The sequence below is a fragment of the Salvelinus namaycush genome, chromosome 41, assembly GCF_016432855.1.
Source record: "Salvelinus namaycush isolate Seneca chromosome 41, SaNama_1.0, whole genome shotgun sequence".
Taxonomy (NCBI): domain Eukaryota; kingdom Metazoa; phylum Chordata; class Actinopteri; order Salmoniformes; family Salmonidae; genus Salvelinus; species Salvelinus namaycush.
The window spans coordinates 19155123-19227211 of NC_052347.1; positions in this window are offsets into that span (position 1 = coordinate 19155123).

Sequence of the window (72089 nt, forward strand, 5' to 3'; positions counted from 1 at the left end):
TCATATTACACAATACATATAGAGTTTGTTCGAAAATGTGCATATTTAGCGGCACAAATCGTGGTTATACAATGAGAAAAGTAGCCAAGCTGCCAACAATATGTCGGGAGAAATCTTGGGAGAGGCACCTAATCTAATCAGTAACTAATCCTAAACTTGACTAAAAAATACAGGTTGGACAGCAAATGAAAGATACATTAGTTCTTAATGCAATCGCTGTGTTAGATTTTTAAAATTAATGTGACTACGACATACAGCGTGCGTTAAAGCGAGACCGCACCGAAATTAATGGCGGAATATGAGTTTAACATTTTTCAACAGAACAACGAATTAACATCATAAATACTTCTTACTTTATGATGAGCTTCCATCAGAATCTTGGGCAAGTTGTCCTTTGTCCAAAAGAATCGTTGCTCGGTTGTAGATTGTCGCCTTAAACGTTGGAATTAGCAGTAAACATTAGCCATGTGGCGAAGACGTGTCCAACTCACTATAACGCAGCACTAAGAAATATCCGAAAATCGCAATATACTGATATAAACTGATATAACTCGGTTTAAAATAACAACATTATGATGTCTTTAACAGCTGTCACGATCGTCTTGAGGATAATGAGTGGACCAAGGCGCAGCGTGTGAAAAATACATCTTCTTTTATTAGGAAGACTAAAACGAACGAAAACAACAAACAGATGAACGTGAAGCTATGAAAGACTAAGTGCTAACATGCAACATAGACATAGACAATTACCCACGAAAGCCTACTGTCTATGGCTGCCTTAAATATGGCTCCCAATCAGAGACAATGAATGACAGCTGTCTCTGATTGAGAACCATTCAGGCAACCATAGACTTGTCTAGACAACTATACTAAACCCAACCCCATACACTCAACAAAACCCCCTATACAATACAACCACCCAAGACGAGACAAATACATACAAAACATCCCCCCTGTCACACCCTGACCTAACCAAAATATTACAGAAACAAAGAATACTAAGGCCAGGGTGTGACAGTACCCCCCCCCCAAAGGTGCGGACTCCGGCCGCAAAACCTGACACAGAAGGGGAGGGTCCGGGTGGGCCTTCCTATGGTGGCTGCTCGGGTGCGGGACGTGGACCCCCCTCCACCATAGTCACTAACCGCTTTGGTGGCGCCTCTGGAACGGCGAGTCCCGGACTGAATACCATCCCAGAGGGCGCCACTGGACGGAGGGGCAGCTCCGGACTGAGGGGCAGCTCCGGACTGGCAGATGGCTCTGGCGGATCCTGGCTGACTGACGGCTCTGGCGGATCCTGGCTGACTGACGGCTCTGGCGGATCCTGGCTGACTGACGGCTCTGGCGGATCCTGGCTGACTGACGGCTCTGGCGGATCCTGGCTGACTGACGGCTCTGGCGGATCCTGGCTGGCTGGCTCTGGTGGATCCTGGCTGGCTGGCTCTGGCGGATCCTGGCTGGCTGGCTCTGGCGGATCCTGGCTGGCTGGCTCTGGCGGATCCTGGCTGACTGACGGCTCTGGCGGATCCTGGCTGACTGACGGCTCTGGCGGATCCTGGCTGGCTGGCTCTGGTGGATCCTGGCTGGCTGGCTCTGGCGGATCCTGGCTGGCTGGCTCTGGCGGATCCTGGCTGGCTGGCTCTGGCGGATCCTGGCTGGCTGGCTCTGGCGGATCCTGGCTGGCTGGCTCTGGCAGATCCTGGCTGGCTGGCGGATCCTGGCTGGCTGGCTCTGGCGGATCCTGGCTGGCTGGCGGCTCTGGCTGGTCATGGCTGGCTGACGGCTCAGGCTGGTAATGGCTGGCTGACGGCTCTGGCTGGTCATGGCTGGCTGACGGCTCTGGCTGGTCATGGCTGGCTGACGGCTCTGGCTGGTCATGGCTGGCTGACGGCTCTGGCTGGTCATGGCTGGCGGACGGCTCTGGCTGATCATATCTGGCGGACGGCTCTGGCTGATCATATCTGGCGGACGGCTCTGGCTGATCCTGTCTGGCGGACGGCTCTGGCTGATCCTGTCTGGCGGACGGCTCTGGCTGATCCTGTCTGGCAGACGGCTCTAGTGGCTCGGGACAGACGGGCAGCTCTGACGGCTCGGGACAGACGGGCAGCTCTGATGGCTCGGGACAGACGGGCAGCTCTGATGGCTCGGGACAGACGGGCAGCTCTGACGGCTCGGGACAGACGGGCAGCTCTGACGGCTAGGGACAGACGGGCAGCTCTGACGGCTCTGGGCAGACGGACAGTGCAGGCGGCACTGGGCAGACGGCAGACTCTGGCCGGCTGAGGCGCACAGTAGGCCTGGTGCGTGGTACCGGAACTGGAAGTACCGGGCTAAGGACACGCACCTCAAGGCTAGTGCGGGGAGCAGCAACAGGACACACAGGACTCTGGAGACGCACAGGAGGCTTGGTGCGTGGTGTAGGCACTGGTGGTAATGGGCTGGAGACACGCACCACAGGGCTAGTGCGTGGAGGAGGAACAGGGCTCTGGAGACGCACAGGAAGCCTGGTGCATGGTGTAGGCACTGGTGGTACTGGGCTGGGGCGGGGAGGTGGCGCCGGAAATACCGGACCGTGCAGGCGTACTGGCTTTCTTGAGCACTGAGCCTGCCCAACCTTACCTGGTTGTATGCTCCCCGTCGCCCGACCAATGCGGGGAGGTGGAATAACCCGCACTGGGCTGTGTAGGCGAACCGGGGACACCATGCGTAAGGCTGGTGCCATGTATGCCGGCCCGAGGAGACGCACTGGAGACCAGACGCGTTGAGCCGGCTTCATGGCACCTGGCTCAATACTCAATCTAGCCCGGCCGATACGAGGAGCTGGTATGTACCGCACCGGGCTATGCACACGTACAGGAGACACCATGCACTCTACCGCATAACACGGTGTCTGCCCGTACTTTCGCGCTCCACGGTAAGCTCGGGGAGTTGGCGCAGGTCTCCTACCTGACTTCGCCACACTCCCTTGTAGCCTCCCCCCCAATAATTTTTTTGGGCTGACTCACAGGCTTCCTACCGCGTCGTCGTGCTGCCTCCATTCGCCGGTATCCCTCCTCGCACTGTTCCAGAGAATCCCAGGCGGGCTCCGGCATTCGCCCTGGGTCGATCGCCCACCTGTCGATCTCCTCCCACGTAGTATAGTCCAGAACCTGCTCCCATTGCCATAAATCCTGTGTAGGTTGCTCCAGCTGCTGCTTCACACGCTGCTTGGTCCGAGTTTGGTGGGTAATTCTGTCACGATCGTCTTGAGGATAATGAGTGGACCAAGGCGCAGCGTGTGAAAAATACATCTTCTTTTATTAGGAAGACAAAAACGAACGAAAACAAAACAACAAACAGACCGTGAAGCTACAAACGTAAGTGCAATACAAAAGCTACAAACGTTATACATAGACATAGACAATTACCCACGAAAGCCTACTGTCTATGGCTGCCTTAACTTCTTATGGCTGCAGCCCGGTGTCGGTACACTTATGACAACAGCCAGCTCAAGTGCAGGGCGCGAAATTCAAAAGATATTTTTTTAACCTGTTTGTGATACCCCCCCCCTTTTCTCAATTTCCGGCTGAAAACATACCCTAATCTAACTGCTTGTAGCTCAGGCCTAGAAGGAAGGATATGCATATTCTTGGTATCATTTGAAAGGAAACATTCTGAAGTTTGTGGAAATGTGAATTGAATGTAGGAGAATATAACACAATAGATCTGGTAGAAGAAAATACAAGGAAATCAACAGACGTTTTTTGTTCTTTTACTGTTGTTGCATCTTTAAAAATCAACAAGAAAGGCCAAACATTCAGTTATGATACTGGGGATCATTTCAAATCAGAACATAAGTAGGCAACAGTATTTGACCAAAGTTTCAGATGGATACCTTCAGGAATGAGTGAGGTACATGCCATTGAGCATGAAGTCAACCAGGTGTCCCTCACAAGTTTCCCAAATGTACCCAAGCGTCCGAATTGGTACAATGATACAATGATACAAATAACTATATACAAAATACAAAACAATTATTCTAACATACCCCCAAAAATATATATTTGAAAAATTCAAGAAAAAAAAATGAATATTTAAAAAAAATAAAAAAATAACAAGGGTAACTATTTACACTTCAATGTTCAATCATGTGAAGACTCTCAGTCCTCTACACAATGTTGCGCTCCTGATGCCATATCCCATAGCAGTCTCTCTCTGGTGTGAAACAGAGGGTCACAGCACAGGTGGTGCAGGTGACAGGGGACTTCTTATGGCACAGGGCACAACGAAGCCGCCCTAGTGAGCCACTTTTTCCCTGAGGCACATCCCTGCCTGCAATGATGAACTTCAGCATGTGCGTACCGCTGGTTGGAGCAGAAGGGACAGAGGTAGAGGGGACAGAAGGTGCTACAGTGTTCTTGCTGTAGGTAGCAAGCTCCTGGATGAGCTGCTCCCTAAAGGCTAGCTGTGAGATGGGGGGCTGTCCACAGTTCTTGGCCATTTCCTTCTGGAGGATGAAGGAATTCACCACAGCAATGTCAATAAAATGATAAAACAAAGTTTTGTACCATTTCATGGTTTTGTGAAGAACATTATAGTAGCCTATCAGCGCATCCGATAGGTCTACACCTCCCATGCTCTTATTGTAATCCTTCACAGCAGCTGGAATGGGGACATTTCTGGCGGTCCAAGCGCCTGTAGGACCTTTCAAACGTCGAACAACGTGATCCCCACCGAAGGACTTGTGAATAGTGGAGCACATGACTACTTCTCTCGTGTCCATCCACTTCACAAAGAGCAAACCATCTTCACGGATCCATCTCATGGTACCCCGCTCAGCCCGCTTAGGCATGTCGTTCACCCTGGTTTTTGGAAAGCCCACTCTGTTGGTCCGAATGGTGCCACAGGCCCACATCTCCAGCTTCCTCAGGTCTGTGAACAGGGTAGGGATTGTGTAAAAGTTGTCTACAAATAGTTTGTAGCCCTTCCCCAGCAGCTGGAAATCTAATAACTGCATCACAGAGTCATAACTGAGTCCCTTACCGCTCGCACAAGTGTTCTTCCCCTCATAGACAAAAAAATTGCACGTGTATGCACACGCAGCATCGGCCAAAACAAACAGCTTGTAACCCCATTTTGTCGGTTTGTTGCGCATGTACTGTTTTAGGCCAATTCTGGCCTTTGAGGCTACCATTCTCTCATCTATGGAAAGGTTCTGGGCGGGCTGAAAATATGTCTTGCATGCCTCAATGATATCGTGGTAGAGAGGTTTAATCTTGCAGAGCTTATCAAACCCTGCCGTGCCTCGTTTCGTCTCGTTGTCCTTATCAACTTCTGGGTCACTAATGTGAAGCGCCCATGAAATTGTCAGAAACCTCTTGCAAGACATGACCGTTGAGGGGAAAGGCAGTTGATAGAGGGGTGAAGTTTTCCAGTAGTCTTTCAGGGTTTTCAACTTCACCACCCCCATGTAGATGACCATAGACAGGTAGCAAAACAGATCTGAAATGGAAATGTCCTTCCATGCCTCTGTCTTGCCTTCCTGCTTCTTAGCGCCATACTTATTTATGTTCATCACCAGGGTATCAACAACTGCCGAGGTGAAGAACAACTGGAAAAGTTGCATGGGGCTGTATTTTGAAGTTAGGTCCAATTGAGGGCCGACTGGGCGTTTTGGTCGGAAAACTGGAGACGGTGGGGCCACATCCTCCTCAAGAACAGAGTGCCAACGGTCCTCCTCCGCTCTGGCAGGTTCCACGCTGGACGCTCTGGACGAACCCTTCCTCCGCTTCTTTGCCGCCGTCTTACCACCCCTTGATGGCCGGGCGGGGGTAGGTGTGGTGCCGGAAACAGCAGGGGTCCAGCTGGATGGACCAGCTTCAGTGGGGGATTTGCACCTAGGCTCCCAATCAGAATCGCTGGGACTGTGAAATAAAGACACAGACACAAAGACACATATTATATACACAATTTGTGACCATGGTGAGGTTTTGTCCATTCCATTTTAGATATAAAATACATGTAAACAATTAGGTAATAATTATACAGACACATATTATATATACACAATCTGTGACCATGGTGAGGTTTTGTCCATTCCATTTTAGATATAAAATACATATAAAATACATGTAAACAATTAGGTAATAATTATACAGATTATACAGACACATATTATATATACACAATTTGTGACCATGGTGAGGTTTTGTCCATTCCATTTTAGATATAAAATACATGTAAACAATTAGGTAATAATTATACAGACACATATTATATATACACAATCTGTGACCATGGGGAGGTTTTGTCCTGACACACAGACATACACCCACAAGGTAGAGCAATATGTACTTTCTACATTTCAATATACTTGTGTACTTTATATTTCATGCCCTAGTCATATTTTTATATAAGGCAAATAAAATACAAATATCTCAAACAACTCAAATGAATAATATTTGATATTACTAATTTCAAACAATGTTACTCACCGATCCAAAACTGAGTCTTCACCATATAGGAACATCTCCTCAAATTCTGAATCAACGGATTCAATCTCACTGGATTCATCTAGATGTTCACTATCACTAGCTCTGTCTATTTCTTCAATTATATCGTGCAAGTCTGTGTACTTGGTCTTTGTCTTAGATTTGGCTGATTTATTTGCCATTATTATGCCTTGAAAATGCTAAAAAAAAAACTTTTGCGGCGCGTAAAACGGCGAGGCTATTTCTTGTAGAATTTTCAATGGCGAATGGCTGTGTGTACGCATGGGTTTACAACAAAGCCTATTCTTCCCGGGTCGAACCATTGCATGTTCCCATGTACCTCAGTTCATTGGCTATCTATCCAGCTAGATTTCAAGAAGATCAGTGGTCATTGGTCCGAAATACAGTCAATCAACGAAGAACAGGTCATTCGATTGACGCGTAATGAGGTCGTTGTTTGGTGTGTTCAAATCAGTTCCTGTCGGTCAATATGTCCCGGGAAAAGAACCATGAAGTTTGTTTTTTTTACTAACAAACAGAGGACTGTAATGAAACCGAACATGACTGGATAAACGTCCGTTTAGAGTGAGTAATTACAATGAATGTTACGTCCAAAGTTGAAGGACGCTGAATTTTCAACGAATTTTCCACGCAAGCCGTTTACAAAATGTTTCGTGTTAGGCTATAAAAATGGATTATATCGAACAAAACGCCACTTCATTGTTTCGTCGTGACCTTTAGGATTGCCAAAAGAAGAAAATTACCTCAGGTAATTGATGAATTTTATTGCTATTTCTGACTATCGTGACTAATGTACTTTGCTGTAACTGCACCTAATGTGTTGTTTACTGATCGATAATCGCTTTTGCAGTGAAGCTTTTCGAAATCGGACATATTGGCTAGATTAACAAGAGGTATAGCTTTGATTTGGTGCATAACACTTCTGATTTAATTGAAGCTAAATATTTATAAATATGTCATTTCGCCAATTTTTTTTTTTGTGAAACGTTCCGCTAGCGGAACCCCGGGGCTAGACAGGTTAAAATATTTAACTTTCACACATTAACAAGTCCAATACAGCATATGAAAGGTACACATCTTGTGAATCCAGCCAACATGTCCGATTTTTAAAATGTTTTACAGCGAAAACACCACGTATATTTATGTTAGCTCACCACCAAATACAAAAAAGGACAGACATTTTTCACAGCACAGGTAGCATGCACAAAGCCAACCTAAATAACCAAGAACCAACCAAACTAACCAACAAACAACTTCATCAGATGACAGTCTTATAACATGTTATTCAATAAATCTATGTTTTGTTCGAAAAATGTGCATATATCAGGTATAAATCATAGTTTACATTGCAGCTACAATCAGAAATTGCACCGAAAGCAGCCAGAATAATTACAGACACCAACGTCAAATACCTAATTACTCATCATAAAACATTTCTGAAAAATACATAGTGTACAGCAAATGAAAGACAGGCATCTTGTGATTCCAGCCAATATTTCCGATTTATTAAGTGTTTTACAGCGAAAACACAATATAGCGTTATATTAGCTTACCACAATAGCCAGAAACACAAGCCCTTCCCCAGCAGTAAAAGTTAGCGATCGTGACAAACCAGTAAAAGATATATAATTTTTGACTAACCTTGATATTCTTCATCAGATGACAGTCCTATAACATCAGGTTATACATACACTTATGTTTTGTTCGAAAATGTGCATATTTAGAGCTGAAATCAGTGGTTACACATTGTGCTAACGTAGCTACTTTTTCCCACAACGTCTAAACAGCAACGATACTTTTCTGACACGTTTTCTGACACACATATTCTGACCAAATAGCTATTCATAAACATAACTAAAAAATACATGTTGTATAGGAAATGATAGATCCATTAGTTCTTAATGAAATCGCAGTGTTAGAATTCTAAAAAATAACTTCATTACGACATCCAGCTTCGGTATAGCTAGAGTACCCAAAAGTTGGGCGCCGACGACTAATTCACATGTACGACAGATATATGAAATAGCATCATAAAATGTTTCTTACTTTTGCTGATCTTTCATCAGAATGTTGGACAAGGGGTCCTTTGTCGGGAACAATCGTTGTTTGGATTTAGAACGGCCACTTTCCCTCTCGATTTAGCAAGCACACTAGCCAAGTGGCACGAATCTCTCCATCGTCAACAAAGTCAGAGAACGGAACACGGCAAAACTCCCGAAAAAATTTCAATAATCTGATTAAACTATATTGAAAAAACATACTTTACGATGATATGGTCACATGTATCAAATAAAATCAAAGCCGGAGATAGTAGTCGCCTATAACGGCAGCTAAACAGAAGGCAAATCCAGGTACCTCCTCGCGCTCTCCAGAAAACAGGAAATGGGGGACACGTCATACAAAGAGCTTGTATTCCACTTCAGACCAAGATAAACACTCAATTTCTTCTCTCACCGCCTCTTGACATCCAGGGGAAGGTCTATGAAGTGCATGTATACTAATACGTATCATGCCCATTTATAGGCAGGAAGTAGAACAGAGCCTCGATTTCAGACTTTCCACTTCCTGGTCAGGAAGTTTGTGCCAAATGAGTTCTGTTTGACTCACAGATATAATTCAAACGGTTTTAGAAACTAGAGAGTGTTTTCTATCCAATAGTAATAATAATATGCATATTGTACGAGCAAGAATTGAGTACGAGGCCGTTTGAAATGGGCACCTTTTATCTGGCTACTCAATACTGCCCCTGCAGCCCAAACAGGTTAAATATGGCTCCCAATTAGAGACAATGAATGACAGCTGTCTCTGATTGAGAACCATTCAGGCAACCATAGACTTGCCTAGACAACTATACTAAACCCAACCCCATACACTCAACAAAACCCCCTATACATTACAACCACCCAAGACGAGACAAATACATACAAAACATCCCCCCTGTCACACCCTGACCTAACCAAAATATTACAGAAACAAAGAATACTAAGGCAAGGGTGTGACAACAGCACTCTGTAGGGTAGCACCATGGTGTAGCCGGAGGACAGCTAGCTTCCGTCCTCCTCTGGGTACAGTGACTTCAATACAAAACCTAGGAGGCACTTGGTTCTCACCCCCTTTCATAGACTTACACAGTAATTATGACAACTTCTGGAGGACGTCCTCCAACCTATCAGAGCTCTTGCAGCATGAACTGACATGTTGTCCACCCAATCAAAGGTTCATAGAATGTATCTCGTACTGAAAGCATAAGCTACAGCTAGCTGTTATTGCAGTGCATGTGGTGAGTAGTTGACTCGAAGAGATGGAAAGACAATAGTTGAACAGTTTTCAACAAATTAATTTCTTCAAAAATGAAGGAGAAGTGAGAGAGAGTCACTTTCAGTTTCACTCACTAAGCTAGCAAATGCAGCTGGCCAGTTTAGTTACTCAAACACTTGGCTCAAACAGAGGGATGCTATGTTAGCTAGCTGGCTATGACTATCCAACACAATACTGGAACTCTTCAAGTCAAGGTAAGCTTTGGGTTTTATTCAATTATTGCCACTGGGGCCTGCCGGTCTAACTGCTTACTGACTATACACTGTAACGTTACTGATTGTAGCGGGTTTACTAACGCATTATTTATGTTACCTATGTTGACTACGACGTTACTTTAGCTAATATGGGGACAACGATGTAGGCTGTGCTTAGCGTTTATGACATGGTTTGGCTTGGAAAGCTTTTTTCGCCTGGTCACATACAGCTGATGTGTTGTTCATTGAAGTCCACAAACAAGGTGAGAGGAGGAGAGGACATAGAGGCAAGAATGAATACAACGTGGCTGCTATGATCACCGATTCTGTCGAAAAAATAATCTTAAACGGAAGCAAACGAAACTACATGAATTTGTCCATTAGAAACTCTCGTTTGCAACTGTTGGACTAATGATTACACCCTAGATCAGCTAGATGCAGGCAAGAGTGTGGAAGGCTGTATTGAATGTGTCACTGTCTGTCTATGTGTCAATGTGTGTCATCTCAAATTTTGCTCTCGACCTGTGTTCACCTAAGTTGTAAACTTTCATTCATAGGCTAGGTTGTAGGGAATATTTGAGTATCATGTAGTAGCCTAAACCTATCGATGTTACATTGAAGTGGATGAATGGAATATGAATGACAGTCATCCAACATGCTCTAATAGAAATAAGGCCATGCTCATGATTTAAAAAAATAAGTTTTCTCCCTCATCATAAACGGCACTGACCGCCACTGATCTGTAGGTACAGCTTACTGGTGGAGTCATCTCTGGAGATGGTAAATCTACCCTGGACTGACTGGGAGTAATATGTAGTAGTAATATAACTATAATCAATCCGCTCCAGTGCTTTCCCAGGAGCCTGTCTGATCCAGTTCATCTCATAGCTACTAAATGTGAACCCAGCTCCTGTACAGGTCAGTTGGTGGGACTCTCCAGGTTTTTTAACCACTGGTCCAGACTCAGTCAGTGTCTGACCATGAACATCTGTTGAAAGAATTTCACAGATTTTGTTGAAACTGATCGGCTATGAAAAGCCAACTGACATTTACTCCTGAGGTGCTGACTTGTTGCACCCTCAACCACTGTGATTATTATTATTTGACCCTGCTGGTCATCTATGAAAGTTTGAACATCTTGGCCATGTACTGTTATAATCTCCACCTGGCACAGACAGAAGAGGACTGGCCACCCCTCAGAGCCAGGTTCCTCTCTAGGTTTCTTCCTAGGTTCCTGCCTTTATAGGAAGTTTTTCCTAGCCACAGTGCTTCTACATCTGCATTGCTTGCTGTTTGGGGTTTTAGGCTGGGTTTCTGTATAGCACTTTGTGACATCTACTGATGTAAAAAGGGCTTTATAAATAAGTATGATTGATTGATTGATTGATTGAAATAGAATCTAAAACCTTAATGGGTCAATTTATTCACCAGAACGTATAGTCCATAAACTTGTAAAAATCCCAAAAGAGTCACAAGAGGCAGCTGCCAGCAGCAGCAGAGATGCAGGGAACATGGTTTATGTTGAAGCTGAACTGGCGGGAGCTGCTCTACTCTACCCTCCAGGACTCGGAGCGCCTCTAAGGACAGACAGACAGACACTGTTTAAGTAGGGAAAGAACCAGATGGTGGGTTTGCGTTGACGTAGAGAGATGGAGGAAGAGAGGGGTATATAGGGAGACCTGACAGGGAGACAGTGAAACAGTAGTATGAGACATGTTTTCAGAAAATAATGATTTATTTCGTAGACTTTGGTGACAGGAGTTGTGTAAGTTAAAACTTCTTGTCATTAGGGGGTGCTGTTGGCACTTTGTAATAATGACGTTCCCAAATTAAACTGCCTCGTACTCAATTCTTGCTCGTACAATATGCATATTATTATTACTATTGGATAGAAAACACTCTCTAGTTTCTAAAACCGTTTGAATTATATCTGTGAGTGAAACAGAACTGGACTTAGAGCAATTTTCCTATGTGTATGTGAGAATGCCAAATTTTCCAAGCTGCTCTGAGACCTGTGTATAAATCTGCCTGTCTTCTATTGGTTGAGATGCACTGCATACGCCTTCCCCTGGATGTTAGCGAATAGGGAGACTTGAAATGGAGTCTCTACGTAGATCTCAAAGGTTATAAATCACTTGGCAAAGACGTGTCTGTTCTTTTCCCTCTTCGCTCTGACGCACTGAGGACCTTGGCATATTGTACTAGAACCATCGGTTATAGATCTTAGACATTTCCGGCTGTGTTTTTATTCGATATAGGCTTTAACCCTTTCATGCGTGAGTTCCAAATATCTCTAACGGTCGCCCCAGCGTGAGTTGTTTTATGCACGTGATGTTAGAACGTTCTCTCCAATTCCAGAATGTGATTGTTATGTAACAGTACATTTAATCTGCGCTGCCCTCAAACCAAAGCACGCCGCCTGTTTTATTTGTCAATTTTAAATTATTTTCTGAACAGTTTTTTATTTTATAATAACAGTTTGAAATGAGGTGTGTTCCGCCTCATTCATTCACATAAAAGTAGTCATTTTTACTTTTGCGGACCAATTAATTTTTTGGACATTTCTGACCCGGACAAAATTCCCCAAACACTTCTCAATTGTTTGTGCAGTTCAAGTCCGCAGACATTTACTCATCTGCCGTCCTGCATACACGTGTTCATATTTTCCACCTGTCGCCTGCATCGCAATCAAAGTTGTTTTCGTTACCAATAATAACTTTGGAAATGAGTGCGTTTCTATCAAAGTGCCTTGTTACGTTATAATAGTTTCTGCATGTCGTGTTATGTCGTTTCTACTGTAGCATCATGTTTTTGTGTATATTCCTTATAACCGCGGACACGCGATGTAACGTTACTCATTTCATAACATGTATGGTGTTATACTCAATGCTTAGGTATCTAGCTACAGTCTTATTAGCTCTGGAAAACAATGCTAATTGCGTCACGGATGTATTAGCATGTGTTGTATGTTGAAGCTACCCTGGCCTTTTGACTCCCAAGTGGCACAGCGTCTCAGTGCTAGAGGCGTCACTACAGACACCCATCTTCAAATCCAGACTGCGTTTCTATCAAAGTAAGTGCCTAATTACGTTATAATAGTTTCTGTGTCGTGTTTTACCGTTTCTACTGTAGCTCACTGTGTGTATGGAGCATAATATATTTGTGTATATTCCTTATAACCGCGGACACGCTAGGTAACGTTACTCATGTTACTCACCTTTTATGGTGTTATATTCAATCGTGCTTATGTAGCTAGTTACATTATTCTATTAGCTCTGTAAAACAATGCTAAATGCGTCAGAAGTATTGGCATGTTGTATTTTGACGCTACCCTGGAAAAATATACCACTTGGTCGTTTTCTGAGTTCATTCCACAAAGCTGTTTATCATGTCGGCCTTATCCACTGCCCCCATTTTGAGGTAATAGTCAAGCACGCAGTCTGGTTTGATGTTTCTCTGTCTGGTTTGTTTCTCTCTCCCGTCAGGTGGTTCACCTTCCCTGTGGCCGACATGGTTGCTGTATGGACAGTGGAGAGGACATGGACGTCTCGTTTGTCATGGCACTTTACTGCCAGCTGTTGACATCTCTTGTTTTGTATAACGGGTCATTTAGGATGGCAGTAGCGTTGATGATGAAATGCAGTCATAGCAGCAGAACTAGAAAGCAGTCTTGGGAAAAGAGGGTGGCAAAGAAGGGAGTTGCAAACATAGGATCTCTGCTCCAGTATTCTCTTAGGGAGTTCTTCTTTACTGTCACCAGGAATGTATACATTTCACTAATTGTGGTTGTCCCCCCACTCCTGGTGTAACAGTATAACTTTACGTCCGTCCCCTCGCCCATACCCGGGCGCGAACCAGGGACCCTCTGCACACATCAACAACAGTCACTCACGAAGCATCGTTACCCATCGCTCCACAAAAGCCGCGGCCCTTGCTGAGCAAGGGGAACCACTACTTCAAGGTTTCAGAGCAAGTGACGTAACTGATTGAAACGCTATTAGCGCGTACCCGCTAACTAGCTAGCCATTTCACATCCGTTACACTGGCTCTCTCTTATCCTGTAGCTCCAAGGCATAGCGATTGGTCTCTACTATGTCTCCCACCAGCTCCTCTGTCAGAAACAACTTGAAGCACTCTGCCTCAGATGGAAATGGCAAGGGGCGTTGCACTCCAGACTGGGACTCATCAACACAATCAGCAGGGCCAGGAGGGGTGAAATGGCTGGCAGCCTTCCAGCTACCACAGAACTCCTGTACTTCATCCACTGTCAGTCTGCCACCATCACCACCAGCATCTTCTAATGGAACTGGGACTTTGTCAGTGGACAAGGGGTCCTCAGATTCAGGGTTCTCAATGGCTACAAGGTTGGGGGGCAGCTCCTCACTGTCAGAATCTGATTCCTGACTTTCATACTCAGACTCAAAATCTCCAGAATTTCCACATTTGTGAGTTGTCTCCTTTTGAAAGTTATTGCTAATGCTACAGCTTAGCTCACTATCTACATACATAAACAACAACACTGAATGGTTTAGAGTGAGAGGGTACGTGGTTGACTGCCGGCACGCGCCACTTGTCTCAATAAATCACTATCAGAAAATGTTTTGTTTGGCAATTATTTGTGTATTTACTGTTTTATTCACATGTTTTCAATTCTATGTGACAAATCATGCATTCCGATTCTTGCACAGATTGTAATGGGCACATATGTGTGTAAAATACTTTTTTGAAGGTTGTTCTGATTATGATGAGCTAAGCTAATTCCAGCTGTGTAGCCATGTTTGTTGACATACAATGCATTCTGGGTTTCACGTAATCGTCTGTTTGACCAAAGATGTTATAACAAAATGAGGTGAGTAAGAGTTCACTCATTTTTTGAGGACTTCCGGAAATGAAGGGTGGGATGTGAACGACAGTGATTGACACACCCCTTCAACATGCATACTATAAACAGACCAAACTCATCTTGTCTTCTCTTGTTATCTTCGGTTTCTGTGAGGAACAAATGCATGGCTGCGCGCTGAAACTAATCGTCGGATTACTTTCGATTTCAAAAGTGTTTTACCTAATTATTTCGATCAATGGTGAGCTCACCCGTGATGTGATTAATTATACATAATAATTGCTATTAGCTAATTCATATTGTAGTTTATGTCAGCCGAGAGTTAGAAAATATTACTGCTTGTGTTGGGTCAATCTTTCCTCAGTTAGCGCTTGGACAAATGTAGCCTACATTTTTCCGGTTAGGATGATTGTGTTATGCTATATATACTTCTGTGAATATCTGAACATTGCATCCCAAAATAAACTGCTCACATTCTGGACATAACTTTGTAAGGACTGTGTTTGTGTAAATAGTTTCTGAAAAAAGTGTGGCCAGCTCAAATGCTGATTGTTGCGTCATTCGAAACTGGCCGTTCTAAACGAGCGTTCTAAATGAGTGTTCTAATCACACGGGTGTGATCGTACGCTTCAGGGACCACTGTAGAACGATCACACCCGTGTGATGGTACGTGTGAAAGGGTTAAAGACATCATAATCTTGTTATTTTAAACCGAATTATATCAGTTTATGTCAGTATATTGCGATTTTCGGGTATTTCATTTCCTGGCGTTCTAGGGGGTTGGGTATCTCTCTCTCGCATGCTATTGTTTACTGCTAATTGCAGCGTTGAAGAGGACGTTATACAACCTAGCAACGATTCTTTTGGACAAAGGACACCTTTCCCAAGATTCTGATGAGAGTTCATCAAAAAGTAAGAACTATTTATGCTGATAATTCGTTGTTCTGTTGAAAAATGTCAAATGCATAAGCCGCCATTAATTGCAGTGCAGCCTCGCTTTATCGCACACTGTATTTTGAAGTAACGTTAATTTTAAAAATGTAACCCAGCTATTGCATTAAGAACTAATTTGTCTTTCAATTGCTGTCCAACCTGTATTTTTTAGTCAAGTTTTGGAATAGTTACTGATTAGAATAGGTGCCTCTTCAAAGATTTCTCCTGACATTTTCTGGGCAGCTTTTCTACTTTTCTCATTGTATAACCACGATTTGTGGCGCTAAATATGCACATTTTCGAACAAACTCTATATGCATTGTGTAATATGATGTTATAGGACTGTCATCTGAAGAATTCTGAGAAGGTTAGTGAAAAAATTAATATATTTTGGTGGTTTATACGTTATCGCTATTTTTGCCTTGAATCAATGCTGTTGTGATGTTTGCTATTGTGGTAAGCTAATATAACGCTATATTGTGTTTTCGCTGTAAAACACTTAGAAAATCTGAAATATTGGCTGGATTCACAAGATCTGTGTCTTTCATCTGCTGTACGCTGTGTATTTTTAAGAAATGTTTTATGATGAGTAATTAGGTAATACACGATGGTCTCTGTAGTTATTCTAGTCGCTTTGGTGAGAGTTGTGATGGTGGCTGCAATGGTAAACTATGATTTATTCCTGAAATATGCACATTTTTCTAACAAAACATATGCTATACAATAAATATGTTATCAGACTGTCATCTGAGGAAGTTGTTTCTTGGTTAGTGGCTATTTATATCTTTATTTGGTCGAAATTGTGATAGCTACCTATGCAGGAAAAAAATGGTGGACAAAAAAAGTTGTGTCTTTTGCTATCGTGGTTAGCTAATAGATTTACATATTGTGTCTTCCCTGTAAAACATTTTAAAAATCAGAAATGATGGCTGGATTCACAAGATGTGTATCTTTCATTTGGTGTCTTGGACTTGTGATTTCATGAACATTTTATTATATGATATCCCTGTGGCTTTAGGCTAGTCAGCTTTTTTGATGGGGGGATCCCGGATCCGGGAGAGAGAAGTAGTAGAGGTTAACAGTAACATTTATTAAACTGTTTTTCACAGTGACAGTTTCTGAGGTTGGTGTTTCATGTTTTATTGTTTTCTATAAACTGTGTGGTTCGAGGCCTGAATGCTGATTGGCTGAAAGCCGTGGTATATCAGACCGTATACCACGGGTAAAACATGTATTTTTGTTGTTCTAATTACGTTAGCAACTAGTTTATAATAGCAATAAGGCACCTCAGGGTTTGTGGTATATGACCAATATACCACTCCGAGTTGATTCGCGCATAACAACAGCCCTTAGCCGTGGTATATTGGCCATATACCACATTGCCTTATTGCTTAAATATTGCTTCCTTATCATATGTTATCTCATGAAATAAAATGTATGTAGTATTGTTAAGTCATCTGAGCATGGGATGAATGAGTGAGTTGTAGATAGATTCAGATCGCCCCCTCCTTGTGGATATATATAACTTCAACTGTACAATGAGGAGAGAGTTTTTGTACAGGTCTGGTGCTGGTTTGTATCACTGTGGGTAGCGAGCACAATGATACACAGTTGTGTCTTCAGCCAGCAGACTCTGCCCTGTTAAAGTTACAGTATTGCTGGAGGAGTCTACTCTGAGGCTGAACTTGTTCTTCAGGGAGTCTTTGGGGTGTGTGCCTCAAGTATATTTCATTCCAATGCTTTCCCTACAGGTTGTCGAATCCAAGCTGTCCAAGTGCCAGTAACTAAGTATGTGGGCTTACAAGAGATGATCAATGGTTGACCTGGCTGGACAATCATAGAGGATGGCTGAGTGAGTTCAATGCTGTTCACACCTGTGAAAAGCAATAATGTTCAATATTAATAACAACATCTCCCTATAACAGAAAAGTTTGTAGTGTTTTTTGCCCAAAACCAGACTCACAGGAAACAGCTGCTAGCAGCAACAGAGATGCGGGTAACATGGTTTGTGTTGAAGCTGAACTGGTGGGAGCTGCTCTTCTCTACTCTCCAGGAGAGAGACATACTACACTCTTAGAAAAAAAGTTGCTATCTAGAACCTAAAAGGGTTCTTCAGCTGTACACATAGGAAATCCCTTTGAAGAACCCTTTTTGGTTCCAGGTAGAAGACTTTTGTTTTTAATGTAGGATTATTTTCACAGAAGGTTCTAAATGGAACCCAAAATGGGTTCTCCCTGGAACCAAAAAGGGTTCTCCTACGGGGACAGCTGAAGAATCCTTTCGGAACCTTTTTTCTAAGAGTGTGGGACTGACAGACAGACATAGAGCCTATTTATATAACGGAGATGAAGCGAGGGGTAAGATTATATTTGCATAATGAAGATAATCAAGTATAAAAGTACTGGGAATCTCACTGCAAATGGTGGTAAAATATGTTATAATATGTCAGTTTCTAACACTACACTTATGGCAGATGAAACTCTAGAATAGTTAAACATTGATTTCTTATTGTTTTGAAGCATATACTACATGTATCAAGTTATTCTTGTGAAAACAAATGTATGGCAGTGGTTGTGAATATTTTGCTATTAAAACATTCATAAAAAACAAATAAGATTGTCTGTGTTGAATGGGGAAGTGGTTTTTGTACGGCTGCTCCCATTAGTTTTACCACTGTGACTCTCTAGCACAGTAATACACTGCTGTGTCCTCACTCTTCAGGCTGTTCATCTGTAGGTACAGCTTACTGCTGGAGTCATCTCTGGAGATGGTGAATCTACCCTGGACTGACTGGGAGTAGTAAGCAGTAGTACCATGTATAATAACAATCCACTCCAGTCCTTTCCCAGGGGCCTGTCTTATCCAAGCCATCCAGTAGCTACTGAAAGTGAACCCAGCTCCTGTACAGGTCATTTTGTGGGATTCTCCTGTTTTTTTTACAACTGGTCCAGATTCAGTCAGTGTCTGACCCTGAATACCTGTGGAAATAGAAATTATGTTGAAGAGAGTGTTGAAGTTGGAGCTAAAAAGGAAATGTCATTGATAAACATATCATTAGGCTGCATATTCTCACCTGTTACATAGACTGTCAGTAAGAGTATTCCTGTGGTAGGAAACATGGTGAGCTGTGTAATTCTCTAAAGTTAGTTGAGACAGTCCTCAGCAGAAACAGCCTTCAACACAGATGTAAATAAAGATGGAGGACTGGAGAGTTTTGCATGAACTCCTCCTCACTGAGACGACCAATCACAAGAGGCTTTGATAAATACCCACAGATCACCTGGTAGGCCATCTTGAGATGTGTTGCTGTGATAAAATTGCTGTTTGTGATTGATGGAAAATACATTTCCCATTACAACACAAACCTGAGTTGTCAGGACAGTTTGAGAATTACTGTACTAATTATTACTCATGACAGTAAAGTAATATTGGTACAAGTCTGTCATCATGTTGTAAGACCAAAGACCAACCTTAACCTCAATCAATCCCACAATATTTATTTGTTGAATAACATTTTAATAAATGTTTAATAGTGAGTGTATTCCGTTATACCTATATCTGTTCATATCCTACAGTAGTCCTATGTTATGACTAGTGACTGATACTACATCTAGTTCATACAGTCATCACATCATAGTAGGATGTATTTCATGTAAAGGCTAAGATCACCCACTCTAATGGGTACATATAACGCCAACCGTTTATGGGGTAGGGGAGTTTTTGTACATCTCTGGTGCTGGTTTGTATCACGGTGGGTAGCGAGCACAATAATACACAGCTGTGTCCTCAGCCTGCAGACTGGTGATGTCTAAGTACAGTACATTACTAGTGTCTCTGGAGATGGTGAATCTGCTCTTAAAAGAGGCTCCAGTGTTGATGGATCCACTACCCCAAATGATCCCAATCCACTCCAGTGTTTTCCCTGGCTGATGTCATATCCATTCTGTACCATAGTCTGTCAGGGCATAGCCAGAGACTTGGCAAGATAGTTTCACTGACTCTCCAGGAGGTTTGAGTTGAGCAGGGGAGGAGGTCAAACTAATGCTGTGTATATCTGAAAGAGAGCAGGGAGAAGAGAGAGACAGACAGGAACTTGACAAAAGAGAATAAATTACTTTTTCCAACCATCTACGTCTTTATACAAAAATTAACACATGGGCAAAAACAACCTTATTTACTGGATTTACTGTCCCATCTTGTTTTGTACCCTGTATTTAAAGAGATAAAAATCACCCCACTTCCATGGTAGGAAGGCCAGGAGGAGGAGAGATGTACAAAACATGTTTCTCTGTTGAATGGCAGACAGTGTCTGTCTGGGTACTGACAGACAGGGTGGTTGCAGTGATGAAGGTTGTGTCTCTGTGTGTGTGTGTGTGTCTGCCCCTCAGAGATGGTCATTGATATACAGTTTATTGTCCGTCTTTTGCATATTGTCCGTCTTTTAGTGACAGAGTAAACAGGAGTCAATATTGAGACATCAACCTAGGATCCGGACAATATGCATATGCTGTACACATTTCCATACATACATACATTACTAACTCAACAATGCTGTTCAACAGTGATCATGGAGGATATACAGTCGTGGCCAAAAGTTTTGAGAATGACACAAATATTAATTTTCACAAAGTCTGTGCCTCAGTTTGTATGATGGCAATTTGCATATACTCCAGAATGTTATGAAGAGTGATCAGATGAATTGCAATTAATTGCAAAGTCCCTCTTTGCCATGCAAATTAACTGAATCCCCCAAAAACATTTCCACTGAATTTCTGCAGAAGGTTTCAGAGCGCCCAGGAAAGTCCAGAAAACGCCAGGACCGTCTCCTAAAGTTGATTCAGCTGCGGGATCGGGGCACCACCAGTACAGAGCTTGCTCAGGAATGGCAGCAGGCAGGTGTGAGTGTATCTGCACGCACAGTGAGGCGAAGACTTTTGGAGGATGGTGTCAAGAAGGGCAGCAAAGAAGCCACTTCTCTCCAGGAAAAACATCAGGGACAGACTGATATTCTGCAAAAGGTACAGGGATTGGACTGCTGAGGACTGGGGTAAAGTCATTTTCTCTGATGAATTTCCTTTTCGATTGTTTGGGGCATCCGGAAAAATCTTGTCCGGAGAAGACAAGGTGAGTGCTACCATCAGTCCTGTGTCATGCCAACAGTAAAGCATCCTGAGACCATTCATGTGTGGGGTTGCTTCTCAGCCAAGGGAGTGGGCTCACTCACAATTTTGCCTAAGAACACAGCCATGAATAAAGAATGGTACCAACACATCCTCCGAGAGCAACTTCTCCCAACCATCCAGGAACAGTTTGGTGACGAACAATGCCTTTTCCAGCATGATGGAGCACATTGCTCTTATCAGGTAAGATGTCTGACATTGATTGGATCATGTCATAACAAAGTACTCAGCAATAAGATGGTTTTCATGATGAGCTGTGTGTGTACAGTGATGACTCCAATATCCCTAGGCACTTTCTTATAGGTTGAAGAGTTTTAGTCAAATCAGGGATGAGACTTTTTAGGTCACCCAACCACCATTGTGTAATTCGAGAGTTATACAATGCACTTTCTGCAGTAATTGTTGGTCTAGCGTGAGTAAAATGTGACCAGTTAAGCTGACATTTTAGTGACATTGAAATCAGAAAAGTACAAAAGCCTTTATTCCCCTGTCTATGTCCTTGTTTTCACCTCTCAGGTGAGGAAGAGGATGGCGAAGAGGGACCTGAAGGGGGGCGGTGCAGTGGTCATGTTTACAGGACCAACACGGATGCTGTGGTGGTGACCCTCTGTGGCCTGGCCATTTTCTCCTCTGTCTACATTTTGGTCATTCTCTTTCTGACACAAACGTGCCATATGAAGGATTGTCATCACATTCTAATAGTTATGATGCCCCCAAAAGCTACCGCCCCCCCAAGTTCTGGCCGCGGCCCCAGTTCCGGCCACCGGGCGAGTCCAGGAAGATGCCCCAGGGGGAAAGGATAGGGTCAGAAAGGAGAGTCAGTACACATTAATAATACTAGACTTAATTGCCAGGGACATTAATGCTACAGGCCTGTAGTCATTTAGCACAGATGGGTTTGTTGAATTGGAGATGGGTACTGGTGTCACATGGGACATTCAAATTAATGTATTACCATTTAGTAAGCTTTACTGATTGCCACGTAAACGTAATAATGTATAATCATATAGTCTATGAAGAGATCATGGATTGTATGCATCAATGCAGAGTGTGCAGAATAATACTGATTTACTTTCCTTATGCCCATCACTGCTCTTTCTAAGAGAGGTCTTGGTGGAACCCTGCTTGGTGGTCTTTGACCTTGGCATTCAACACAGTTTTTACTCTTTACCCTGTCAAAAACCTTCCTGCTGAATCCATGCTCAGCTAATATTAATGTGTGATTTTACAGAATCGTAGCACTATTATTTCAATTTGAGTAACATAACTAAAAACTAAAGTCGTACATTAGCTACACATAGTATTACTATATGGAATGTTGTCAAATATCACTTTGATATTAAATAAAATGTTTTTTCACAATTCAATGTTCCATACTGTTAAGTCACTGTTAAGTGTTAAGTCAAAGTTGGCGAACCCTCTTCTTTTGGACAGTCAAGGTCCTTATGTCCTTGGGCAGCTGTTCTGATTCAGTTGTGTTAGATTAGGTATAGAGCAAATCCTTGTCATTGTAAAAGATGACTCCAATACACAATGACTTGTGCGTGTTTAATGTATTTTCTGCTCTTTCTGAAAAGAAGACAGGTCACAACATAAGGAAAAACTCAGAGAGCCTATTCATGAAGCACAGACAGACAGTGTTTCTGAGGTTCGGGACATTTAATTAAAGTATAAGGTTGTCTATCCCCGCTGTTTGCAGAGAAGGGTTAGTCAAATGTCTACATGTTCCACAGCCTGTCTCTATCTATATACTGAACAAAAATATGTAAAGTGTTGGTCCCATGCTTAATGAGCTGAAATAAAAGATCCCAGAAAGGTTCCATACACACAAAAAGCTTATTTCTCTCAAATTTTGTGCACAAATTTGATTACATCCCTATTAGTGGGCATTTCTCCTTTGCCAATATAATCCATCCACCTAACAGTTGTGGAATATCAAAAAGCTGATTAAACAGCATGATCATTACACAGATCCACCTTGTGCTGGGGACAATAAAAGGCCACTCTAAAATGTGCAGTTTTGTCACACAACACAATTTCACAGATGTCTCAAATTTTGAGGGAGCGTGCAATTGGCATGCTGACTGCAGGAAGGTCCACCAGAGCTGTTGCCAGAAAATGTTACGTTAATTTCTCTACCAAAAGCCTTAGAGGCCAAGGTCGTTTTAGAGAATTCAGCAGTACATCCAACCAGCCTCACAACCACAGAGCACATGTAACCACGCCAGCCCAGGACATCCACATCCAACTTCTTCACCTTTGGGAGCGTCTGAGACCAGCCATCTGGACAGCTGATGAAACTGAGGAGTATTTCTGTCTGTAATAAAGCCATTTTGTGGGGAAAGACTCATTCTGATTGACTGGGCCTGGCTCCCCACTGGCTGCATCCCTGCCCAGTCATGTGAAATTAGGGCCTAATTTATTTATTTCAATTGAATTTCTTTATAGCACAGTAAAATCTTTGAAATTGTCGCATGTTGCGTTTATATTTTTGTTCAGTATATGTCTGAGGGGTTTTTGTACAGCTCCACCACTCACGTCACTGTACCCAGCATGCCCAGTAATACACAGCAGAGTCAGACCAGACAGTTTCTGATGTCATGCTCACTGAGCTGTCTTTGGTCAGTTCAATCCGTTCCTCCAGGATTTCGGCATTGCCTGCTGCTCCAGTATTGGTGTTGATCCAGCCCATCCATTCCAGTGGTTTTCCTGTAGGTTGGCGAATCGAGTTCATACCATAGCTTGTAAAGGTATACCCAGCTCATCTACAGGAGAGGTTGAGAGTTTCTCCAGGCTTGTTCTGGAGTGGACTGGAGGAAATAGACTGCATACTCTGACCATGTAGACCTGATTTGGAGAAAGAGAGAGAGGAAACAAGGGGAGAGGAGAGAGGAGATAGGGTGGAATATTGAAGGAAAACATGAAGGAATTGTAAATCTTCTTTGCTCAGCTTAGGAAGAGTTGATGAGGAGTAAAACCAAGCAGAACTCACAGGACAAACAGGTAAAGGTTTCCCTTCATACTGAGGGTGGAGATATGAACTCAGCTGCTTCATACAAGACAACAATACAACAAGTCAGCAGCAGAACATAAGTATATATGAACTCTGAGGGATCTGCATTTACATCATGATGTCATGGGTGAGGGTCTGATGACTTCGACAGGTTTGACGTCCTGTTGAGCTAACGTAGGCTAATGTGATTAGCATGAGGTTGTAAGAAGAAAAGAAATCCAAGGACATAGACATATCTGATATGGGCAGCTTAAATTCTTGTTAATCTAACTGCACTGACCAATTTACAAATCAAATCAAATGTTATTAGTCACACGCGCCGAATACAACAGGTGTAGACCTTACAGTGAAATGCTTACTTACGAGCCCCTAACCGACAGTGCAGTTTCAAAAAATACTTATAAGAATAATAGACCAAAGCAACAAGTAATTAAAGAGCAGCAGTAAAAAAAATAACAATATATACAGGAGGGTGCCGGTACATAGTCAATGTGCGGGAGCACCGGTTAGTTGAGGTATTATGTACATGTAGGTAGAGTTATTAAAGTCACTATGCATAGATGACAACAGAGAGTGGCAGTGGTGTGGAGAGGGGAGGGGAGGGGGCAATGTCAATAGTCTCAGAAAAAAATTCCACAGGTCTGGTTCATCCTTGGGAGCAATTTCCAAATGCCTGAAGGTACCACGTTCATCTGTACAAACAATAGTCGGCAAGTATAAACACCATGGGACCACGCAGCCGTCATACCGCTCAGGAAGGAGACGCGTTCTGTCTCCTAGAGATTAACGTACTTTGGTGCGAAAAGTGCAAATCAATCCCAGAACAACAGAAAAGGACCTTGTGAAGACGCTGGATGAAACAGGTACAACAGTATCTATATCCACAGTAAAACGAGTCCTATATCGACATAACCTGAAAGTACACTCAGCAAGGAAAAAGCCTCGACTCCAAAACCGCCATAAAAAAAGCCAGACTACGGTTTGCAACTGCACATGGGGACAAATATTGTACTTTTTGGAGAAATGTCCTCTGCTCTGATGAAACAAAAATAGAACTGTTTGGCCATAATGACCATCATTATATTTGGAGGAAAAAGGGGAGGCTTGCAAGCCGAAGAACACCATCCCAACCGTGAAGCACGGGGGTGGCAGCATCATGTTGTGGGGGTGCTTTGCTGCAGGAGGGACTGTGGCACTTCACAAAATAGATGGCACCATGAGGAAGGAAAATTATGTGGATGTATTGAAGCAACATCTCAAGACATCAGTCAGGAAGTTTAGGCTTGGTCGCAAATGGGTCTTCGAAATGGACAATGACCCCAAGCATACGTCCAGAGTTGTGGAAAATTGGCTTAAGGACAAAAAAGTCAAATTATTGGAGTGGCCATCACAAAGCCCTGACCTCAATCCCATAGAAGATGTGTGGGCTGAACTGAAAAAGCGTGTGCGAGCAAGGAAGCCTACAAACCTGACTCAGTTACACCAGCTCTGTCAGGAGGAATGGGCCAAAATTCACCCAAATTATTGTGGAAGACTACCCAAAACGTTTGACCCAAGTTAAACAATTTAAAGGCAATGCTACCAAATACTAATTGAGTGTATGTAAACTTCTGACCCACTGGGAATGTGATGAAAGAAATAAAAGCTGAAATAAATCATTCTTTCTACTATTATTCTGACATTTCACATTCTTAAAATAAAATGGTGATCCTAACTGACCTAAAACAGGGAATTTTTACTAGGATTAAATGTCAGGAATTGTGCAAAACTGAGTTTAAATGTATTTGGCGAAGGTGTATGTAAACTTCCGACTTCAACTGTACATGAAGGGGCTGAGCACGCACCCCTGAGGGGCCCCTGTGTTGGGGATCAGCGTGGCAGATGTGTTGTTAGCTACCCTTACCACCTGGGGGCGGCCCGTCAGGAAGTACAGGATCCAGTTGCTGAGGGAGGTGTTTAGTCCCAGGGTCCTTAGCTTTTTGATGAGCTTTGAGAGCACTATGGTGTTGAACGCTGAGCTGTAGTCAATGAATAGCATTCTCACATAGGTGTTCCTTTTGTCCAGTTGGGAAAGGGCATTGTGGAGTGCAATGGAGATTGCATCATCTGTGGATCTGTTAGAGCGGTATGCAAATTGGAGTGGGTCTAGGGTTTCTGGGATGATGGTGTTGATGTGAGCCATGACCAGCCTTTCAAAGCACTTCATGGCTACAGACGTGAGTGCTACGGGTCAGTGGTCATTTAGGCTGGTTACGTTAGTGTTCTTGGGCACAGGCACTATGGTGGTCTGCTTAAAACATGTTGGTATTACAGACCCGGACAGGGAGAGGTTGAAAATGTCAGTGAAGACACTTGCTAGTTGGTCAGCGCATGCTCGCAGTACACGTCCTGGTAATCCCTCTGGCCCTGTAGCCTTGTGAATGTTGACCTGTCTAAAGGTCTTACTCACATCGGCTGCCGAGAGCGTGATCACACAGTCGTCCGGTACAGCTGATGCTCTCATGCATGTTTCAGTGTTATTTGCCTCGAAGCGAGCATAGAAATAGTTTAGCTCTTCTGGTAGGCTCGTGTCACTGGGCAGCTCTTGGCTGTTTTTCCCTTTGTAGTCTGTAATGGTTTGCAGGCCCTGCCACAGCCGATGAGCGTCAGAGCCGGTGTAGTACGACTCGATCTTAGTCCTGTTTTGATGCTTTGCCTGTTTGATGATTCGTCAGAGGGCATAGCAGGATTTCTTATAAGCTTCCGGGTTAGAGTCCCGCTCCTTGAAAGCGGCAGCATTTAGCTCAGTGCGGATGCTGCCTGTAATCCATGGTTTCTAGTTGGGGTATGTACAGTACGTACGGTCTCTGTGGGGAAGACGTCATCGACGACAGCACTTATTGATGATGCCAATGACAGATGTGGTGTACTCCTCAATGCCATTGGAGGAATCCCGGAACATATTCCAGTCTGTGCTAGCAAAACAGTCCTGTAGCTTAGCATCTGCTTCATCTGACCACTTTTTTATTGATCTAGTCACTGGTGCTTCCTGCTTTAATTTTTGCTTGTAGGCAGGAATCAGGAGGATAGAATTATGGTCAGATTTGCCAAATGGAGGACGAGGGAGAGCTTTTTATGCATCTCTGTGTGTGGAGTACAGGTGGTCCAGAGTTATTTTCCCTCTGGTTGCATATTTAACATGTTGATAGAAATTAGGTAAAACTGATTTAAGTTTCCCTCAATTAAAGTCCCCAGCTACTAGGAGCGCCGCCTCTGGGTGAGCGTTTTCTTGTTTGCTTATGGCGGAATACATCGCATTCAATGCTATCTTTGTGCCAGCCTCTGACTGTGGTGGTATGTAAACAACTACAAAGAATATCGATGAAAACTCTCTTTGTAGGTGATGTGGTCTGCAGCTTATCATGAGAAACTCTACCTCAGGCGAGCAGTAGCTCGAGACTTCCTTAGATATCGTGCACCAGCTGTTGTTTACAAAAATACATAGACCACCGCCCCTTGTCTTACCAGACGCCGCTGTTCAATCCTGCCAGTACACCGTTTAACCAGCCAGCTGTATGTTGATATTGTCGTCGTTCAGCCACGACTCTGTGAAGCATAAGATGTTACAGTTTTAATGTCCCGTTGGTAGTTTAATCTTCCCAATAACTCGTCCATTTTATTGTCCAAAGATTGCATGTTTGCGAGCAGAATTGAGGGGACTCAGGGTTTATTCGATTGCCTCCTACTCCTCAGATGGCAGCCCGCCCTCCGGCCTCTCTTTCTCCGCCTCCTCTTCACGCAAATCACTGGGGTCGGGGCCTGTTCCCGAGGGAGCCGTATATCCTCGGGCTCGTCAGAGTCGTGAAAGAAGAAAAAGGATTCTGCTAGTCCGGGGTGAGTAATCGAAGTCCTGATGTCTAGAAGTGATTTTCGGTCATAAGAGACGGTAGCGGCATTATGTAGAGAAATAGTTTAAAAAATAAGTTACAAACAACACAGATAAACGAACAAAAAAACACAATCGGTTGGGGGCACGTAAAACGTCTGCCTTCTGCTCCGGCGCCATTTTACTGGCGCTATTACAGTGAAAGAATTCCATGCTATTGTTTGAGGAGAGTGCACAATTATGCACTTGAAAATGTATGAATAAACCAATTAGGCACATTTGGGCAGTCTTGATACAACATTTTGAATAGATATGCAATAGTTCACTGGATAACTCCAAAACTTTGCATGTACAGTGCTGCCATCTACTGGCCAAAGTCTAATTTGCGCCTGGGTTAGAATAATTCATTTTTCATAATTCACTTTCTCTTGCATTTGAAAGATGGTACAAAAAAATACAAAAAAACAGTTGGTTATTTCTTTGTATTATCTTTTACCAGATCTAATGTGTTATATTCTCCTACATTCCTTTCACATTTTCACAAACTTCAAAGTTTAGCCTTTCAAATGATATCAAGAATATGCATATCCTTGCTTCAGGGCCTGAGCTACAGGCAGTTAGATTTGGGTATGTCATTTTAGGCGAAAATAGGGCCAGGAGTTTTCGTTGATCACATGACATGTCACAGACAAACTCTGTCCCATGCCCGAACCAGGGCCTAGAGTTTTTCCTGCTCAGGTCACGGAGTTTGGTAAAACTGCAGGGAATTTGTGAGAATGATTTTCTAAATATTTATAGAAATCCTTCACCATTTTGGTTAATTTACTGTAAATGTCAGATTAGGGATCAAGCTATCAAGGACAGTCAAAGCATATTTCATTTTTTAAAACTTTTTATTTCACCTTTATTTAACCAGGTAAGCTAGTTGAGAACAAGTTCTCATTTACACCTGCGACCTGGTCAAGATAAAGCAAAGCAGTGCGAAACAAACAACAACACAGAGTTACACATGGAATAAACAAGCGTACAGTCAATAACACAATAGAAAAAAAGAAAGTCTATATACAGTGTGTGTAAATGACGTGAGGAGGTAAGGCAATAAACAGGCCATAGTAGCGAAGTAGTTACAATTTAGCAAATAAACACTGGAATGATAGATGAGCAGATGATGATGTGCAAGTAGAAATACTGGTGTGCAAAAGAGCAGAAAAGTAAATTAAAACTATATGGGGATGAGGTAGGTAGTTTGGGTGGGTTATTTACAGATGGGCTATGTACAGCTGCAGCGATCGGTTAGCTGCTCAGATAGCTGATGTATAAAGTTACTGAGGGAAATATAAGTCTCCAGCTTCAGCGATTTTTGCAATTCGTTCCAGTTATTGGCAGCAGAGAACTGGAAGGAAAGGCGGCCAAAGGATTTTATTTTTTATTTTTTATTTATCCATTATTTTACCAGGTAAGTTGACTGAGAACACATTCTTATTTGCAGCAACAACCTGGGGAATAGTTACAGGGGAGAGGAGGGGGATGAATGAGCCAATTGTAAACTGGGGATTATTAGGTGACCATGATGGTTTGAGGGCCAGATTGTGAATTTAGCCAGGACACCGGGGTTAACACCCCTACTCTTACGATAAGTGCCATGGGATCTTTAATGACCTCAGAGAGTCAGGACACCCGTTTAACGTCCCATCCGAAAGACGGCACCCTACACAGGGCAATGTCCCCAATCACTGCCCTGGGGCATTGGGATATATATTGTTTTTTTAGACCAGAGGAAAGAGTGCCTCCTACTGGCCCTCCAACACCACTTCCAGCAGCATCTGGTCTCCCATCCAGGAACTGACCAGGACCAACCCTGCTTAGCTTCAGAAGCAAGCCAGTAGTGGTATGCAGGGTGGTATGCTGTTGGCTTTGGGGATGGCCAGTGAAATATACCTGCTAGAGCGCGTGCTACAGGTTGGCGTTGTTATTGCGACCAGTGAGCTGAGATAAGGTGGAGCTTTACCTAGCATAGACTTATAGATGACCTGGAGCCAGTGGGTATGGCGACGAATATGTAGTAAGGGCCAGCCGACTAGAGAATACAGGTCGCAGTGGTGGGTGTTATAAGGGCTTTGGTAACAAAACGGATGGCACTGTGATAGACTGCATCCCGTTTGATGAGTAGAGTATTGGAAGCTATTTTGTAAGTGACATCGCCGAAGTCAAGGATCGGTAGGATAGTCCGTTTTACGAGGGTATGTTTGGCGGCGTGAGTGAAGGAGGCTTTGTTGCGAAATAGGAAGCCGATTCTAGATTTAATTTTGGATTGGAGATGTTTAATATGAGTCTGGAAGGAGAGTTTACAGTCTAGCCAGACACCTAGGGATTTATAGTTGTCCGCATATTCTAAGTTAGAATCGTCCAGTGTAGTGATGCTAGTCGGGTGGACGGGTGTGGGCAGCGAACGGTTGAAAAGCATGCATTTGGTTTTACTAGCGTTTAAGTGCAGTTGGAAACCACAGAAGGAGTGTTGTATGGCGTTGAAGCTTGTTTGGAGGTTAGTTAACACATTGTCCAAACAAGGGCCAGATGTATACAGAATGGTGTCGTCTGTGTAGAGGTGAATCAGGGAATCACCCGCAGCAAGAGCGACATCATTGATATATACAGAGAAAATAGTCGGCCCGAGAATTGAACCCTGTGGTACCCCCATAGGGACTGCCAGAGGTCCGGACAACAGGCCCTCCGATTTGACACACTGAACTCTGTCTGAGAAGTAGTTGGTGAACCAGGCGAGGCAGTCATTTGAGAAACCAAGGCTATTGAGTCTGCCGATAAGAATACGGTGATTGACAGAGTTGAAAGCCTTGGCCAGGTCGATGAAGACGGCTACACAGTTCTGTCTTTTATCGATGGCGGTTATGATATTGTTTAGTACTTTGAGCGTGGCCGAGGTGCACCCGTGACCAGCTCGGAAACCGGATTGCACAGCGGAGAAGGTACGGTGGGATTCGAAATGGTCAGTGATCTGTTTGTTGACTTGGCTTTCGAAGACTTTAGAAAGGCAGGGCAGGATGGATATTGGTCTATAACAGTTTGGGTCTAGAGTGTCACCCCCTTTGAAGAGGGGGATGACCGCGGCAGCTTTCCAATCTTTAGGGATCTCGGACGACAAGAAAGAGAGGTTCAACAGACTGGTAATAGTGGTTGCAACAATGGTGGCGGATAATTTTAGAAAGAGAGGGTCCAGATTGTCTAGCCCAGCCGATTTGTACGGGTCCAGGTTTTGCAGCTCTTTCAGAACATCTGCTATCTGGATTTGGGTGAAGGAGAAGCTGGGGAGGCTTGGGCAAGTAGCTGCGGGGTGTGCGGAACTGTTGGCCGGGGTTGGGGTAGCCAGGAGGAAAGCATGGCCAGCCGTAGAGAAATGCTTATTGAAATTCTCGATTATTGTGGATTTATCGGTGGTGAGAGTGTTACCTAGCCTCAGTGCAGTGGGCAGCAGGCAGGAGGTGCTCTTATTCTCCATGGACTTTACAGTGTCCCAGAACTTTTTGGAGTTAGAGCTACAGGATGCAAATTTCTGTTTGAAAAAGCTAGTCTTTGCTTTCCTGACTGACTGCGTATTGGTTCCTGACTTCCCTGAAAAGTTGCATATCGCGGGAACTATTCGATGCTAGTGCAGTCCGCCACAGGATGTTTTTGTGCTGGTCGAGGGCAGTCAGGTCTGGAGTGAACCAAGGGCTATATCTGTTCTTAGTTCTACATTTTTTGAAAGGGGCATACTTAAGATGGTGAGGAAATTACTTTTAAAAAATGACCAGGCATCCTCTACTGATGGGATGAGGTCAATATCCTTCCAGGATACCCGGGCCAGGTCGATTAGAAAGGCCTGCTCGCAGAAGTGTTTTAGGGAGCGTTTGACAGTGGTGAGGGGTGTTGTTTGACCGTGGGCCCATAGCGGATGCAGGCAATGAGGCAGTGATCGCTGAGATCCTGATTGAAAACAGCAGAGGTGTATTTGGAGGGCAGGTTGGTCAGGATAATATCTATGAGGGTGCCCATGTTTACGGATTTAGGGTTGTACCTGGTGGGTTCCTTGATAATTTGTGTGAGATTGAGGGCATTTAGCTTAGATTGTAGGACTGCCAGCTGGTTAAGCATATCCCAGTTTAGGTCACCTAACAGAACGAACTCTGAGGATAGATGGGGGGCAATCAATTCACATATGGTGTCCAGGGCACAGCTGGGAGCTGAGGGGGGTCTATAACAGGCAGCAACAGTGAGAGACTTATTTCTGGAGAGATTAATTTTTTTAAATTAGAAGCTCGAACTGTTTGGGCATAAACCTGGAAAGTATGACAGAACTTTGCAGGCTATCTCTGGAGTAGATTGCAACTCCTCCCCCTTTGGCAGTTCTATCTTGATGAAAAATGTTGTAGTTGGGTATGTAAATCTCCACATTTTTGGTAGCCTTCCTAAGCCAAGATTCAGACATGGCAAGGACATCAGGGTTGGCGGAGTGTGCTAAAGCAGTGAGTAAAACAAACTTAGGGAGGAGGCTTCTGATGTTAACATGCATGAAACCAAGGCTTTTTCGGTTACAGAAGTCAACAAATGAGAGTGCCTGGTGACATGCAGGGCCTGGGTTAACCTCCACATCACCCGAGGAACAGAGGAGGAGTAGGATGAGGGTACGGCTATAGGCTATCAAGACTGGTCGTCTAGTGCGTTGGGGACAGAGAATAAAAGAAGCAGATTTCTGGGCGTGGTAGAATAGGTTTAGGGCATAATGTACAGACAGGGGTATGGTGGGGTGCGGGTACAGTGGAGGTAAGCCCAGGCACTGAGTGATGATAAGAGAGGTTGAATCTCTGGACGCGCTAGTAATGCTAGGTGAAGTCACCGCATGTGTGGGAGGTGGGACAAAGGAGGTGCCTGAGGCATGTTGAGTGGGACTAGGGGCTCCACAGTAAACTAAAACAATGATAACTATCCTTAACAACAGTATACAAGGCATATTGACATTTGAGAGAGACATAAAGCCAGGCATAAAGCAATCTCAGGTGTTGATTGGGAGAGCTAGCTACGACAACAACAGCTATTCAGCTAAGACAACAACAACAGGTAAAATGGCGATGAATGGGCAGAGAGGGTCGGTTAGCTACACAAAGGGCCTGAGTTCGATAAACAAAAATAAACAAAATGGAGTACCGTCATTAATGAACAGTCCAGCAGGCATCAGCTATGTAGCCAAGTGATCATAGGGTCCAGTTAACAGCAATAGATGGAGCAGGGAAGCCGCCGGGTAGTTGTTACTACGCTAGCATGCAGGAGACATGGCGATTAAAGTTAGCAGGCCGGGGTTAGTAGTAGCTTCTGCTCCGACGTCCGGCAAAGGCCGGTTGAGGGCACAGCGGATAGCTGACCAGTCGTGGTGGTGTGGCGGGGATCTGTGTCAACAAAGGGTCCGGGACAGATGGCGAAAGAGATATTGTAGTTGTAGTAATTTTGTTTGTAAGCCGGGAGATGCGCCTGGCTCGCGGCTAACTGGTGCTAGCTTCGGGGCAGGGGCGTTAGCCACTCGGTAGCAGCGAGGATCCGATGTAAAGGACCGGAATGAACACAGCTATGTAGGCCTTTATGTGATTCCTCTTTACTTTCTATCTTTCCTCTGGGAAATGTGTACATTGTCTTGATGTACAAGTAGTTCTGTTATTTTGGCTCTCAGGGGAATATCATACTTCAGTAGACATTACTATGTTGTACTGATGCTCTACTGCCCTCTGTTGACTCTGCTGCCAGTTAGATTCTCTGATGGGTTTTTGTTCAGATCCTCCACTCACTCACACCACTGTGTCTCTCTTGCACAGTAATACACAGCAGAGTCCTCTGTTCTCAGACCAGACAGCTTCAGATACACCATGCAGATGATATTATCTCGGGTAATCTCGATCCGCCCTTCAACACTCTTTGTGTATGTACCAGTATACCCAATCCATTCCAGTGATTTTCCTGCAGGTTGTCTTATCCAGCTCATACCATAGTTTCCACATTGTGTATACCCAGATCCCTTACAGGAGAGGCTAAGAGTTTCTCCAGGCTTTTTCTGGAGAGGACTTGAGGGAATGGACTCCATACTCTGACCATTTAAACCTGATGGAGAGAAAGAGAATGAAGAAGTGAACGTGAGAGGGAGAAGTACAAATTGATCAAAACAAAGGATAAAACAACCAATTTAGAATATTCAAGGGTTAGCTCACATTTAGTGTAAGCACAGCAATTAAAGGAGTAGATGGCTGCAGAACTTACAGGTCAGACAGAGAGAGAGCAGCAGAAGGTAGAGTTTTCCCATCATACTGAGGGTGGAGATATGAACTCAGCTGCTCCACACAAGACAACAAGTCAGCAGCAGAACATAAGTATATATGAACTCTGAGGGATCTGGATTTACATCATGATGTCATGGGGGAGGGGCTGATGACTCTGAGGTCAGAGGTCAATCTATGGCTCATCAGTAGTGCCAGGAGTTGTCACATGACCTGACCAGGAACAGTGTTTTTCCTGATCAGGTCACTTAGTCATAAAAACCTACAGGCCCTACTCACCACACGCATAACTGACTTAATTTCATTTAATTGTGGATTATTTTAAATATTAGATAGACATCCATTTGTCAAGGAAAGACTCCTTGTTCATCATGATGAACACAGTTTAATGAGGTTCAACACCTCACATAGCCAGTACTCTTTTTAGTTAATGCATACAACACCAGTTTGTGTCAAAAACTGAAATGCTGCTGAGTTTTGTGTATCAAGAATGGTCTACAACCAAAAGGATATCCAGTCAACTTAACACAACTGTGGGAAGCATTAGCGACAACATGAGCCAGCATCTTTACATTAGCGACAACATTAGCAACAACATGGGCCAGCATGTTGTACTGTAAGGTTCACTCCATCTACCATGGACTGTTACTTTTTAAACAGTTATTATGCTATCGTGCAAAAATACAGAAAGGATGAAAATGTAGATGTTTTCAGCTCCAGCTGTGGTCTGTAGCACCACCAAGGACCATTCTCTGATGACGTAGACCCTCTGATCAAACTGAACCAGGAGCACTTTACCTCATTAGAATCTGACTTTCTGGGCCTGAGATATAGAAACTGTAACGTAATTTTTAAAAGGTAAAATTTACAAGTAGAAAAATAGATTCTGACCAAATTGACTGAACATATCAATATAAACTGACTATTTAATCGTACATACTTAGAGTATGGAAAAACATATGTATAGTTACTTTTGTCATAATGATTAGGCTTTAAGTCACACAAACATCTTTTTTTTCCCATCCCGTTGGTCAAAATGCATCCATTCCACAGTCTAAGGGTTCATGTTTGATAATCTATTCAGTTCCACACCGGCCCTGCTCTTCTTTTCTCAGTGGTGTCTGTTTCTCTCACACACCCCACCCCTCTCTCTTCCCCTCTGTGACCCTCACAGCTGTGTGGCACCACACTTGGTGAACTCCAGTCTGTCACCTGGGTGTTTCAGGGTCCCAGTTTAGCATCTCTGATGATTCAGATAGACAGTTAAAGTAGTTAAGTAGCCCAGGGACTGCAGGGACTGTCCCTATACACTTTCATGATCTAATTCTCACTACCTTGTTTCAGCTGAGGAGAAACTGTATTTTCCCATAAGCCAGCTGGTGGCTGGTAACCATACAATGTTTCAATGTTTCAACCACATGAACACGACTGACATTTGGTTTGAATAAATGGTGAGAATGATCAAATAATCTGACAATTTATTCACGGTTTCATTTATATGATAGACTTTGTTAACAGTTGTATTAATTATATGATTTAATATTTTCAGTCATTCACTGCTACTCATCACACACAATTCTATTGACACGCCATATTCATGTTTTGTAGTAAATATAACACCCTTATCAAGAATTACATTGAACAATGAGTCCTTATTTATCTAAAATAACAAATTGCTCTGTGGTTTCTCATAGCTGTCCTGGGCACCTCCCCCTAAATACTTTATATATTGATTATAATTATTTATATGGGGTAGAGTTTAAGAATGTATTTTTATCAGGAGTGTCCATCAAAATGAGTGTTGGGCGCAGTAGTTAAAAGCTACGCAAGCATGACTTCTACCTAGGATGCACCTGCAGTCTGAAAGGCATTTCCCTGGTATAGTATATTGATTAACCCAAAAAATTACCAATATATCATTGTAAAAGTGCAGTAACACATTTAAAAACGAAATTACACTGTTGCAATCAAAGTCATTCCAAAGGGTAGGTTTGACAGTTAACAGAGCAAATGAAATGTGAACATACTTTCATATGATTGTTAAGCTATACAAAACGTTGCAGAGAGCCTATCCAACTGACAATCTCTTAGAAATAAATATAAATGATTGGAACCAAGATTTTAAAATAACTGATATTGGCACAAAATAGAGGGAATGTTGGAACATAAGTTATGAGATTACAGTTATTGCAAATGTACGCTTAATCCAATATAAACTAATGTATAGAATGTATTATACAAGAGACAACATTCACAAATTCTACAGCACAAAGGCAGAGTCATATCTGAAGTGTGAAACGAACAATTACTCAATAATTCATGACTTCTGTGTTACGGTCTGTGTGTAGCGTGTGTTGAGGAGTCAGGCGCAGGACAGCAGATATGAGTAAGTAAACGTAATTTACTCAAAAATAGGCAAATACAATACAAATAAGCAAGCCCACATAACGGACAGAATAACATACAAACATACATGGGGGGAACAGAGGGTTAAATACTGAACAAGTAATTGGGGAATTGAAATCAGGTGTGTAAGACAAAGACAAAACAAATGGAAAATGAAAAGTGGATCGGCGATGGCTAGAAGGCCGGTGACGTCGACCGCCGCCCGAACAAGGAGAGGGACCGACTTCGGCGGAAGTCGTGACATTCTGGGAATGTTATGAAGTCCAAAAGTTATGGTCAGAGTTGGAAAGGTGGCTGTCAGAAGTATTACAATGTAAATTTACTTTTAATTTGTATGTCTGCATATTTCAAGACATGGCATATGAGTCTGCAGTGGGACACCTGGTGGGTTGGAAAATACTTTTCTCATCAATCATCTTTAAAAAAATATACATAATACCTTTAAAAATCAACCAATCATCCGTTGTTCACGCAATGCAAATGTCAAATGCTTTTCTATCTAAATATTGAAAGTGCATGGGCAACGGAGAGAAACAAAATCATGCAGTTTGAGGCCATGTGGCAGAAAGTGATACGGGCACCGTTGGAGATATGGGTGAGGGGTAGTGGGTTTGGGCAGGTGTGATGTTGTTGATGTTCGTATGATGTCGTTGTTTGTATGTGTTCTATTGTTGATAAAAGGTAGAATTAAATCTGCCCACATTTTTAGGTTACTGTAACTATACATTTATTCTTATGTAAACATTTAAAGCATGCATGTTCAAGAGGTCATAGGTCATCGCAGGTCTGTGGAGATCTTCACAATTGTTGTAACAATCTGTGCAAAATCTTCAACGGCATTGATCACTTACACCATGCACATTTAATGTAATCTCAACTGCAATCCAGGTCATTTGGTTCTGCTATTAGATGAAGCATAGAGAAATCATATTCATCTGTTCTATAAATAAACAGAATATCTTAGATTCTATTCCCATTTTAATTTTGCTGTGATTTTGAATGGTTGAAAGAGCAGTGATACCCCTTTGGGTGACAACCAAATCAAAAATCTGACACATTGGAAATCCAACAAACTTTTGGCTGCCTTTTTGAGGGGGTGAATATAGGTTGTAATCTCATTGATGAACGTCTCATCCAAATATTACCCAATTATCCACTATGAAATCACGTAGTGTGCCCAGTGGGTAGCCATCTAAGGCAAGTTGTTTGGCGACAGTTGCTGACCATGTAATGTTGAAACAATGGGAACACATTTTAGGGTACAGTACTTCAGGATCTGAATAGTATTTCTTTTTTGGCATCTTCTTTTAAGTGTTCAATAAAATAAAAAAATAAAAAAAGGTATTTTCTGACTATTGAACAGATAGAGAGAGAAGATGACAGTGATAAAAGATAGGTTGTGTCAAAGTGCAGTAGGCCAGATTCAAACTATGCTGACAAGATACCTCAATTTATTTCAGGAGCCACTTGTATGAATGTCTCTGTGATATTGTTGTGATAAATATCAAAATGCAATATGATTTAAATATAAATAATTGAATGACTGTTCTTTATGTTCCTTGTTGAAAAATACACAAAAGAATGACTTCACTCTGTAAACAATACAGAAAATGTTTTCTGATTGACAGTGATCACTGATGTCTGGCTTTGTCTTTAATTACATTTTTTATATGCATGTGACATGCTACCACCCAACAATGGTTGTTATGCTAATTCGGTCTCCCAAGTCTGTGTACTTACAGTGCATTTGGAAAGTATTCACACCCCTTGACTTTTTCCACATTTTGTTACATTACAGCCTTATTGTAAATTGGATTAAATAAATACAATTCCTTATCAATGTACACGCAATACCCCATAATGACAAAGCAAAAAAAAGTTTTTTTAGAACTGTTAGGAAATTTATAAAAAACAGAAAACAGAAATATCTTGACGTAAGTATTCAGCCCCTTTGCTATGAGACTCGAAATTGAGCTCTGATGCATCCTGTTTCCATTGATCATCCTTGAGATGTTTCTACAACTTGATTGGAGTCCACCTGTGGTTGATTGATTGGACATGCTTTGGAATAGCACACACCTGTCTATATAAGGTCCCACAGTTGACAGTGCATGTCAGAGTAAAACCAACCCATGAGGTCAAAGGAATTGTCTGTAGAGCTCTGGGACCTATCCAGACATTGTAAGATTTGGCAGGCGTCACCAACGCATGGGCTATTGCATCGGGCTGAACAACGCCATTTTCCTATGGCTGTATTCAGCACATAGCACAGCCTCTTGTGCCTTATTGCTCAATTACATCATCTATACTTAGGGTACAAAACATGAAGAACACCTTCCTAATGTTGTTCTGGGGGCCATTTTGCCCTCAGAACAGCCTCCATTTGACATGCCGTGGACTCTGCAAGGTGGCTACAGCATTCGATAAAGATGCTGGCCCATGTTGTCGCTAAGGATTGGAAGATGGCGGGGGTGATAGGGCATGACAAGGTATTCGTAGCGCCCTCGTGCGGTGATAAAGGCCGTCTTCCATTCGTTGCCTTCACGTATACGGACAAGGTTATATGCACTTCGCAGGTCGAGTTTTGAATAGATGTTGGCGCGGCCCACTTGTTCAAGGGTCGCTGGGATCAGAGGAAGAGAGAAACGGTTCTTGACCGTGACATCATTCAGGGAACGGTAATCAATACATGGACGGAGATCGCCATCCTTTTTTCAACAAAGAAGCTGGATGCAGCCGGGGAAGAAGGACGAATTAAACCATTTGAGTGTTTCATCAATGTATTTCACCATTGCCTCATTTTCCGGGATAGATAGGGGGTAAACTCGGCCCTTCGGTGGGGAAACTCCAGGGAGTAAGTCAATAGCACAGTCCCCTGGGCGATGTGGTGGCAGAGTGGAGGCCTTGATTTTGGTGAAGACATTGCTGTACTGGGCATATTCAGATGCTATGGTGGGTGGCACTGCAGAGGCAGAGTCCTCAATGGTGGTGGCTCTGCAGGGTAGGCTGAGACAACTGGTGAGTGAGGTAGAAGACCAGGACATTAGTTCACCTTGTCGCCACGAGATGGCAGGGTCGTGACAACAAAGCCAGGGGTGTCCGAGGATGAGTGGCTGTTTGGGGGATGAAAGTTCATGAGTTGAATGGTTTCGGTGTGGAAGACTCCAATCTGGAGGGTGACTCTCTGTGTCAGGTGCGTAATGAAGCCTGTGCCCAATGGCTGCCTGTCCAGGGTGTTAATCCTTAAGGGAGGGGTGACAGGTGTTAGATCAATGTCAAACTCTTGTACTAGCTGGTGATCGATAAAATTACCTGCTGCTCCCAAATCTATCAAGTCCTCTACATACTTAGTAACCCCCTTCACGGTTATCAATACTGGGATGGAGAATTGCTTCTGGGAGATATTTAGAAATAAGGACACGCCTACCTGCATGGCAGCGGAGGGATCCTTCTCATCTCTCCGTGGGGGAGCGAACAGGGCAATGGCTGAGTAGATGATCTTTCCCGCCACAGTATAGGCAGAGCCCTTCTTGGATTCACCTTTGATGTTCGATACACGGGAGAGGAGCATGACCCAACTGCATGGGCTCTGGAAGACTCGGACGGGATGACGGAATCATGGAAAGAGAAGGTTTCGGGTTCCTGGGTGGCAGAGTTCTTCGGCGGTCGGCGATGAGGTGGTCGATAGAGATGGACATACGAATGTATTGATTTAAATCCTGAAGTTCACCTCTACAGGCCAGCTCTGCCTGAAGTTCCCTGGTGAGCCTTCTTTGGTAGACGGTAAGTAAAGCAGCCTCACTCCATCCACTCCCTGCAGCCATGGTGCGGAACTCGAGGGCATTCTCAGCAGCTGAATTGCGTCCTTGTTTTAGTTCTATGAGGAGGTCTCCTATTGGACGACCGGAAGGAGAGTGATCAAATACCTCTTTGAAGAGGGTGTGGAAATGGGTCTCGGATCCGAGTTCTGTGCTGTTGGCAGTCCATATGGTGGTGCCCCAATCTAGGGCTTTGCCTGTAAGTAGAGACACAACCATATCCACCCTGCTGTTGTCGGTGGCGAAGTTAGTGGAGTTGTGCTCAATGTATTTGCTGCATTGCATCAGAAATCCCTGACATTTCTCTGGTGAACCAGTGTTAATTTCGCCTTCGCAGAAGGCAGGAATCGTGGTCACAAGCAGGCAAAAATGCAGGTGAATGAAAACAAGGACTGAAGGCTCTAACTGGTTCTCACAAACGGGATAGGAAAAGGCTTAGTAAAGTCAAAACGAACAATACCTCACAAAGGCACAAACAGAAGGAACTGAACTAAATAAGGAACTGATGAGACCAGGTGAGTAACTAACACAGGTTAGTTACTCACAGGACAGGGCTACGTTCAAGAACACAAAGAAACAGAACACAAGGTTGACTAAGAAAAAAAATACAGAACTTTACAATATTTATATTGAAAAACAAACATGATTGTCAGAAAAATAATTTGGCTAAAAACGCCACAGTAGGAATCAGTATGAAATCAGAAACATAGGACACAATAGCATAATAGCAACCAATACTGGAATGGAGAAAAGGAAGATCAGAATATGACCATTCAAATTCATAGCAGTGAAAGGATCTCCCGTATGGGTCCAGAGTGTTTACACAGTACAATCCTGTCAACCCTCATGTCCATGGAGAGGTTTTTGTATTGATGTTTATCACTGTGGCCACTCCTGTACACAGTGACTCACACCATTACAAAAACCCATGTATTTGTATTTGTATTTATTAGGGATCCCCATTACTCTTCCTGGGGTCCAAACACATTAAGGCACTTATATTACATATAAAACTAAAGATAAAGCAGTACATCATATAACATTATTACATGACTACATATCTACAATACAAAATGTATAATGCCACCATACAACAATATTACAATGTACGTGTGTGCTAGCGCTTGTGTGTGTATGCGTGTCACATACAGCCACAGAATCCTCAGTTAAACTCACTGAAACCTCCAATGTAGATCTAGTCTTTTCCAATCCTGTCATTTACAACCACTATCGAAATTAAATTCAAGCTCATTTTTAGATCACATGATTTAAAGTGTACAGAAAATAGTTGTTCCTCAGTGTATGTCAGTATTAAAGTTTTTAATGATGAGATTTCTTTCTCTGAAGAAGGCCTGAAGAGTATGGACATTTGTTTGAGTTGATAATGTGTATAAATGTACCAGCACGTTTAGGTTAGCTGCCTATAGACAATCAGAATGTCTGTGTTCCTTAGGTGTCAGCACTCTCACACTCTGTGCTTAGTAGAGGTGGTAGCTTTTTGTCATGGACTGTATCATTGTGACCCGCTATATGGCACAGTGGTTTAACCCTGTACAAACCCCCCCACCACTCTGTACAGGGCCATGGCTGTTCTATTGTGACCTGCTATATGGCACAGTGGTTTAACCCTGTACAAACCCCCCACCACTCTGTACAGGGCCATGGCTGTTCTATTGTGACCTGCTATATGGCACAGTGATTTAACCCTGTACAAACCCCCCACCACTCTGTACAGGGCCATGGCTGTTCTATTGTGACCCGCTATATGGCACAGTGATTTAACCCTGTACAAACCCCCCACCACTCTGTGCAGGGCCATGGCTGTATCATTGTGACCTGCTATATGGCACAGTGGTTTAACCCTGTACAAACTCCCCACCACTCTGTACAGGGCCATGGCTGTATTATTGTGACCCGCTATATGGCACAGTGGTTTAACCCTGTACAAACCTCCCCACCACTCTGTACAGGGCCATGGCTGTATTATTGTGACCCGCTATATGGCACAGTGGTTTAACCCTGTACAAACCCCCCACCACTCTGTACAGGGCCATGGCTGTATTATTGTGACCCGCTATATGGCACAGTGGTTTAACCCTGTACAAACCCCCCACCACTCTGTACAGGGCCATGGCTGTATTATTGTGACCCGCTATATGGCACAGTGGTTTAACCCTGTACAAACCCCCCACCACTCTGTACAGGGCCATGGCTGTATTATTGTGACCCGCTATATGGCACAGTGGTTTAACCCTGTACAAACTCCCCACCACTCTGTACAGGGCCATGGCTGTTCTATTGTGACCTGCTATATGGCACAGTGATTTAACCCTGTACAAACCCCCCACCACTCTGTGCAGGGCCATGGCTGTTCTATTGTGACCTGCTATATGGCACAGTGATTTAACCCTGTACAAACCTCCCCACCACCCTGTGCAGGGCCATGGCTGTTCTATTGTGACCTGCTATATGGCACAGTGATTTAACCCTGTACAAACCCCCCACCACTCTGTGCAGGGCCATGGACTGTATCATTGTGACCTGCTATATGGCACAGTGGTTTAACCCTGTACAAACCCCCCACCACTCTGTACAGGGCCATGGCTGTTCTATTGTGACCTGCTATATGGCACAGTGATTTAACCCTGTACAAACCTCCCCACCACTCTGTGCAGGGCCATGGCTGTTCTATTGTGACCTGCTATATGGCACAGTGGTTTAACCCTGTACAAACCCCCCACCACTCTGTGCAGGGCCAAAGATGGAATAAACATGTGCAGCTTTTTACAAAAACCATAACATGATCTGTTGATTTTAATCTGATGAACAGAATGTCAAATTATGTTTTACTACTTATTAATAACACTTAGTTTGGGCTTTCAGCTTTTGCTCTGTCAGGCATTTTGACCATGACCATGAGAAATACATTCTGTTGTCAGAATCCAATCATTTTATTAGCTGTTTAAATGTTTTCTCTTGTATTTGCACATGAGATGAAGTATGTAGCCATTTTCCACCACAGTGGTTTTTGTTATGGCGTGCAACACTGTGCCCTTGTAGTTATCACGATGACACACACCCATACAAAAACCTCTCCCCACACCAGAGACCAATACATCTATCAGGTACCTGTCATATTTCCCTGTAGTCATCACAAATCTCTCTGATTCAATTAATTATCATATTTTTACTTTAGGAATTTGTCCTTAGCCAATAGAGTTGATCTTGTCAGATTTTATAATCTAAACGTATATAAAAAATGCCAATCGATGCCGTTCTCACCTGCCATTATGGATGAAGGATAGTGTGCACAGATGAGCATGGATAATAATAAAACTTTAAGAGTGCGTTATGCAGCATCTCTTTAGGTTTTAAAGTAAATGCTCTTTGCACAACAGAAATATTAAAGAGAATGAGAATTTTTAAGAATGTGGAGTGTGTTACATATTATGGTACAGTATTGGGACGTCATACTGTAGAACAGTGGTATTCTAAGAAGGGGCAGTGACCCCTACGTGGGCAACAGAAGTATTGCGTGTGCATATGTGGCGTAGTTTTGACTGGGTGGTTTTGGTGCAACTGCCCCAGCAATTTCAGTCACAGTGCCTATCGAGCAAAATATTAAACAGTAGAGTGTTCTGATCTCAGACTCGTGGCCTCTAAGAACTGGGTACTTGTAGGGACGTCCTCAGTCAGGATCAACTGGCCTTTCAGGGATTCTGAGTAGACTGGTGCATCTGTTGAACCAGAGTTAATACTCCCAATCCACTCCAGAGCTTTGCCTGGTTTCTGCCTTATCCAGTGCATGTAGTAGTCTGTCATATCAAACCCAGAGATTTTACTGGACAATTTAACAGGTCTACAGGTCTTTTCACCTGAGAAGGTGACTGATCCATCTCATCACAGCAAACTCCTGCAAACATTATGAAGGTCATTCAATAAATTATTAATTCAGCAGATGTAACTTATCTGGTGAAAATGTCCTGGCGCCATACTTCATACAATTATGCATGCTAGTGTGAAAATAACAAACCCACAGCTGTTCAAAATCATTCTGGTTTCTGAAATGTCACATAACTCTAGTACCTATTGTATGAGTTGAATGATGAGTTGGCAACATGCTGCTTTATTTACAGAGGGGGAAGGGAAGTAAGTTTGCCAAGCTCGCCCTCTGGAGGTTGGCCACAGCTGGCACTGACCAGCTGGCACTGGTCTCTCTCCTGTAGGTTCAACACATATAACTTAAATTGTCTTACCATTTATTACACAATGCTGCATAGGATAGACTTTTTCCATCTTTTCCATCATTTCATTCCATATTCAAAAATAATGATGTTGAATAGCACTAGAGATGAAATCAAAATTGCCATAACACCTGCAAATCATATACACGACCAATAAACTTTGAATTGGTTTGATCTCCAGCACTATTCAACATCATTCTCTCTGAGTAATACTTACCGGTACTGTATTATATGTGGCAGAGATGAGGGCCAGTCTCTTATTACAGTAAAAAAATACTTCCTTCATGGTGTGACTTCAGATTTCCACTAGATGATAATGTTTAGCTGGTTTACAAGAGCTGCTCTCCTCAAGCTCCCTGTAGTTGTTAGCAGAAGTAGCCTCATGCGCTGAATACAAGTGTTGCTGTGGACAGCAGCTCTGATGCCTGGCAGCCTGTTAGTCTCCAGTAGCATTTACACACATAGTAAGTGACCTGTATCTAAGTCAGTGGTCCCCAACCGGAAGTATTGTTATGGCAACAAAAATAAAGGATTAAATGTAATACACCTTCTTATGCACCTTATGTATGAAAGTATGTGGATACCCTTCAAATTAGTGGATTTGGCTATTACAGCCAGACCTGTTGCTGACAGATGTATAAAATTGAGCACACAGCCATGCAATCTCCATATACAAACATTGGCAGCAATATGGCCTTAGTGAAGATCTCAGGGACTTTCACTGTTGCACCGTCATAGGATGCCACCTTTCCAACAAGTCAGTTCGTCAAATTTCTGGCCTGCTAGAGCTGCCCCGGTTATTGTGAAGTGGATATGTCTACGTATTAAATACATTTGATTAATAAGAGCAACAACGTCTCAGCCCTGAAGTGGTACGCCACACAAGCTCACAGAACGGGGCCATCGAGTGCTGAAGAGCATAGCTCATTAAACAATCATCTTTCCTCCGTTGCAACACTCACTACAGAGTTCCAAACTGCCTCTGGAAGCAACGCTAGAACAATAACTATTTTTCGGGAGCTTCATGAAATGGGTTTCCATGGCAGAGCAGCCACACACAAGCCTAAGATCATAATGAACAATGCCAACTGTTGGCTGGAGTGGTGTAAAGCTCGCCGCCATTGGACTCTGGAGCATTGAAAACGCGTCCTCTGGACTGATGAATCATGCTTACCATCTGGCAGTCCGATGGACGAATCTGGGTTTGGCGGTTGCCAGGAGACACTACCTGACTGTAAAGTTTGGTGTAAGAGGAATAATGGTCTGGGGCTATTTTTCATGGTTCGGGCTAGGCCCCTTAGTTCCAGTGAAGGGAAATCTTAATGCTAAAGCATACTGTGCAATGACATTATCGACGATTCTGTGTTCCAACTTTGTAGCAACAGTTTGGGGAAGAGCCTTTCCTGTTTCAGCATGACAATGTCCCCGTGCACAAAAATGTCCATACAGAAATGGTTTGTCAAGATCGGTGTGGAAGAACTGACCTGCACAGAGCCTTTACCTATTGACCTATTGCTCTTGTGGCTGAATGGAAGCAAGTCACCGGATTAATGTTCCAACATCTAGTGGAAAGCCTTCCCAGAAGAGTGGAGGCTGTTATTGCAGCAAAGGGGAGACCAACTCCATATTAATGTTCATGATTTTGGAATGAGATGTTTGACGAACAGGTGTCCACATACATTTGGTAATTTAGTGCATCTCCTAGATATAGGACAGACACTTATGATGGACACCTGCAAAACAAAAACATTGTAATATTCAGTTGAAGATGTGGCATTTACACTAATATTCAGTTTATCCATGATACTCAGACATTCTTCAGTCACCATGTAGAATTGTACTTACTGTGTATGGACATCACCATGACAACTAAACTCCAGCCAGTCCTTATTGTTCAGTGATAGTCAGGTTAGTGCACGACTTCCTATAATGTCAATCCAAGCTGGCTATAATGAAAATTCCAGAGCTGAGTTTCTGATTGTAAAAGGATAAAGGGGAGGGAGACTTTGCATAGAATGCCCTCTAGAGGTTTAAATGGACTGAGGTAGAGATATTTTCTGCTCTATTCCTTGGTTTCCTCCCTCCACTCCGTCTTTCATTCTTCTATCTGTTTTTCAGATTTTCCGTAAGAGATGCTCACACTAGATGTGTGTTTTGTCTTTTTATACAATGCTAAGAAACAATAATATATCCCAATGTGGGACAATACAATTAGTATTGAATTGTATGTATCTCTTACTGCTCATCCCCTCTTGGGAATCTATTGTGGAGTTCCCCCAGGATCTATGATGATAACATTAATATAATCCTGCCCAATAAAGATGCTCGAAACATAATAGCTAATATGAAGTCTGAAATGCATTAAAATGTACTTCTGTGTTATAGTAAGTAGTGTGCTTTTCACTGTTTATAATGTGTGTGGATGTTTTATGTGGATAACATTGATATCAGTGGACAGTGTGTTTTCCACTGCTGTTGAGTAGTGTGTGTGGGGGTGTGGGTGTGTGCGTGCAAGTTTGTGATTGTGTGTGTGTGTTTTTTTTTAAGAACAGAAGCGCATCATTGCCTCACACTAATATCAGTGTTGATCAGTTTGTGTACAGCGCTGCAGCCTCCTGTGTCACTGTGTCTCTGGCACAATAATAAACAGCAGAGTCTTCAGCCTTCAGACTATTCATCAGGAGATACACCTGATGCTTGCTATTGTCTCTGGAGATGGTGAACCGAGCCTGAACTGACTGGGAGTAGTAAGTGCTGCCACCACCATTCTGACCCTGAACAAGGCTGTTAACCCACTGTTCCTAGGCCGTCATTGTAAATAAGAATTTGTTCTTAACTGACTTGCCTAGTTAAATAAATAAAAAATTAAGTATAGATGTTAATTCCTACGTCATCTCCGCAATCTGTTCAGCACTTATAAATGTTGTCACCTGTCAGGCATGTTATCAATAGCAGTAGTCCAGTCATAGAATCCATGCTGAACTATGGTGTGTCCCTTTTCCTCAGTCTAGTCAATGCTTCAGTCCCTCTCCTCCACTCTGCAGTGAGATAAGTAGTGATGGAAGAGGTCAGAGGTTTGCATTGACTCCTCCTCACAGGGTGGGAAGATCCCACAGAGATTAAATAGAGAACTCAGAGATGGGGAACAGGTGTATATGTTCTGAATACTTTGTTAACTTCTTATGGCCAACATTCGGTGAAATTGCAGAGCGCGAAATTCAAATTACAGAAATATAAATATTTAACAATCATGAAAACACAAGTATTATACATTAAAAAAAAGCTTGACTTCTTGTTAATCCAGCCGCTGTGTCATATTTCAAAAGGCTTTATGGCGAAAGCACAACATGCGATTATCTGAGGACAGCGCCCCGCATGCAAAAGCAGGTGCAACATGAAAGTCAGAAATAGCGATATAATAAATGCCTTACCTTTGAAGATCTTCTTCTGTTGGCACTCCAAAAGGTCCCAGTTACATCACAAATGGTCCTTTTGTTCGATAAAGTCCTTCTTTATATCCATAAAAACTCAGTTTAGCTGGCGCGCTTCATTCAATAATCCACCGGTTTCCCTCATTCAAAATGCATACAAAATGAATCCCAAACGTTACCAATAAACGTATCCAAACAAGTCAAACAACATTTATAATTAAACCTCAGGTACCCTAATACGTAAATAAACAATCAAATTTAAGACGGAGAATAGTATGTTCATCACCGGAGATAAATAACAAAGAACACGCTTTCATCCACGCGCATGGAAAAACTACAGCCAAAATGGGAGCCACATAGGAAAACTACAACTTCTAGCTCATTTTTCCAAAAACCAGCCTGAAACTCTTTCCAAAGACTGTTGACATCTAGTGGAAGCCCTAGGAACTGCAATCTGGGAGACCTCATAATAAACATGAAAGCTATTGGAAACAGTGGTAGGCTGAACATTTTTTTGGGGGGGATGGTTTGTCCTCGGGGTTTCGCCTGCCATATCAGTTCTGTTATACTCACAGACATTATTTTAACAGTTTCGAAACTTTAGAGTGTTTTCTATCCACATCTACCAATTATATGCATATCCTAGCTTCCGGGCCTGAGTAACATGCAGTTTACTTTGGGCACGCTTTTCATCCGGACGTGAAAATACTGCCCCTACCCAAGAGAGGTTAATTACTTGTTCATGTGACATCAAGAAAGCTTGACCAGACTAGGCAAGAGGTAGTTTGAATGTTAGAGGCTGGACTCTTCTATTGTGTAGTGCTTTGTGATATTGTTGTTGTATTATTTACAGTAATGATACTCAGTATTATTCTAGTGTGACACAAAGAGAGGAAGTAGTATCCTACCTATCCATGTTGTACAGCTGTTTCACCAGCTTCAGTCAGTGTTTCTGTCGAGCAGTGGAGGTTCTAGCTTGTATGGCTCCCTGAGTGAACCCCCCCCCCCCTTCAGTGGGGTGTTCAACCCCTTAACTGTAATTTTTATTCAGACATTTGGAACACCACAAATAAATAATCATAACATTTAAAACTATATAAATATCAAAATATATCAAAAATAAGACTCATAAATATCAAAAAGAAGTAACAAAGACAAATAGGAACAAATTGTAGTATATAAATACAAAAATAATCTAATTATTACAGTATTACCCTATTGCTAACAAAAAACACACAAATAAAACTAAATTGCACAAATCCTACATCACACAAATACACAAATAGATTAACACACTTATAAAGAAGACATCCTGATTATTACACTAGTGCACTTCAAACAAGAAACACATAAACTAAATTGCACAACTAATTGCATTACTAATTGCATTATTCCTGTACAAAGTTAGCGGTGCGCTATTTGATAGATTCCCCTGCTCCCTCTACCTCGGGCTTCCAGTGGGGAGACCTGAGGTCAACCTACCCCCGCCCCCCTCCCCATCTCCTACTTCTGAGTGGGAGCCCTTCCCAGGCAGTAACCTGCCTAGCTCACAAACTAGAATCAGGGTGCCCACCCCGACAAGGTTAATTGACCCACAGTCCCACACGGTGACATGATATCATTGACGTGACGTGCAAATGAGCGATAGAAAACCGATCACGCAAATGTCACCATACCAATTTTTTTTTTTTTTCTTATTTTTTGGTGCGGGCGCCCCGTGCCGCCCCCGGCAAGATGCCGTCGTGGGCGGGTGCCCATGTCGCCTGTACCTAAATCCGCCACTGGCGAGCACAATAATAAACAGCAGAGTCCTCTTGGCCTATAAGAACTGTGTGATTGTGAAGACATTCTCAGTCAGAGTGAACTGGCCTTTCATTCATTCTCCCAATCCACTCCAGGGGTTTTCATAAGCTATATTGATCAGTGATAGTTAGTGCAGGGCTGTCACGTAGAGTAGGCCAGAAGGCAAAACTGGAAAACCTAACCTCTATCAAAATAAAAAGATGGCGGAGCAGCAAAAGTTCTTCTGTGCAAAGGTGTTTATTTACAAAGTGATTCCGGAACAAAAACAACAGTACTGCCATCAAACGTCTACCTTATGGGACAGCTTAAAAACAATGCTGCCCCATCCACAGCTCAATCCAAAATGCCCCTCGTGAACTGAAAGAGAGGCTCCTTTTATAGGGCTAGCCCCTCCCCTCAGAACAATTAACCCTAATTAATTAAGCAATTAACTATACAAACCTACATTTTCCATTAACTAAACATACTAAAGGATATACATTGCAACACGGTTTTAAACAATATCACAACATAACATTTACAACATTACATCACTACTGACAATATCTTTCAATATGCCCATATGCATTAATGAGCCATTTGGGACAGGCACTATAAAGCCAGCCCAATTCCCTTAGCTCGGGTCCTTTTCCAGCATATCCAGAAGCTACTGAGATGGAGAGAGAGGAACAGAACAAACAAACAAAGCGCTCATCCACAACATTGATAAGTATAATAAATGTTTCATATCTTAAATATGAACACTGACAAGTGTGAAATGTATGTACTAAGACAGAAGTTAATTTGTGTGTCGACCCACATTGTTAACTTATCTTATAACGGAGCAGGGAGGAGTGATGAATGTGTGCGTGCGTTAAAGAACCAAATGCTGCCCGCAGCCAGTGACGGACTTCTACGTCACAAGGGCTCACTGTAATGTCAGTCCTAGTGACCTATAATGAGAAGGCCAGAGCTGAGTGCCTGATTATAAAGGGATGAAGGAGAGGTAGACTTTGCATAGCCCGCCCTCTAGAGGATTAAATAGAGACTGAGAGGGAGAGATCTTCTTTCAGGGTTGATATTGGCAGCATTGTTTCTCAGGACAGCACAGGATGACAGAATCTATTGGGATAAATGCAATAAACTTGTTCCATCTAAACTTGTTCCATCTAAACTTGTTCCGGACCATATATTCTTGTTCCATCTAAACTTGTTCCGGACCATATATTCTTGTTCCATCTAAACTTGTTCCGGACCATATATTATTGTTCCATCTAAACTTGTTCCGGACCATATATTCTTGTTCCATCTAAACTTGTTCCATCTAAACTTGTTCCATCTAAACTTGTTCCGGACCATATATTCTTGTTCCATCTAAACTTGTTCCATCTAAACTTGTTCCGGACCATATATTCTTGTTCCATCTAAACTTGTTCCATCTAAACTTGTTCCGGACCATATATTCTTGTTCCATCTAAACTTGTTCCATCTAAACTTGTTCCGGACCATATATTCTTGTTCCATCTAAACTTGTTCCATCTAAACTTGTTCCGGACCATATATTCTTGTTCCATCTAAACTTGTTCCATCTAAACTTGTTCCGGACCATATATTCTTGTTCCATCTAAACTTGTTCCATCTAAACTTGTTCCGGACCATATATTCTTGTTCCATCTAAACTTGTTCCATCTAAACTTGTTCCGGACCATATATTCTTGTTCCATCTAAACTTGTTCCATCTAAACTTGTTCCGGACCATATATTCTTGTTCCATCTAAACTTGTTCCGGACCATATATTCTTGTTCCATCTAAACTTGTTCCATCTAAACTTGTTCCGGACCATATATTATTGTTCCATCTAAACTTGTTCCATCTAAACTTGTTCCGGACCATATATTCTTGTTCCATCTAAACTTGTTCCGGACCATATATTCTTGTTCCATCTAAACTTGTTCCGGACCATATATTCTTGTTCCATCTAAACTTGTTCCATCTAAACTTGTTCCGGACCATATATTCTTGTTCCATCTAAACTTGTTCCGGACCATATATTCTTGTTCCATCTGAACTTGTTCCGGACCATATATTCTTGTTCCATCTATACTTCTATAACATTTTTGACATTCATTGTTCTGTATTCAATATTGTACTAATTCTGACATTTGGTTTCATGCAACCAAGTTCAACAAATTGAAAGACATTACCAGATAGGCCTAAATGGTTTTATCTGCATTAGATAATTCATTTGACTGAATGACTGCATATATTATTGATCCTGTTTCGTTTTTATTCCATTGTCAGCTGACTTTGAATGGCTCTAAAATGTTCTGTGACAGTTTCATGAGGATATTCATACAGTTATCTTGACAGGTTGTCAGGTATATTTTATGCTTTTCAAGTAGTCATGTAAATTATGGTTATAATTAAGAGTATGATATGTCTACTCTCTCCTATAGTGTTGGTGGGGCCATGAGATTTATGCTAACAGTGACTAGAGATCAGAATCACAGACTCTCACAGTGAGAGATGTGCTTGATCAGTTTATGTGCAGCACTTCAGACTCCTGTGTCACTGTGTCTCTGGCACAATAATAAACAGCAGAGTCTTCAGTCTTCAGACTGTTCATCTGGAGATACACCTGCTGCTTGCTATTGTCTCTGGAGATGGTGAACCGACCCAGAACCGACTGGGAGTAGTAGATAGTACTACCACTGCTAATATAGGAAACCCACTGCAGATCTTTTCCAGGAGCCTGTCTGATCCAAGCTGCATTAGTATTTCCGCCAAACCCAGAATATGCACACATCAGTTTGTGGGATTCTCCAGGCTTTTTACCACTGGTCTAGACTCAGTCAATGTCTGACCCTGAACACCTGTGGAGAAAAAAAAGTACTATTAATGATAAAAACCTGGACTCAACACCTCAGCAAACATTATGTTACAAATACACATGGTCTAAAAGTGTTCACCTGTCAAGCCCATTGTCATCAGTAGAAACACACAGAGGTGTGGACTCGAGTCACATGACTTGGACTCGAGTCACATGACTTGGACTCGAGTCAGACTCGAGTCACAAATATAATGACTTGCAACTCGACTTAGACTTTAACACCAATGACTCGTGACTTGACTTGGACTTGAGGCTTATGACTCGACCTGCCTTGATACCCTCCCCAAGCCCAAATATTCAAAATGATGCTATTAAAAAAGGTGTGCAGCGCATGAACTCTTAATTTAACGGATTACAGTTTGAATCAGACAGCAACCAATCAAATTGTGCCAGCTGAGAAAATGTTGCGCGTGGCAGTGCAGAGGAACTTCGGCGAGTGAATTCAGATGGAGCCCTTGGAAAGATGATACCCAAAATTATAATTTTCGGATATAAAGACTAAGCAACTAATTGCAACTTGCAAAACATGTGGGAAGAAAATGACAGACGGAGGCGCAACAACTTCCAACTTTGTTCGACATTTGAAGCTGCACAAAGAACAGTAAGTCGTGGTGTAATGGGTGCGTGCTGGTGGCAGGGAAGTCAGGCGCAGGAGAACGAACTTGGTATAAACGGAGTCGTTTAATAAGTGCTCACAAATCTTCGAAAACCAAAATATACAAAATAATAAAAGTGGGTACAAAACCCGTCGCACACCAGAACATAACTTGCACATCACATACAATCAAACAATCACCGACAAGGACATGAGGGGAAACAGAGGGTTAAATACACAACATGTAATGAATGGGATTGGAACCAGATGTGAAGGAAGTCAAGACAAAACCAATGGAAAATAAAAAATGGATCAGCGATGGCTAGAAGGTCGGTGACGTTGACCGCCGAACACCGCCCGAACACGGAGAGGGACCGACTTCGGCGGAAGTCGTGACACGTGGCTAATATAGCCGACAGCTATATCATTCATAACTTTGCCAGTGTAGCATATTGGCTAACGTAACGTTAAATCAATGAGCCTCCACACAGTCAGTCAGTGCGGGAACGTGATCATTGCCCCCAAGATTGAGCTACAACTGGCAAGGCAGTTGGTAGCCTAAATCCTGCCTGATGTTACTGTTGTTCCTAAAACTATTGACATATGTTAGCCTACTGTAACCACACACAGAGTGTGTGTGTGTGTTAAGGTTGGGCGATTGTGTACAAGCCTACATCGATCGTTATTGGGGGTGGGGTCTTTCTTATGGCTACACATGTATTTCCATGGAAATATAAAGTTTATTTGGAAAGTAATAAATATATTTTTAAATGCATTTGTGATTTGCGTAAATGTAATATACTAACTATTACTCTTGTTAAAAATATGAAATGGTACTACATTTGGTGAAGAGCACATTATGACTTTAGGACTCGAAACTCAAAGTCTAGGACTTGAGACTTGACTTGATGCTTGACGGTCTTGACTTGGGACTTGACTTGGGACTTGAGTGCTAAGACTTGAGTCTTACTTGTGACTTGTAAAACAATGACTTGGTCCCACCTCTGGAAACACAATAGTAAACGTCTTGATGAACTCTAAGTACAATATCTCTGTTCCTCTCCTCCGTTCTGCAGTGAGATAAGTAGTGATGGATGAGGTCAGAGTTTTGCATTGACTCCTCCTCACAGGGCAGTAGGGAATATGAACATATGATGTATATGCCATAATATAATATTTACTATTTAACAGAGGCTTTTATCCAAAGTGACAATCATGTGTGCATACATTTTACTTATGCGTGGTCCCGAGGATCGAACTGACAATTTTGGGTTATATGCCTTAAAAACATTACTATTCAAGTGAATGGATAACATTTGAATGTACATTGTAACAAGGTGAATTAATCCCCACATTTGTGTTCGTTGTTTTGTTCGTTTTCATGTCCGAACAGCACCAGGATGCTTATAAAATGTGCTTTAGACATAATGTTTCATGATGGAGGGGATTACTACTGCTTTATCAGACATTCACATGTTTACATGTCTTTCTTTGTAACCTAGCTCACCCTCTAAAGGCTTGGAGAGAGATAGAAATAAGTTAACTAAATATCGTTTTCCTTTTATATAATAATTACATAATTATTTTATATGTTTGATGCAGTATGTTTGAGTATATTTAATGAATTGCAGTACAAATGAACATAGATCATACAGCAGCATATCATATCAGTTATTGCATATGCAAAATGTACACAAGCCATTCTGAGCATGTTTTTTACTCTTGGGACTAGAGGTTTTTGTACAGGTCCTGTGTTGGTTTGCATCACTGTGGTCGTCGAGCACAATAATACACAGCTGTGTCTTCAGTCTGCAGGTTCTGTCCTGTTAGAGTTGAAGTACTGCTGGACATGTCTCTTCTAAAGCTGAACTTGTTTTTTAGTGCGTTGTTAAGGTAAAAACTACCACCACCCCAAATATAAAAAATACATTCCATTGGTTTCCCTGCAGGCTGCCGGTTCCAGGCTACCGCATAGCTGTTGTCTGTAAGAGAATACCCAGAGATTGCACAACTGATAGTCAAAGTTTCTCCAGGCTTTACACTCAATGAGTTTGGCTGGTTGTGTTCAACACTACAATGCACACCTGTAAAAAACAACAAAGCAATTGATTAGATTCTAAATAGTATGCATCGGTAATACTTGTTGAGGCTGCTGATTAGAATTGCTTCTATTATAAATATGATTTCATTTTCTTTGCCATCATTTCATTCCATCCCCACATCCAGAAGAACTTACAGGATACAGCTGCCAGCAGAAGCAGTAGAGAGGCAGGGAACATGGTTTGTTTTGAAGTTGAACTAGTGGAAACTGCTTTTACAGCAACTGAATGAAAGACAGACAGACTTCTCCTTAAATACAGAGAGGAGAGTTGCTTTGCATAGAGTGAGAGTTGAGAGAAAAATAAACTAGTATTACTGTGCATGCTTATGTATTATAACATGTTGTTTTTTAGAACAGAATGAGAACAGCTGAATGTAACTATTGGCTTCCCCCATGATACCTATACTGTACTTGGTTCATTACAATATTTACTTTACAATAATAACCCTTATATGCTACCCAACAGTGGAATCTTAATTATGTTTGCTGATGTAATACCTCTGAATTACAGTACATACATTTGAAATCGGATTTCATTCAAATAAGCGTACCTAATTGGAAGGCATTACAAAATAAATGGTTTGAGCTGCTTGACATTGATGGTAATTTTACTGTTGGTTATTAGCCATTGTTAACTTTGAATGGCTTTACAGTTTTCAGTGAAATTTTCATGAGGATATTCATACAGTTATCTTACAAAAGATGACAGGTATGTTTATTGGACATTTGGGTTATAATTTAGTGTGATGTGTCTAGGCTATTCTTTCCCAGTGTTGGTGGGGCCATGGGATTGATGTTGACAGAGACTGGAGCAAAGATTTGTCTCTCTTAGAAAAAAGGTGCTATCTAGAACACCAAAGGGTTCTTTGGCTGTCCCCATAAGAGAACCCTTTGAGAAACCCTTTTTGGTTCCAGGTAGAACCCTTTTGGGTTCCATGTAAAACCCTTATCACAGAGGGTTCTATATGGAAACCCAAAAAGATTCTACCTGGAACCAAAAAGGGTTATTCTACGGGGACAGCCAAAAAAACATTTTGGAACCCTTTTGGAACCCTTTTTTCTAAGAGCGTAGTGTGTGTGTTTAGAGAACAGACACGCCTCATTGCCTCTCATACTGAGATCAGTGTTGATCAGTTTTTGTATGACTGTCACGTTCCTGACCTGTTTTATGTTAGTTTTGTATGTGTTAGTTGGTCAGGACGTGAGTTTGGGTGGGCAGTCTATGTTTTCTGTTTCTATGTTGGTTTTGGGTACCTGATATGGTTCTCAATTAGAGGCAGGTGGTTTTCATCTCCTCTGATTGAGAATCATATTAAGGTAGGTGTTTTCACACTGTTTGTTGGTGGGTGGTTGTCTTCCGTGTCAGTACATGTTACCACACGGGACTGTTTCGGTTTGTCTGTTCCTGTTCGTGTGTTCTTCGTTTCATGTAAGTTCGTAAGTTTAGGTCTGTTTAGTTCGTTTTGTTATTTTGTATTTCTAAAGTGTTATTTCGTGTTTCGTCGTTTTTTGTCTAATAAATCATTATGTCAACATACCTCGCTGCATGTTGGTCTGATCCATGCTCCTCCTCATCCGAGGAGGAGGAATATGACGACGATCGTTACAATGACGCTGTAGCCTACTGAGTCACTGTGTCTCTGGCACAATAATAAACAGCAGAGTCTTCAGTCTTCAGGCTTTTCACATTTAAGTACAGCTGGTTTTTGGAGTTGTCTGAAGGGTTTGACTGTGTGATGTTAGGTTGCTTCTTGTGTAAATATTTTCCGTCTGGATTTTAAGGATTTGTATGTGAACTGGCCCTGGAGGGACTGGGCAAATATAGTGCCAGTGCCACTGTCAATTTACCCAATCCACTCTACTCCTTTCCCTGGTTTCTGACGGATCCAGTGCATGTAGTAGATACCCATGGAGAAACCAGACACAGTACAGGACAGTGTTACTGACTCTCCAGGGCTCTTCACCACTGGCTCAGAGGAGGTGAGTGACTGCCCCTGAACAGCTGAAAAACAAACAGAGTTTAAATTACTGTGACCCTCCAGCCAATTAGCAAAGCTCCTCTCCTGTCTCCTACACTAGACAGAAATAACTCCTGTTAACTCACCTGAAATGAGAGCCAGGAGGAACACACATTCTAGAACTCTCATTGTGGGGAGGTTGTAAGATTTTTGAAACAAAGGTGTAGACTGAAAGTGACAGTTGTGAATGAGGGAGATGGTCTCAGGGGTTCAGTTATTATAGCAGACTATTGTAATGGGAGGAGACATTGACTCTTGGTACACAGAATATATTTGCATCTCCATGGGGTTAACTCTCAGGTCTATGCAAAGTTACATCCCTTTTGTCTATATAAAGTAGAGTGTCTGTCTCTCTTTCAGTAAGAGTTAAGAGTCCAGCATCGACCAACCCAGCTTGAATACAAACCATGTTCCCTGCATCTCTGCTGCTGCTGCTTGTAGCTGCATCATGTGAGTCTCCTTAGATTTTTGTTTTTGAAATTGAAAACGTTATTTGTTGTTCTATATCAATATATTCCACTGTTAAATGACTTTTCTGATTACTCTGTAAATCCATAGATTGTTTTCATTCTAATTCTTCTATTGACAGGTGTGCACTGCGGTCTTGAGCTCACCCAACCAAGCTCATTGGGTGTAAAGCCTGGGGAGTCTTTGAGCATCACCTGTAAAGTCTCTGGTTATTCTCTGACTGATAGCAGCAACGTCTATGGAATAGGTTGGATCCGTCAGCCTGGAGGAAAAGCACTTGAATGGATTTGGACCATCTATTATGATGGAAGCTCAAACTCTCAAAGTTCCCTAAAAGACAGGTTCAGTGTCACAAGAGACACTTCTAGCAACACAGTGTTTTTAAAAGGACAGAATCTGCAGACTGAAGACACAGCTGTGTATTATTGTGCTCGGTGGCCACAGTGATACAAACCAGCAGCAGACCAGTACAAAAACCCTATATGTATGTGATGAATCAAGTACAAGCACAAACAGTATGGCATTTATTAGTATAAGTAGAGTCAAAATAAATAACCAGTGGTGTAAAATACTTAAGTAAAAAGACTTATCTAGTCTCTTGGGGTATTTGTACTTTACTTTACTTTTTATACTTTTTTACAACATTCCTAAATAAATGTATGCACTTTTTATTCCATACATTTTCCCTGACACCCAAAAGTACACATTACATTTTGAATGCCTAGCATGACAGGAAAGTGGACCGATTCGCGCACTTATCAAGAGAACATCCCTGGTCATCCCTACCAAATGCTTTTATTGGGTGACTTTCACTTTTACTTAAGTCATTTTCTATTAAGGTATCTTTACTTTTACTCAAGTATAACAATTGGGTATTTTTTCCACCACTGTAAATAACTAGTATAAAAATGAATAAATCGATTGACTGTTATAAGCTGAACCAACCTGCATTATGAACTGTTAAATTAAATACAAAGTTGAGTGAAATGTGGATTCTCTCTTTGTTTACAGCATGTTATTATAACACAATAATTAATGTTTTCAATGTTTTTGCTAATGGCACAGCATTCCTTAATGAATTTGTGGGATTCTCCAGGATTTTTAACCACTGGTCCAGACTCAGTCAGTGTCTGACCATGAACACTTGTTGAAACAAAGTAACATTAGAGTAAATCACTGGACTCAAAACCTCTGATCATTCTGTATCAAATAAAAACAGTCTAATAGTGTTCACCTGTCAAGCCCATTGTTATCAGTAGAGCCACAATAGTAAATGTCATGATTAATTATTAGTAGTTATGATGTGTCTCTGTTCCTCAATATAGTCAGTGCTTCAGTCCCTCTTCTCTACTCTGCAGTGAGATAAGTAGTGATGGAATAGCTCAGAGTTATGCATTGACTCCTGCTTACAGGGCAGTAGGGTACAGGAACACATAATATACAATAAAATGTATATGCCATAATATAATATAGAGAACTCAGAGATGGGGAACAGCTTCATATGCAGTGGCAGGAATTCATGGATGCCAAGGGAAGCCAGGCTTCCCCAAAAAATTGACCGATACATTTTTTTAATCTTTATCTTTCGTCTCTCTGTGTTTCCTAATTGTCCTTCAATTTGCAAGAGGCTAAATGTATCTCACTGGAGAAAGCATCCGAGCGATATTTGTCTCTGTATGTGTAGGCCATTTATATGATGCTGTCTGGTCCAAAAGAGTATGACATTGTTGCCGCCCGTAGCATTGAATGCAAGGGAAGCCAGCGAGCATTTGGCCTCCCTTGATAAAAAAAGGTTCAAATAATAGCCAATCAGTGTTGAGCTGAACTGAGTGAGCTGAACTGTGAATGGTCCTGGCACACCAAAAAAAATATAAAGGGATGCCAGTTTGGATTTGGCATCACTCCTATGAAATCGCACTAAGAGCATACGTCATTGACAGAAACAACTTGAATTGTTGCATCTCGTTATGTTGTTGTCCTCGAGTTGCTAGCTAGCTAGCTAAAATTGTCCCTTTCATATATTAGCCATGGAAGGAGATTTGAACTTGTGGTTTTACTTAATTCTCCCTACTGGCCAATGATTATAATGGCGATTCTGAACCAACCATTAATTCATACATTGTGCCCCTGGCCTGAGAGGCTTGAAGTTCAATATGTAGCTAGATGTACTGTAGGAGGCTAATGTTAACTAGCTAACGTTGCCCATGAAAGGAAGTTAGCTTAGCGAGCAAGCATTTTAGCTAGGTAGCCTAAGACAACCAAAAATAAAAGTGTGTGTTGTATGACAGATTGATAGACCGTTTCATCAACATGAAAGAGAGGAGGATGGCTTTGGCGAGTCAACATGTTTTTTCTACTTGCACGAACACACACGCACGCATGCACACACACACCCACACACACACACATAAATCAGAAACATGGACAGCCACATCATATTTAATTTATGCTGCTTGAACTAAATTGTTTTTGTTATCTTTTAGTTGTCACTGTATTAGATTAAGCATAGGTAATTTGAGGATGTTGACATGTTGAAGTTGAAATGGTGCTGGAAAAGTGGAGGCAGCTCCTGTTTTCTTTGCGACTTGCGTTAACTCTGTGGTTCTAAATCAATAGTTGATTAGTGGTCTGAAAATGATTGAAACATTATTAACTTGCTTGACCATGCTTTTGGTCATGTAACTATTTGTTACATGCAATATGCTTTGTGGACTCCACAGGACAGCTGTTGCTCTCCGGTTTTGTGATGAAACAAAGGTGTGGTTGAATTTATTCTGCCACAGTGTCTTCTATTGTCTCTGCCTTTAGGCCTATATATCATGGTCGCAAGGCATATGAACAAACAGGTTATAGAGCAAACAGCGCAATTATCACAACACATAGGTTGTAATATGGCGTTTTTTTTAATCTGGCTTCCCCAGTGATTTAACCAATGCACCACTACTGTTCATATGGCCTGAATAGTTTGTTAGAAGTCCAATGCAGCCATTTTTATCTCAACATGAAATCATTTCTGAGTAACAATTAAGTACCATGCTGTGATTGTTTTCAATTATCCAGTCTAATCCTGAATGCTGATTGGTTAAAACCGCATTCCAGCCGGTGTCTATTCCACAAGTTATCACCGGCTAAATCTATGACGTTTAAATGCATATTTACTCTGTTCCATCTGACTGCGCAATCCACTGTCTCATCAGCACAGCCAAGCTATTTATAAACTTGATCTCCACTATAAAAGCATCCAGTTTTTAGAAATGTTTGCAAATATCACATTTACATAAGTATACAGACCCTTCACTCAGTACTTTGTTGAAGCATCTTTGTCAACAATTACAGCCTTGAGTCTTCTCGGGTATGATGCTACAAGCTTGGCACACCTGGATTTGGGGAGCTTCTCCCATTCCTCTCTGCAGATCCTCAAGCTCTGCCAGGTTGGCCGGGGAGTGTTGCTGCACATCTATTTTCAGGTCTCTCCAGAGATGTTAGATTGGGTTCAAGTCCAGGCTCTGGCTGGGCCACTCAAGGACATTCAGAGACTTGTCCCAAAGCCACTCCTGAGTGGTCTTGGCTGTGTGCTTAGGGTCATTGTCCTTTTGGAAGTTGAACCTTCACCCCAGTCTGAGGTGCTGAGCACTCTGGAGCAGGTCTTCATCAATGATCTCTCTGTACTTTGCTCTGTACATCATCCCCTCGATCCTGACTAGTCTCCCAGTCCCTGCCTCTGAAAAACATCCCCACAGCATGATGCTGCCACCACCATGCTTCACCAAAGGGATGGTGCCAGGTTTCCTCCAGACGTGACGCTTGGCATTCAGGCCAAAGAGTTCAATCTTGGTTTCATCAGGCAGAAAATCTTGTTTCTCATTGTCTGAGAGACTTTAGGTGCCTTTTGGCAAACTCCAAGCGGGCTGTCATGTGCCTTTTACTGAGGAGTGGCTTCCGCCTGGCCACTCTACCATAAAGGCGTGATTGGTGGAGTGCTGCAGAGATGGTTGTCCTTCTGGAAGGTTCTCCTATCTCTACAGAGGAACTCTAGAGCTCTGTCAGAGTGACCATCGGGTTCTTTTTCACCTCCCTGACCAAGGCCCTTCTCCCCTGATTGCTCAGTTTGGCCGGGTGACCAGCTCAAGGCAGAGTCAAGGGGGTTCCAAACTTCTTCCATTTAAGAATGATGGAGGCCACTGTGTTCTTGGGGACCTTCAATGCTGCAGAAATGTTTTGGTACCCTTCCCCAGATCTGTGCCTCGACACAATTCTGTCTCGGAGCTCTACAGACAATTCCTTTGACTTCACTGCTTGGTTTTTGCTCTGATATGCACTGTCAACTGTGGTACCTTTATATAGACGAGTGTGTGCCTTTCTAAATCATGTCAAATCAATTGAATTTACCACAGGTGGACTCCAATCAAGTCTTAGAAACATCTCAAGGACGATCAATGGAAACAGGATGCACCTGAGCTCAATTTCGAGTCTCATAGCAAATGAGTTATTTATGATTTTTATTTTTAATAAATTAGCAAAAATTCTAAAAACCTGTTTTTGCTTCGTCATTGTGGGGTATTGTGTGTAGATTGCTGAAGATTTCAGTTTATTTAATACATTTTAGAATAAGGCTGTAACGTAACCAAATGTGTGAAAAAGTCAAGGGGTCTGAATACTTTCCGAAGGCACTGTACATACATACTGTACATACAGTGTATACATACCTTTTGTATGTGTAAATAATTAGTTCCAGTTGTGACAGTGATAAATTGCGGCACCATATTTTGGCCAAGGAAGATGAATGGCTGTGTCCTATAGCTTGTCATAATGTTGTATAATTTCAGTAATTTTGGTATGTTACCCCATGTATTGTTACAGAACCTAGTGGTAAGGCTAGTCAATATTTTGTATCACAATTTAGCATAAGTTGTCCACCGTTATTTTAGGGGCATTTGGTATATTGACCAGTTCACCTCTAATTTATTAACAAAGGACGGCAGGTAGCCTCGCGGTTAGAGCGTTGGACTAATTAACCGAAAGGTTGCACGATCGAATCCCCGACCTGACAAGGTAAAAATCTGTCCTTCTGCCCCTGAACAAGGCAGTTAACCCACTGTTCCTAGGCCGTCATTGAAAATAAGAATTTGTTCTTAATAGTGCTAGGGGTCAGAATAAATTTTTTTCTTAAAATAACGTTCCCAAGGTAAACAGTCATTTTCTCTGGCCCAGATCGTAGAATATGCATATAATTTACAGATTAGGATAGAAAACACTCCAAAGTTTCCAAAACTGTCAAAATATTGTCTGTGAGTATAACAGACGTATGTTACGTTCCCCAGTTTCTGTGTTTTAGTTTGTATTTGAGTGTGTGTTTCAGGAGATGGCTTCCTGAAGTACTCCCCAACCAGATGATTGGTCGACCCCAGGCTAATTGATGATTGGAGCTGACCCCGCCCCCTCGTCAAGAAGCAGCTGACTCTAATCACCATTGCCACCTGAAGATATAAAAGCCAGTGTTCTGTTCAGAAGAAAAGGAGATGAGATCGGGAGAGAGATTAGAGAGAGATTGAATATTTAGCAGAGAGATTAGAGAGAGAGGAGAGAGATTAGAGGGAGATTGAATGTTTTGGATAGTGTTGGTTGTGTATCAGAAAGTGTTGGTATGTACTATATTAGTTGTTGTTGGTAGCAGCTTTGCTATGTCCTGTGTTTGTGAGTGTTTGTGAAATTGTTAATAATTATTCTGTTTCATTTGTTCCCAGGGGGGAAGGGGAAGGCACTTTGGGAGTGCTTAGGCAAGAGGCCCGCGGGCATACATATACCCGTAGTATATTTACTGTCTAGGCACACTAGGTAAGACCTGGGCGGACCACCCCCTGTATTTTGGTTAGGGCACCAGGTGGTGCTAAGTTAGGTAAGTTAAGTGGGTAGGCAGGTTAGATAGGAGAGGGGGAACTTTGATATTTACTTTCTTTGCTTTGGTTCCCGTCCAGCCCCTTTTCCCCATATTACCGTGTAAGAAAATAAATCCTAGTAAACGGTAAATTCTGCCTTTGTCGTCCTTTCTTGCACCTGCAGTCCATACCTCTTGCACTTCACAGAGAGTTGAGTTGTAGCAGGGAGTTGCGTTCCCTCTTCTCAGAGGCGTGCGTAACAACGTATATGCAGGCGAAAACCTGAGAAAATCTAACCCGGAAGTGATATTAAAAATAAAAAATCAGTGTTTCCTGGACCGTCTTTCTTCCATTTAAAGGGGTATCAACCAGATTCCTTTTCCAATGGCTTCCTCAGGCTGTGACCAGGCTTTAGACATAGTTTCAGGCTTTTATTTTGAAAAATTAGCGTGATATTTCAAAAGTAGTCAGGTGTCCTCCGAATAGTTCCTGTGCGCGCGAGAGGAGCTCTCCATTTTCCTTTTCTATCTTAATGAATAGGTTATGGTCTTGTTGAAATATTATCGATTATGTTTGTTAAAAACAGCCTGAGGATTGATTATAAAAAACATTTGACATGTTTCTACGACCATTACGGATACTTTTTGGAAATTGTCAAACGGAACAATGCTTTGGTTTTCTGAACATAATGCGCAACCCAAATGGCGTTTCTTTGTGATAAAAGTAATATTTATCGAACAAAAATAACATTTGTTGTGTAACTGGGAGTCTCGTGAGTGCAAACATCCGAAGATTATCTAAGGTAAGCGATTAATTCTATTGCTTTTCTGACTTTCGTGACCAAGCTAACCAAGCTAATATAAGGCTAACTGTTCTAGCATTGATTGCTACACTCACAAAAGCTTGGATTTCTTTCGCTGTAAAGTATATTTTCAAAATCTGACACGATAGGTGGATTAACAACAAGCTAAGCTGTGTTTTGGTATATTTCACTTGTGATTGCATGATTATAAATATTTGTAGTAATATTTTTGCATTTGGCGCCCTGCAATTCTAGCGGTTGTTTAGGAAAGTGATCCCGCTAACGGGATTCGTAGCGCAGAGAAGTTAACTGACTTGCCTAGTTAAATAAAGGTAAAATATAAAGGAGATTGGCTAAACTTTCTCATTGAGTATTTTATGGATAAAACATATATTTTTCCATGATTTGAGTGGAACTGAGGAGAATTACGTCTGCTCTTCAGCTTCCATATTCTATACAGCATATCCCAAGAGGTTGGTTTTTGTACAGCTCTTGTGCTGGTTTGTATCACTGTGAGGGTAGGCACAATAATACACAGCTGTGCCTTCAGTCTGAAGGTTCTGCCCTTTTGTCACGTTCTGACCATAGTTCTTGTGTGTTTTGCTTGTTTTAGTGTTGGTCAGGACGTGAGCTGGGTGGGCATTCTATGTTGTGTGTCTAGTTTGTCTGTTTCTATGTTTGGCCTAATATGGTTCTCAATCAGAGGCAGGTGTTTTGGGTTGTCTCTGATTGTGAATCATATTTAGGTGGCTTGTTTTGTGTTGGGGTTTGTGGGTGGTTGTTTCCTGTCTCTGTGTTTTCTCTGCACCAGATAGGGCTGTTTCAGTTTGCCACGTTTGTTATTTTGTTAGTTGTAAGTGTTCACAGTTTCGTCTTGTTTATTAAAAACATGTTGAACACGAGCTACGCTGCGTCTTGGTCCGATCCCTGCTACACCTCCTCTTCAGACAAAGAGGAAGAAGGCTGACGTTACACCTTTTAAAAACACAGTATTACTGCTAGAGTCTACTGAGAGGCTGAACTTGTTCTTCAGATAATCCTTGTATTGTGTGTCTCCAGAATATACATTTCCAATCCACTCCAGTGCTTTCCCTGCAGGTTGTCGGATCCAAGATGTATAATAGCTAGTAACTGAATATGAGACCTTACAGGAGATGGTCAGTGGTTGACCTGGCTGGACAGTCATGGATGCTGGCTGAGAGAGTTCATAACTCTGTACACCTGGGAAAGAAAATAATGCAGCGTGGTAAGTGTTCATTTTAATCAATAAACTGAACACTGACCAAAACGACAAACGAACAGTTCTGTAAGGTGACGACACACACTAAACAGAAAACAACTACCCACAAACACAGGTGGGAACAGGGTACCTAAGTATGGTTCTCAATCAGAGACAACGATAGACAGCTGCCTCTGATTGGGAACCATACCAGGCCAAACACATAGAAATACAAAACAAGGACAACATAGAACACCAGACATAGAATGCCCACCCAAACTCACGCCCTGACCAACCAAATAGAGACATAAAACGGATCTCTAAGGTCAGGGCGTGACATCTACTCTCCAGGACACAGAGGGACGTACGAGGACAGACACACAGACAGCCATATACGGTTTAAGTAGGGAGAGAACCAGGTTTGCATTGACGTAAAGGGGGAGGGGATATATATAAAAGGGTAAGAGACACCACAGGACCATCTCCCACTATTACCGGACACAAACTTTACACACTGTCACGCCCTGACCGTAGATTGCTTTGTATGTTTCTATTTTTAGTTTGGTCAGGGTGTGATGTGGGTGGGTATTCTATGTTATAGGTCTAGGTTTTCTATTTCTATGTGTTTGGCCTGGTATGGTTCTCAATCAGAGGCAGCTGTCTATCGTTGTCTCTGATTGAGAGCCTGTTTTCCCACTTTTGTTTGTGGGTGGTTATTTTCTGGTTAGTGTTGTTGCACCTGTCAGAACTGTTCGTTGGTCGTTTTGTTGTTTTTGTTCGTGTATTCATCTTGATTAAATGTATTATGGATACGTATCACGCTGCACTTTGGTCCTCTTCTCTTTCTCCAGACGACAATCGTTGCACACTCTCAAAACTCAGAGACCCTCTTTAGGTGATCTTTTTGAATAGGAGGTTGGGGTAAAACTGAAACGCTACATTTACAGCATTAGTTAATACTTGTGGTGGATGAAACATATTTAAGACACTACTTTTGTTTTGACAAACTAAAGCATTATGAATCAACATCCATATTATACTTTTTTCTTGTAATAAAACTAATTATCAGACCCTTCATCAGTACTGGTCTTTATTTTATTCATATGGAGAGAGAGTGCCCCCTGTTGGTGCATCAACAACACTAGCTAAATGTATTTAACAGGTGTATCATTGTGTTATTATTTGATACATCATTAGAATTGTTCCTCATGTATCCACTTGACATAGTCTGCTGGTCATACTATACGTGTGTCTGTGTGTTTGTGCACGTCCTTCCTTTCTCTACCAGATGGTTTTTGTACAGCTCTTCTCATTAGTTTAACCATGGTGAGTCTCTAGCACAGTAATACACTGCAGAATCCTATGGCTTCAACTGACTCATGAACAGATAGAATTAGTGCTGTCCTTCGATGCTGTGAATCGATCCTGTACTACCTGGGCAATGCTCTTACTTCGGTCTGAATGTTAGTAAATTATCCATTCAAGTCCTTTTCCAGGTGCTTGGCTGATCCAGTGCATATAAGAGCTGCTTAGAGTGAATCCACTGCAGGCACATGTGAGTTTGAGGGATCCTGCAGGGGTCCCCTGGACTGACTGTTCAGCCTGTGTGAGTACGACCTGACAGTGAACACCTGAGGAGGAAGAGGAATGACAGGTCAGATCAATCAAGGAGTCACATCAGTATCACAGCAACACAAGTTTTACTGATCAGACTACAGTCAGGAACTCACAGGAGGCAGCTGCCAGCAGCAACAGCAGAGATGCAGGGAACATGGTTTGTGTTGAAGCTGAACTGGTGGGAGCTGCTCTTCTCTACTCTCCAGGACTCAGAGAGACATACCACATGCTTAGAAAAAAAGGAGCTATCTAGAACCTAAACGGGTTAGTTGGCTGTCTCCATAGGAGAATCCTTGGAAGAACCCTTTTTGGTTCCATGTAGGACTATTTTCACAGAGGGTTCTATATGGAACCCAAAAGGGTTCTAATATGGGGACAGCTGAAGAATCCTTTTGGAACCTGTCTTTCTAATGTAGGACAGACAGACAAAGAGCATTATACACTGCTGGAGGCCTGCTGGAGGTCATTTTGCAGGGCTCTGGCAGTGCTCCTCCTACTCAAAGGCGGAGGTAGCGGTCCTGCTGCTGGGTTGTTGCCCTCCTACGACCTCCTCCACGTCTCCTGATGTACTGGCCTGTCTCCTGGTAGCGCCTCCATGCTCTGGACACTACGTTGACAGACACAGCAAACCTTCTTGCCACAGCGCGCATTGATGTGCCATCCTGGATGAGCTGCACTACCTGAGCCACTTGTGTGGGTTGTAGACTCCGTCTCATGCTACCACTAGAGTGAGAGCACCGCCAGCATTCAAAAGTGACCAAAACATCAGCCAGGAAGCATAGGAACTGAGAAGTGGTCTGTGGTCACCACCTGCAGAATCACTCCTTTATTGGGGGTGTCTTGCTAATTGCCTATAATTTCCACCTTTTGTCTATTCCATTTGCACAACAGCATGTGAAATGTATTGTCAATCAGTGTTGCTTCCTAAGTGGACAGTTTGATTTCACAGAAGTGTGATTGACTTGGAGTTACATTGTGTTGTTTAAGTGTTCCCTTTATTTTTTTGAGCAGTGTATAACGGAGAGTGAGATGAAGCGAGGGGTGAGATTATATTTGCATAATGAAGATAATGAGTATAAAAGCACTGGGAATATCAGTGCAGATGGTGGTAAAATATTTATAATGTGTCAGTTTCTAACACTACACTCTAGAATGGTTAAACATTGTTTTCTCATTATTGGTAATCCTATACTATATGTATTAAGTTATTATTGTAAAAACAAATGTGTTGCGGTGCTTGTAAACATATTGCTATTAACGTTCATCAGAAATAAATAAGATTGTCTGTGCTGAATGCGGAAGTGGTTTTTGTACGGCTTCTCCCATTAGTTTACCACTGTGACTCTCTAGCACAGTAATACACTGCTGTGTCCTCACTCTTCAGGCTGTTCATCTGTAGGTACAGTTTACTGCTGGAGTCATCTCTGGAGATGGTGAATCTACCCTGGACTGACTGGGAATAAGAGATTGGATTACTCTGTGTGCTAATATAAGCAATCCACTCCAGTCCTTTTCCAGGAGACTGTCTGATCCAGTTCATCTCATAGCTACTGAATGTGAACCCAGAAGCTGTACAGGTCAGTTTGTGGGATTCTCCAGGCTTTTTAACTACTGGTCCAGACTCAGTCAGTGTCTGACCATGAACACCTGTTGAAATAGAAAGCAGAGATGTTGTTGAAGTTGAAGCTAAAATCTGATATCAACTTGTTTATTTGATAGACATTATAATTAAACATACTGTTTCCTCACCTGTTAGATAGACTGTCAGTAAGAATACTGCTGTGGTAGGAAACATGGTGATCTGTGTAGTTCTCTAAAGGTAGTTGAGACAGTCCTCAGCAGATAAAACCTTCAACAGAGACATTAATAAAGATGGAGGACTAGAATGTTTTGCATGAGCTCCTCCTTACTGGGAGGACCAATCACAAGAGGCTTTGATAGATACCCACAGATCACCTGGTATGAGGTCATCTTGAGATGCTCTGTCATGAAGAAGAAATCCAGCTGTTTGTGTTCCATCTATTTTATCAGGTAAATTGATGGAGAATACATTTCCATTACATCACAAACCTGAGGAGGAGTTGTAAGGACAGTTTCAAAATTAATGTACAAATTATTTCTCATGACAGTAAAGTAATACTGGTACAAGCTGCCATCATGTTGTCATAGCATGATAAAGAAGCATACTTCTGAAACAACCTCTGAATCAATCCCACAATATGTATTTGTTGAATAACATGTTAATCAATGGTGCAAAGTACTTAAGTAAAAATACTTTAAAGTACTACTTAAGTAATTTTTGGAGGTGTCTGTACTTCACTTTACAATTTATATTTTTGAGTAGTTTTACTTTTACTTCACTACAGAAAATAATGTACTTTTTACTCCATACATTTTCCCTGACATCCAAAAGTTTTCATTACATTTTGAATGCTTAGTAGGACAGGAAAATGGTCCAATTCACGCCCTTATCAAGAGAACATCCCTGGTCATCCCTACTGCCTCTGATCTGGCGGACTCACTAAACACACATGCTTCATTTGTAGTGTTGGAGTGTGCCGCTGGCTATCCGTCAATTAAAAAAAACTGGAAAATTGTGCCATCTGGTTTGCTTAATAAGGAATTTGAAATGATTTATACATTTACTTTTGATACTTATGTATATTTGAGCAATTACATTTACTTTTAATACTTAAGTATATTTAAAACCAAATACTTTTTGACTTTTACTCAAGTAGTATTTTACTGGGTGCATTTCACTTTTACTTGAGTCATTTACTATGTCTTTACTTGTACACCACTGATTATACCACATGTTTAATAGTGAGGGTATTGTGTTATACCTATATCTGTTCATATCCTACAGTAGTCCTATGTTATGACTAGTGACTGATACTACATCTAGTTCATACAGTCATCACATCATAGTAGGATGTATTTCATGTAAAGGCTAAGATCGCCCACTCCTGGTGGGTACATATAACTCCAACCGTTTATGGGGTGGGTGAGTTTTTGTACAGGTCTAGTGCTGGTTTGTATCACTGTGACTACCGAGCACAATAATACACAGCTGTGTCCTCAGCCTGCAGACTGCTGATGTCTAAGTACAGTACATTACTACTGTCTCTGGAGATGGTGAATCTGCTCTTAAAAGAGGCTCCAGAAGTGATGGATCCACCACCCCAGATGATCCCAATCCACTCCAGTGTTTTCCCTGGCTGATGTCGTATCCAAGCTGTACCTTGGCTTGTCAGGGCATAGCCAGAGACTTGGCAAGATAGTTTCACTGACTCTGCAGGAGGTTTGAGTTGAGCAGGGGAGGAGGTCAAACTAATGCTGTGTATCTGAAAGAGAGCAGGGAGAAGAGAGAGACAGACAGGAAACTTAACCTGACGAAAAGAGAATACATTTATTTTTCCAACCATCTACTTCTTTATAAAAAAATGAACACATGGGCAAAGCAACCTTATTTACTGGATTTAATGTCCAATCTTGTTTCGTACCCTGTATTTGAAGAGATTAAAATGACCCCACTTACATGGCAGGAAGGCCAGGAGGAGGAGAGACGTAAGAAACATGTTTCTCTGTTGTATGGCAGACAGTGTCTGTCTGGGTACTGACAGACAGGATGGTTGCAGTGATGAAAGTGGTGTGTCTGTGTGTGTCTGTGTGTGTGTGTGTGTGGCTGCCCCTCAGAGCTGGTCATTGATATACAGTTATTATCAGAGGGGATTATTTGCATATGCTCTGTCTTTTATTGAGTAAACAGTAGTCAGAGTAAACAGAGTAAACAGGAGTCAATATTGAGACATCAACCTAGGATCTGGAAAAAATGCTTATATTGTACAGATTTCCATGCAAACATACATGACTAACTCAACAATGTTGTTGTACAGTGATCATGGAGGATTTAGAGTTTTTCCCCCCGTGGGGACCACAGACTGTGAGAGACTAAGATAGTATTAATAAAGAAGCTGTCTATTACATCAGGAGATAGTGCTGCTGTTGGGTAGGTGGTGGTTTTGACCTACCACAGAATTCATGGTCAGAGATTCTAGGTCAGATAGTTAGTTAGCTCGATGTGTCATTCACCACAGAGATGTGGAACATTAAACCATTCTGCAAATCTAGTGCAGCAAGAGATAGTGTTGAGAGAGGATGGTGCTGTGGTTGAAGGAGGGATATACAGTCTCTACTTAGGAGTGTAGCTAGTTCACACCGCATGTTACAGACGTTAAGCATCAAGTGTATGAGATACATGGTATACAGTGTATGAGAGGGAATTGGAGAGATACCTGGTGAAACCTTTAGTTCAAAATTAATGTCATTTGGACAGTCATGGAGGAAGGATTTGATTTTGATATGCCTGAAGTGCAGGTTTGGTGAAGCTGACATAGAGATGGATCACTATGGTGATGTTGAAGAGGAGGGAGAAGAAGAGGAAGAGGAAGAGAAGGGAGACCGTGGACGCTCAGGCCGGCCCAGACGACCCCGACAGCCACAACAGCAACAGGCTCTAGGACACATAGGAGTCCAGATTAAAGACTACTTCTGTTGCTCTGTGTTTAGCACCATGTTCTGCAACTGCCTCTTCCTAGGGCTCCTGGCCCTGCTCTGCTCTTATCAGGTAAGATGTCTGACATTGATTGGATCATGTCATAACAAAGTACTCA